We start from the raw sequence: 71,879 nt of genomic DNA, 5'->3' as shown, positions 1-71,879 counted from the left end.
ATTTATTTTTATTTTATTATTTTATTTATTTATTATATATTTTTATTTTTATTTAGTATAGTCCTTGGGGTTACAGATCTTGTACAGCACTTTGGTCAACGTCGTTGTTTTAAAGTGCTTTATAAATAAACTTGACTTGACTTGACTTGACTTCTGGTAGAACCAGGCTCAGGGTAGGGCAGTCATCTGTTGCAGTCGGTTGGGGTTGTGACAGGGGTTTTATGCTTAATCTTAAAAATAAAGAGGGTGTCTGCCTCTCAAATCAATATCAGGAGCAGGTTCCACAGAAGAGGGCCCTGAAAGCTGAAGCCTCTGCCTCCCATTCTACTTTTAAATACTGTAGGAACCACAAGTAAGCCAGCAGTCTGAGAGCAAAGTGAACTATTGGGGTGAGACCGTACTATGAGGTCTTTAAGATGGAGCCTGATTATTCAAGACCTTGCATGTGAGAACAATTTTAAATTCAATTCTGGATTTAACAGGGAGCCAGTGAAGAGAAGCTAGTCCTCAATTCAAAATAAATCCAGAAACAATGCTATTATATGCTATTATTAGGACTTTTATAGGCTTTAAAAAACTGCAGAAGGGGGCAATTCCATTTAAAAAAAAAAAAAAAAGGTTGAGGGTAAATAAAATCTGAAAAGTAATGACATTATGAAGTGGTGAAATACAGCCAGGAAAAAAATGAAAAGAAAAATTAGACATTTTTTTTCCCCTGAGGGAACCACATTGCTACAGCATGGGTCTGATCACACCACAGAAATAAACAGGGAATTTCACACAGCACATTATTTAAGAGGTTGTCTTTGCATTTGATTTCAAGTTTCTGATGCACAAAGTATCTCCTGATACAAATAACTGCAGTTTCCTCTGAAAAGACCAAATTGACAGCAATGTCTCTTTAATGTCCAGATGCTTCTAATAATGTGGTGATTCTAAAGTAAAATCACAAGGATTCCCTCACTGCTAAATCCAATTGTAAAGTTTAATTTAGTTAGGTCACGGCACTGCAGGGAAGCAGCACAGTTTTTTTGTTTTTTTTCTCTGAATATTACACACAGCTCTGCCATTTTCTTTAAACCAAACCCTGATAGGCCATGGTGTCGTAATGAGGTATTTGACATTGTATCTGATTATGTAATATAAGAATGATGAACTGTGAAACCTTTGCTGTTCTTTGTTTAATTTGGGGCAATAAAGTTATTAAAATAAAAATTTAGAAACTTTTCCCCCTGCTGCTTCACAAATGAATAATTACTTCTTACTTAAATTTTTAATAGTTCACTGAGTAATTTAATCTTTTAACCAAAAAAAAAAAATCTGTTTGTACCATTTCTGTGTTTTGCACTCATTGAGGAAGATTTAAATCCAATATGAAGATGCAGAATGCATTGGCCTGTTGTATTATTCCAAACATTTAATATAACTGCTGACCACAAAGTTGGATGCTCTTCTGTCACCTCAAACTGACAGTAGTTCTCTAAGAAGAATCCTCCATGTTACCTTGCAGACAAGACCCTATCAGTATTGCCTCTGCTTTCACTAGAGTTAACAGAGTAGTGCAATATTGCTTATAGGGTCTTGGCTTTGAGGGATGCTCTTCCTCCTCTCTCCTCTTGGTGTGTTACTCTGGTGTGTCAGTGTGCAGATGGTGCTCATTCCTTCACGCTGCTGCAGGTCTCGCTTATTTTAAATATGCAGTGTGATGTGCACTTTGTGAGGATTGTCAGGATTGTAACTTTGCAATAACTGAAATCAGTGTTACTGCTGTTGGACGTATTTCAAACCATGTTGGGTGAAAGAGCCGTTTACCTGCTGTGTAATAAATGTGCTTGTTTTTTGTAAGTGTTAATATCATCAGTAAACTCAGTCATAACCCTCATCCAGCTGGCTGGTGACCATAAAGACACTAGAGTTTTTTGTTTTTTGTCATATCTCACAGAAACTTTTTCTCAATTCAATTTTTTATAACTTTGTCAGTCAGTTATGTCACATTATTGTTTTCTATTTCTGCGTTGATAAGTACTTTTTAAAAGTACAAATGTTTTGGAGTCCCACCCATTTCCATTTATGCAGTTTTACTAAATGGAACAATTTAATCAGTTTATATTGCAAGAGGCGTAGGGATACTTTGTCTGTCATTTTTAAAAATGACTGAAAAACTCAGATGCCTTCCGAGACTGGAAGTAATCAGACTGTTTGAGACATCACCGGATCTACTTGGCACTGATAGATGCCCTGGTCATGCCACCAATGAAAAGGAGAGCTGGATACTGCTACAGTGCAAGCCCTAATCCAAGCAGCAATGACCCAGGCGTGAGGGACAACTCCACCTGCTGATATGATTGTCCAACGCTCGGCTGGAAAATCTATTGGAAAAAGGTGTTACCTTTGCAGCTGAAACGCAGACGGGATAGTAACAACTGTTTGCTGCTCCTGTCACATGCTAGTACACACTGAGCATAGCATGTGGCAAATTTGTGTGCTGAAACTGTCTGTAGTGTGTGTGTGTGTGTGTGTGTGTGTGTGTGTGCGTGTGCGTGTGTATTTAGCTTTAGTTTTTAGTCCCCGCGCAACAATAGAAAGGTCTTGGTTCATATTGCCAGCAAAGATTCTGTTCATAACTTTTATGGACAGTATTTCTAAGCTCAGCTGATGTGTGAAGAGTGTCAGATTCGGTAGTCTCAGGATCTCATCTCTGCTTTTTATGGATGATGTAGTTCTGTTGGGTTCATCAGGTGGTGACCTCCAGCTTGCACAGGGGTGGTTTGTAGCTGAGTGTGACGCTGCTGGGGTGGGAATTAGAGGCCATGGTTCTAAACCAGAAAAGGGTGGAGTGCCCACTCCATGTCAGGGATGAGTTCCTACCCCAAATGGAGGAGTTGAACAGGAAGAAATCTCCGACAGAACCAGGCTCAGGGAGGGGCAGCCATCTGGTGCCACTGGTAGGGGGTGAGAGGAGGGAGACAGGACAAAAGGACACACTGTGGAAGAGAACCAGAAATTAATAACTAATGATTAAATGCATAGTGGTGTATAAACACAGAGAGAGTGAAAAAAGGTGAATGAAAAAGAGACTCTCAGTGCATCATGGGAACTCCCCAGCAGCCTAGGCCTGTTGCAGCATAACTAAGGGAGGGTTCAGGGTCACGTGAGCCAGCCCTAACTGTGAGCTTGATCAAAAAGGTAAGTTATAACCTTAACCTTAACCAAATCCAAACTGGGAGCTGGCTCCACAGAAGAGGGGCCTGAAAGCTGAAGGCTTTTCAGTGAGCTTTTAGGACAACCTGATAATGAATTACAATAGAAGTAATAAATGCATGAACTAGCTTTTTAACATCACTCTGAGATGGGCTGTTTCTAATTTTTATAGATATTGCACAAATGAATGAAGGCAGTCCTACTTACTTTATACATACATTCCTACTTTATACATAACTACTGGGCAAGGACTGAGGTCAATTACATGTCTGCCTCTTGAGTTGAATGGAGCTGATACAAAGAGACATTTGAACAGTCCAATATTAGATTCCTTACTGTGGATGCAATACAGAAATCAAGCTACAGCTGCTACAGACAACTTAGTGGAATGTTTAGATTTTTTTGAGTGAGTTGAAACTTTAAATATCAGTGCATAAAAGGTGTTGAACTATGTCATCTGTTACTAAAATCATTCCTGTGTTGATTGTTTCATTTGAAACAGCTAAAAATGAAACAGTGAAGCTGTCCATGTTTCTGACAGCTGGCCTCACCGGCAGAGCTGCTCCGTTCTAAATTCTGAGGCTTGTTGCTGATACAGTCGTCAGTGCATGCATGAAAATGACCTGCTGTTTATTTAAGATGTGCTCCTGCCCTTACGTGATCCTCACTTTCATGTAAAAGTACATTGTTCCTCTGTTAATGACTGAAACTGAACATTTAAATTTGTTGTAGAACAACATGAAACCCAAAGTGAATTAATGATGCGTGCACAGGAGTTTTACTCACAGGCTGCTGAAGAGGAAATCCTCCTCTTCACTTTGCACTTTGGCTCCCGACGTGGCAGTGACAGGATGCTCTCTGCTTGACACTCTTTCCCTGTTGCACTACTGTGGGAGCTGCAGCAAGCAGTGCAATAATGAAAGGGCATCAGTCAGCTGAGCCTGACATCCTGCCCTAAGCTGGGCCTCTGAACAAGGCTCGCGCATCAGTAACTCACACTTGTCACTGCCTCTTCCTCACTTTCATCAGGACCATTACTTGAATAAAAGCTGAATCAAATAAATGAACCAGTGCTGTTTGTGTTTCATTCCAAGCAGCAATGTAAAGGGTTGCAAACAGTGGAAAGTGTTGACACGTGGATGTGGTGGGTTCATCTGGTTAATGCAATAAAAGTCCTGATGAGAAAAAGCCAGTTTTTTGGTCTTTATGTAGAAAACTGTTATTTTGGCAAATAAAAAAAAACATATCAAACCGAGATGTTTGGAAAGTGACAGTTGAGATTATCCTGAAGCATGAAGCTAAATAAATCAAAGTACAACTGTTGTATAATTGCAGTCCTGTTATTAAGCCATGCATTGCTTAACAGTATTGCTTTATATGTCTCAGAAGTCTACAGCAGCTCATTAAAGCAATCACAGATATGCCTCAGAACTCACCAAAAAATACAAATAATAAAAATAAATACATTTAGATGGTTTACAAGAAAATGCCACAAATTTACAGGACAAATAAAAGCATTCTCTGAGATTATAAAGTCATTGGTGTGAAATGAAATGCACTGAAAAATGTTTTTTTTTTTTTGGAGAAACCGCACAGCTTCATTCCATCACAGACCACTGTGTGCACTGCATTCTCCAATCAAGTTATACTTTGAAATTGGATTTATCAGAAAGGAAATACTTATTGTATTATCAGAAGCATCTCAACATTAAAAAGGCCTGTTCATGAGACAGCACATTGATTTGGATGAGGTGATGGATATTATTCATATAAGGGTATGGCTGGTTACAACCTCCTTAGTAACTTGCACATGTATGTGACGCTTCCTGATTACTGGTGGAACTTATGACTTTATAATTTCTGGGTAGTTTTGTTTGACTTTAGTTAAATTTGACATTTATCTCAGAAATGCTTTTTGTTTTTGTTCCTCAGAGCATTAGGGTTTTTTTTTTATTCCAAAATGGTGCTAAAGTGCTGCCACAGAAAAATGCCCCACCTAATAGTTAAAGGTAATTTAGTTTTAACTTTTAAAAGTTCAACCACTTCATGCAACTCAGCTATATCCAAGATATTAAAGTAGTTCCAGTAAAAAGAGGTTTACAGTGTGAAGTAAAGTGTGCACAGATATTCTGATAAGCACAAACAAATTCACTTCCACCACTGCAGTCCAGGCAGAAATCAGAGGTGACCCCCAGCGAGCTGCACAAATGAAGTGAGAACTGTCTTCAACTGAAATGAAAATGTGTTTTGTGACTTGTGTGGAATAAACTTTTAAAGCCAAAGAAAAAGGCCCGTAAAATCCACAGGACTGACGTTCATAAATATATTATTATATGGTGAAAAATGTGTGATGATTTGATTTTGAAAGGAAATAGAAAATATGTGAGACTGACGCTCAAAGACGTTTTATTTACCCTGCAGTACTGTGTCAAAGCCCTGTACAGTCAGCTTTTGCTCTTCATATTGTTGGAGACTAATTTTTCCAAATTTACACCAAAAACTATTTGTTGAAGTTGAGTATCAAACATCAGCGTTCTGGGATACAGATTAACAGCATGTATCAGAAAATCAAAACAATTCCAGTACCCGTCATATAGTCTTTGTTTAGACAGCTCCACGTTTAAATCATCATTTTGAGGTTTTTTCATCAGACTTCAACATTTTCACAGTTCTGATTTTTCTTTAATTAAAAAAAGAAGTCTTTTTGATCTCAGCCCCAAAATAACAGGAAAAAAATATTCCAAGTAGCTTCACCCTGATAAAAGATTGTAGTTATTGGAGCCTTTTTAGACGTGCTCTTAACTGTGAAGCAGAACACGATTACTTCAGAAATGATTGGGCTGAAATCAGCTAAAGTGATTCTAATGTAGCACAAATATTTAGCATGTAGAAAACAGAGTTTAAAAACATGGTTCGGTTACTGAATATGGTTTCATGCTTTATAAAGGAGGCCATGATGTAGAATGTTTTTATTCTATATTTTCACCACCCTGTTTCATCTTTGGCCATAATAACAAAGAAGGTTTACAGTTTCAGTGAGTAAATGTTGGTCAGTAACAGCAGCTTTCCTCAGGCACTTTGTGCTGCTGTCAGGCTGCAGTGAAACTCTGGAGGAACAGAGGCAGCGGTGTGGGAGCAGGAGAAACAGGCGAGCTACTGCAACAACACCGCACTTCCTCCTCAGAGGTGGGTGGTCACATTTACATTTCCTCTGCTCTGCCTGCTGGGACTCATGAGAGGAGAGCCTGGGAACCTCCCCCTGCACCCCCACCCCACTTGTACTCCACCCTCAGCCCTCTACTACCAAAACCCCGTTAAAGGTCAGCAGCGGTGTACTCGCACCGAGAAAAGGAGGGACGCTTCCCTTGGAAACAGCAGCAGTAATTCAGAAAAAACACACTCCGTGCTTCTTAACAGTCCACAGTCCTGTTATTTTGAGAATTTGCTTAAAGATAAATCATATTAAAGGCTTAAAACTAAGTTTATTAAATTGGAATGATTTAAGATGTGCTTCTCGTGGCTAATATCCATTAAAAAGCCTCAAAATGGATTTTTCATTTTGCATGTCAGCTTGAGATAAATTAATAAAATGCAAATTGTGCAAACCAAAATTAAAAATAAATAAATAAATGAACTTTTGCAGTGACTGACTTCATTGTTTTATACATTAATGTTATATTTTGCACTTTTCACCGAGAACATTTGAGACGCGGTTAATGGTAAAAATTAAAGAAACTGTTCAGCTCGCCCCTGTAATTAAACTGTATGAACACATTGTCAGGATACATATTATGCATATAGCAATTCAAATAATTTCAGTGCTTATTTAACAGAAGGGCAGGTTAACCTGGTTTTTCGTTAAGGTTTGTGTTACTTCAAACAAAAAGGAAAAAGGTTACATTTTTCTGCACTTGAAACAGATGTTTGTGCAGGAAAAAGTCCTGCAGCTGTGTGACGTCGCTGAAATAGAAAGCTGCGGATGGTCTCACCTCTCCTTTTTATGCTTGAGCTGATGAAGAAAGAAACGACAGGCTGGCACGTTACACAGCATAAATTAAAACCATCCACCCCGCAGTTGCCAGCATCTCCCGCAAACCATGAACTGCAGCATCCGGACCATCACCCTGACTGCAAGCGGCCGGTTGAGCTTCGCTTGATGTCATGTACCGACTTCTGAGTGGCAGCCGGCGGAAAAACAGGAGATGCGGACTAAAGAAAATGTTGTTGCTGGTAGATGATGGCGGCGGCGCTAGTAAGCGTCCTTTCTGTTCCCTGCGGCACCCTCTGCTTTTCATGGCACTTTGTCGCCACATGGTGGACGAACAAAAGAGCTGCAGCAGTCTTTCTTTCTTTCTTTCGACCCACAGAAAATCAGAATATTTGATCAGTGTTGTGTATGTTGGTGAAAATCTAGAAACTTGTACGTAGCCTAACATGTTATACAGTTCTACGAGCAGACACTTTTAATGTGTTTGTACTGATTTTAGTAAGTTTCTGTCCACACGCATAATTTGCCAAGGTTTAAAAAGTTGAAGTAAAATAATTTTCATTTTCATGTTTTACAATGACAAAGACATGATGTGTTGGGTAAGCAATAATAGGGGAAGTGAATGATTGGATTGATAGTCAAAAGCTGTGTGATATATTCGCGTATCCGGATCATATCCGGATCAAATGTTACGTGTCCATGGACATTAGTGCTTCTTACTGCAACGAATGGACTGGATCCAGATGGCGTTTGGATTGGCACCAGTTCTCTGCCCTGCAGCACTGTGTACTGAATCTGAAAGGTTTTGAGGGAGATATGATTTTTTTTTTTTTTTTTTTGGCCCTGTGTGGAGTTGAGTGTATAACTTGCCATTTTTGATTACTTTTGATTTTACCTTTATGTTTCCTCTTAAAAGCGGTTCACCTCACCTTGTTTTTTGGGATTTTTTTTATTTATTTATTTTTTTATCATTTTTTCAGCACAACCTCACATGTGTGACTGTACAGTTATTTTTTTATTTTGATATACTGTATTAATACACTTGACCTAAAATCACAGACAAAACATGAAATCAGAGTAGAAAAAAAGCTGGATTTTTTACTGTGAAAACTGCAAACATGTTTAACAAACTATTTTTATAACTTAAAATACAAATTTAGGTTGTAATTTTTAAAACCTTATGTACAAAATTAGCACAAACAAAGTTATATACAACTGTTGACATTAAAAGGTCTCACAAAAAGATGCCAGACAAATTACTTGTGCTGCTCCAATAAACAGTTCCCCACATGTCCACCGTAGACAGAGGGGCACGGGCCTGACATTTCCAGGTGTGTCAATCCTCTTGTTGTACACCTGGAAAAAATGCTTACATTTGAGTCTGCCTTTGGTGGCTTTTTGGCAGCATCTGCCTTGTCCATGACTACACAACATACTAAACACACAACATTACATTTACCCCATTCACACAAGCACTTCCATGATTAACTAAGCTAAGTGCTTTTTTATATCTAACATTCGCACTCCAACACTTGCATCGGAGAGCAACTTGGGGTTAAGTATCTTGCCCAAGGATACATTGGCATGCAGCCTGGAGTAGCCAGGAATCAAACCGCCGACCTTCTGATCAGTAGGTGACCTGCTCTACCTCCTGAGCTACAGCCCTGCCCCTTCTGATGTATACCCTCCTGTTTTTATCTCCAGATATCAGCTATTGACAAACTATACACTCCAAAAACACTAAAATCTCTCAGATCTTCCAAATCCCAAAACTCGCCATCAATATTGCTGTCTGTCTTTCGCCCCGTCACTCCCACAGCATGCACCTGTTCTTCAGCAACCAAATGCCACGAGTTACCATAAAAATTTTGATTGGTTGATGTGGTGCATTTTTCCACCAAAAGGAAAAGGGGATGTTGTGATTTTGTTTGTTTTGTTTGTTTACTTGCAAGCACATCCTGCTAGTAAAGATCCCATTTTTACAGTTTTAGTTTACAGTTAAAATAAAGACAAAATAAAGACCATAGAATATTATAAAGAAACCCCAATTCCCTATGAGCAAGCACTTGGCGACAGTGGGAAGGCAAAGCTTCCTTTTAACAAGCAGAACCAGGCTCAGGGAGGGGCAGCTACCTGTCGTGACCAGCTCGGGCTGAGGGGAAGAAGAGAGCAGAGAGAGAAACAGGACAAAAGGCAAAACTATAGGAGCTAGAATTTAATAATTGCTAATGATTACATACAGTAGTGGTGGTGAGACAGGATGTTTCTAATCTTAGAGGTATTGCCTGAAAGCAATAATGCATACACTCCCCTCCAAAAGTATTGGAACAGTGAGGACAATCCCTTTATTTTTGCTGTAAACTGAAAAAATTTGGGTTTGACATAAAATAAATTACATCTGACGGATATGATTACAAATTACGGCCTGGACACTGAGTTGTATCAGGTGGTGGGGGAGGATGCTGGATAGACCTGGTGCACCTAAACGTACAGTGAGGGTGTGCTGGGAACACCTGGCAGAGGCCCCAGTCCTCGAGAACTTCAGGCAGAATTTGATAATATTTTGAGGGAGGTCGAGGACACTGAGTTCGAATGGACCGCCTTGAAGTGATTCAAATCATCAGGCGACTCAGGAGGGGAAAACGATGCTCTACCCATATGGTATATAGTCCGGGTGGGGAACTGCTGACTTCAATAGTCAGGTGGTGGAAGGAATACTTCAAGGACCTCCTTAATTCCACTGACACATCTTCTGGAGTGGAAGCAGAGTCTGGGGACGAAGGGGACACCTCCCCCATCACTGGAGGTGAGGTCACTGAAGTGGTTAAACAACTCGGCAAGGCCCCTGGCATGCGTGAGATTAACCCTGAGTTCTTGAAGGCTCTGGATGTAGTGAGACTATCTTGGTTGATACACTGATGCAACACTGCGTGGAGATCTGGGGCAGTGCCTTTGGATTGGCAGAGGGTGTGCTCCTACCTGGGAAGGTCTAAGCCAGGGTGCTGGAAAAAAAGAGTTCACCCGTTAGTCAAAGCTCAAATTTAAGAGGAACAATGCGGTTTTTTGCACTGGCCACAAAACCCTGGACGAGCTCTTTATCCTCTCAAGGATAGTCGAGTGTACATGCAAATTTGCCCATCCAGTCTATATGTGCTTTGTGGACCTGGTGAAGGCTTCCTGTTGGCTGGTGGCACAGTTGAGTGTGAAGCCGCAGGTATGAGAATTAGCACCACTAAGTCTGATGATCCTCAGCTGGAAAAGGGTGGAGAGCCCACTCCAGGTCACGGATGAGTTGCTGCCCAAAGTAGGGGAGTGTAAGTATCTCGGGCTTAGGGCGCTATGCTGTAGTGATGCAAGACATCAACCAGAATCTCAGCAGTATTGAACATGGCAACATGCTACTGACTACAAATTTTTCAGTTATTAGTTTTCTCTGCTAGCTTACTTTTAGACAGCCGAAACAGAATATTTCTGTTTTTCCATTAACTTCAGCACTCTGGAGGACGATGAAGAGGATCTGGACAGTTAACAGGTTTATATCGACGAGTGTTTTGAGCAAGTCGTCTTGGGCAAACCAGACAAGGTCCACAGTCCTTTCACCAGTAAAGGAATTCTGTCCACCAAGAGAAGTCGCACTTAAGATTCTCCTAAAATTACCTCTCCACTTACCAGCGACATAGTGGACATTTTGGAGTCCATAAATAAAAAACTGTCCAGCTTTGATGCACGCCTGGCCTGAGTGGAAATCCTCCACAAAGAGTTTCAGGCTATGCGTGAATCAGTGGAGTTCAGCCAGCAGCAGGTGGAAACACTCGCTGCAGAAAACACCATCCTCAGAGTCGGTGAAAACCCCTCACAGAGGGAATGACCCAGCTCTCACAAGGAAAAAAAAAATCAAATAAATTGTTATTGAGCTCCAGGAGATCCCGGAGAAGGCAGAAAAAGAAACTCCTGGAGGACACAGGGAAGCGACAGGCCCAGACAGATCATGGCCAAATTTGAATACTTTAAACAAATGGACTAGATCGTATTTAATGCTTTTCTGCTGCAGTTGAACACTCCAAGCGCTTTATACTGCAAAAAGAACTGGTGAAGATCCGCAGCCAGGAGCTGAGAGGAATGGACTTCAGTGTCAACGACCAGTTTCCAAAAGAGATCCTGAAGTGGCGCAAGGTCCTGTTCCCAATCTGGAAGAAGTGCATCCAAGGAGGCTACTGAGCTGTCATCACAGACGATAAACTTTAGATCAACAACCCAGAACATCACTTCATGGCTGTACTGATCTACCACATGATCTGTATCCATACTTGCTCATGGATGATCCTGTTTACACAGGATAATTAATGCCGGTTCAATCAGCAGAGTGCCCTTTTTTTTTGTTTATTCTCCCGTTGTTGTTTTAAATAACTCTAAAATGGTTCTTTTGTATCTACACTGTTTTATTTCACTTGTATCACTTTTTTCACATCTTTTCTCTTTTCGCACTCAGCAGTTTGTTTACTTCACCTTCAATGCTGCAATTTACTACATAAACATACAGCGCACACACACACACACACACACACACACACACACACACACACACACACACACACACACACACACACACACACACACACACACACACACACACCTTTAGTGAACATCCAACATTCCACCAGGTTTGTCACATGGAATGTTTGTGGAATTGGTTCGGGGGGAAATTGGCTAAAATTGTTAATCTGTTAAATGACTTACAGACATTGTCTTTCTACAGGAGGCACACATGTTGCACACACCCTCACCTCTCCACAGTCCCCTCACAGGTACTCACCCTGCCACAACTCCAAACAAAGAGGTGGAGCCATGTTGATTGCCAGGAAGATAAACTTCAGCATTAGGGACACTACAAGAGATCCTGAAGGTAGGTTTACAATATTTATCTATTCAAAATATGGATTTATGTATTGCAGGTATGCATGGACCAAATGTTGACGACCCCTTCTTTTTTTCATAGCTTCTTCACTTCACTCTGACACCACACTTATGGTAGGAGACTTCAACCTGGTATTTAGTCCAGATATTGACAGGCACAGTGCAGCAGTGAGTCAAAGGAACTGGCAGTTGCAGACATTTTTAAACAATACATGAAAGATTTTGGTCTTTGCAATGCTTGGCATTCACATCCCCCCACTCTGAGGGATTACGCATTCATTTCACCAGTACGCCACACACTCTTGCTTAGATTACTTAGCAGCTCTATTATGATGGATATCACAGACACTCAGATTCATCCTATCATTATCATTGATCATGCACCTGTGTATAACTCTCTGACACAGAAAAGAGACACACCACCAGTTAGGAACTGGAGATTTAATACATCATTACTTAAAGAACAAGGGACTGGGCATTGTATTTAGAAAATAATGATTGTCAGGTACATTGCCACGTGTTCTAGCAGGAATGGCAGTAGTTCAGGGCAAAATAATAACTTACTGTTCACAAGAAAAATAAACAAAAAAACACTTGTATTAGAATTAGAACAAAAAATTAAATCATTAGAAGCTGCCTATGCTGCCTCATCACAAGAACATATAATTAGCAACCTGAGAAACTAAATCTGTAATTACATTAAAATAATTGATAAAAAGTCACAATTTCTGTTGTAAAGGCTTCGACTGGAGAACTTACTCATGAGTCACAACAAATAAATATTTAAAAGACTTTTATGAAGGGCTACACTCATCACAGATTTATCCATCTATCTTAAACCTGGTAAAAACCAAAAACTCTACTATCCAGCTACCATCCAATCTCACTCATAAAAGACCTTAAAATAATTTGCAGCGTTCTTGCCAGAATTAGAATTAGATATGGAGGCAAATATACTACCCACAGTTCTTACCTCCTTAAGCATCTCTAAGAAAGCTATCTTCATGAACTGGAAATCAAAAAATGAATTGTGTATTACTAAATAAAAAAAGTCTGGATTTTCATTTTAGATTTTGTCTCTCACAGTCCAAGTGTACCTACAATAAAAATTACAGACCTCTCCATTCTTTGTAGGTGGGAAAACTTGCAAAATTGGCAATATATCAAATACTTATTTTCCCCACTGTGTGTCTGTGTGTGTGTATATATATAATTTATTTTTTGTTTTTTTCAGGTGCTGTTTGTTTTTTGTTTTGGGGGGGTTGTCTTTTTTCTAAACAGGTGTAGCAGATGTTTTGTATTGTGTTTTTCTAATTGTGCGCTGTCCTCTTGTTCTGATCTTTTCCCCTATAGGGGGGCAGAGGATCGGCAGATGGATCGGAGCAGCGGCTGCAGTGATGCGGATGCTGCACCAGTTCATTGTTGTAAAGAGAGGAGATCATCAAAGTGAAGCTGCTGATTTACTGGTTGATCTACGTCCCCACCCTCACCTATGGTCACAAGCTCTGGATAGTGACTGAAAGAATGAGATTGAAGATAAAAGCTGCAATGAGCTTCCTCTGAAGGGTGGCTGGCCTCTCCCTTAGCGATTGACTGCACTTCTCACCCTTTCAGGAGGAGCCACTCCTCCTCCACATTGGAAGGAGCTAGTTGAGGTGGTTCAGGCATCGGACTAGGATGCTTGCTCTTGGGTGAGATATTCCGGGCATCTTTTAACAGGAGGAGACCCCAGGGCAAGGAGAGAGGGAGATTTGGGTTTCTCTGCCAGCCCCAGACAAGCAGAAGAAGATCAAAAAAATCAATATGAGACAAAAGCTTTACATCTGAGCTTTAATTTCCAGTGAATAAGACTTAATATTTAGTAGCAAATCCTTTGCTTGCAATAACTACTTTGATCCACTGACACAGTGGATGGCTCCATCCTGCAAAGGTGACTGACACACCCGTGCAACAAAACACACCTGTCAGTTGCATGTTCTGATACTTTTCCTCACAGGAAAAATGGGTCGGTCCAGACAAAAAGTGCCATCTTCTAAATTGTGTATAAAATCCAGATGTACATACCTGGAAATAAAAGCTTAGATGATGTTGATCTGTTGTCCCATATTGATCTTTTGATGTGAAATCTGAATGTTTTCAATCTACAGCAAAAATAAAGTTACTGGCCCCACCGTTCCAATACTTTTGGAGGCGAGTGTATTTCAAAAATGACCAAGATTTCTCAGTGTTACTGGAGGCCAAGGTAATGCCATCCAGAGTAAGTATCTGGTTAGACACCATGTTACTAGAGCTGAGTACGATAACCTCAGTTTTGTCTGAATTTAGAAGCAGGAAATTAGAGGTCATCCAGGCCTTTATGTCTGTAGCCCCTTAACTGGCAAGGGCCCGGTGACGGGCCGTTTGTAGTCCCTTTTATATGGCAGGCTAGACCCTCCCATTTTTATTGACACGTCATTCGGCCAATCATGTAACTGGCTGCACCAAATCACCTGACAAAGCTACGTGACGCCCTCTGAGTATTATTGGCTCTGGGAAACCCATTTCTTAACATGATTGGCCGAATGAGGTGTCAGTCAAAATGGGCGGGTCTAGCCTGCCATATAAATGCACTTCATTCGGCCGGCGGACCAGACGCAGCCAGTTAATAGGCTATGAAATGGGTTGTTCAGAGCCAATAATAACCAGAGGGTGTTATGTAGTTTTTGTCAGGTGATTTTTTTGCTGCCAGTTAAGGGGTTAAGACATTCCTGCAGTTTAACTAATTGGTGTGTGGCACCCGGCTTCAATCTCATTAGTTAAGACTTTTTGCAGACCTTAACCTATTGCATGTGGCTGAAGAGAAACACAACCCCAAAACGAGAATTGTCAGCTGAAACAATGAAAAATATATTACATACAAGTAGTTCAAGAAAAAAATCCAACAGGGAGTGTAGCAAAGATGTTGGTTGTTCCCAGTCAGCTGGGTCTAACAACTGGAGCAAGTACAAGCAAAATATCAGAGTTATAAAGGAAAACCTACAGATTGAAGACATCAAGGTGCTAGAACAGAAAACAAAGCAATATGCCTTAAAATAAAAAAAAATACAAAAAAAATTAAATTAAAAAGTAAACAAATGGACTAAAAAAAGTGAGAAAAACTGGAAGGAAATAGCTGAATGGAATTTACATAAAGAAAAGCCACTTGTAAACCACCACCAGAGAAGCAATTGTGGACTAAGGATGATTGGATAAAAGTGATGTTCAGTGTTGAATCACAAATCTGCATTAGCCAAGTAGGTGACAAGGTTCAAGCCAGCAATTGATCACCCAGTGCTGTGGCAGGCTGAGGTACTGGCGTGATCCCAAATGAGTGACTTTCCCCACATATTTTTTATAGGAGTTTGCATATCAAAAGCCCAGGGGGATGGAAATCATTACTGCAACAGAAAATTTGCAGGTGAACATTGAAATTTTGGACACTTTTCTCATTTAATCGACAGAAAGTAGGTTTGATGATGAATCTTGCCTGAGAGAAAGGGTGTTAGGGTTTGGGTTTTTCCTTCAGGAACTTAGTGGCAAACACTGTTTGCTGGCCTTGTAATTTTTCTGTATACTGAAAAATTTATGGTGGAAAATGAAGACAACAGTCTGTGACAAAACTCCATCCTGCAAAGGTGATTGTCAACCACTGTTTGAGAAAGTCAGAACCAGCTTGATGGAAAATGTTTTTCACTAGTGAAGCTGAATGAAGAAAATGGCTTCATTTAACTAGTTGGGGAGGACTGATGGAGTTAAGCTAGTGAATCAGAAAGTGCAGGGGATTAGTAAGGAGGAAATGAGGCCAGCAGGAGTATGATTGTGTGTGAGAATGTTAGACAGAAAGCGCTTGTATGAATATGTTTAAGAATGGCTGAATGAGCCATGCTGTATAAAGTGCTTTGAGTGCTCATGTAGAGCAGAAAAGCACTATATACATGTGGCTATGAAGAGAACTAAGAGTGGAAAGGCAGCTGGTCCAGATGACATACCTATGGAGGTATGGAGATATCTGCAGCAGAGAGCAGTGGGCTTTTTAATCAGATTGTTTAACACAATCTTGGACAGTGATAAACAATCTGGTGAATAATGCTTTCACCATTGCCTCATGTCACCAGGAAGATCCTAGTTAGTAATTCCCAGAAAAAGACTGTAAACAGACGATGATATCTGAAGTGGCATGTATGATACAGGATGTGTTGTGTCGCTCCATTTCACTGTTAGATGTAGCTTCACAAGTTCTCTTTTGCTCAGCCATGTTTACACTTGAACACAGCTGAGGCAGAAAAGGAAACTCCCAGTGACCAGAGTGCTTGTGCTCATATTGGTCTACATGTGGGACTGTTGTGAGGCATCGGTTTTCCATTATAAACACACTATACAACGTAGTAAAACAATCAACTGTTACACATAACGATCATTTTCATTCCCAACCCAAACTATGTTGTCATGACTGGACTAAAGTCTGAACTAATCTTGAAACATAATCATTAAAAGTTGCCATACAAGCCAAAAGCAACTGTTTTTACAATATATAACCAACAATTGCTGCCATTTTTGTATACATAGTTGTATACCTGGACTTGAGTCTGATAGATTGTACACTGCAGTGGAAACAGGAAGGCTGACAGGATCAATTAAGGGGCCACTCTTGTGTTTGTCCTAATGCCTGCTGAATGTTACAGTAACTAACATTAAGGTAGCAGAAGACATCTAGGCAGCCTGGTAAATTTAGATAAGCTCAGCAAAGCAATCAGCTACCATAACTCTGCAAACATGGAATTAACAGAGCAAAGAGAGACAGTGAAAACTGTGAATGAGCACATTATTTCAGTGTGTTGTTTATCCACTTAACTGGCGGCTAAAAAAAACAAAAAACGCCTGAAAAAGCATACCCAAATTAAATCAGCTGCTGTTCCTGAACTCTTTGGAGTACACACAAAAGTTTAGTGTCTTTGCGAAGCAGACAACCTATATTTTTCATTTATGTAGTCAAAAGCACTGTAACTGTAATGAGTTTGTAGCTATTAAGTTTGGAACACAGAAAAAGTAGACAATTTTTGCCTCGCCTAGATTTTTCCTGATTGTTATCATGTAACTACACACTGAATATAGAAGGTAACGACTGGAAAATACATTGGAGCTGTAGAATGAAGTCTTTTTGTCGTGCATTTCGAATTTCATCAAGATAGCACAAAAGCCTATTGTTTTGTAAAGGTTTTTGTGCATTGATGCCCTGGCGTGCTCTCTCATGTGCCATTTGGATAGTCCAAGTGCCGCATCTAAGCCCCCTTTGACATGCAAATTTTAAAGGGCTGTAACTCCTCAATGCTTCAACATACAGTCATCAATGAGGGCTCTAATCAAAGATACTGTCCTGAGGAATCCTGTACTACACACAAAATTACTGAATAAATCATAAATAAAGCCATATTAATCCAATAAAATATGAATGACACTATTGTACATTGTAAAAAAAAAATAGTCACAAAACAAATCACCATTTCTGTAAATGCTATTTTATTTTTCAGAGTAATGTAAAAAAAAAAACACAGCACAGCAAACTGCAACTATTTACAATTATTCTGCTCTACCCCCACCCCCCCTCACATGGAATTTTCAATGTGCCACCGGTTATAGCAGTCTCTGTTTGGGACAAAGCACAATGGCTTGTCACATGTGGTGCACTGGCCCTTCTGGCCTGTGCTGTAACAGGCATTAGATCCTCTTCATCAGATGAAGAAGCCTCTTCCACCATCTTCTCTTTGGCTGGCTGCCACTCATGATCAGAGGTTCCCCTAATTTGTAAAAGAAGGAAAATGTCAGGCCTTCATGCACCAAAAACCCAGTCATTTTTCAGTGATTCCCTTACACACACAAATAAATACATTGTATATCAAAAAAGTTACAGTAAATGCAGACAGTGCATACACACATAAAATAAAAACCACACAATCCTCCCAGTAGTCCTTGTCTGATACAAAATGTACAACCTCCTCCCATACAATAACCCCCACCCCCAACTTGTAAAACTTTAGACACTTACTGGTCATCTCCATCGGAAAACAAATCTTCTTCTGATGTTGGATCATCAGTTGAACCCAAAAAGTCTGATGCTGAAATGTCGCTCTCTCTCCGTGTGAGCAATTCCACAACCTCCTGAGCGCTGAACTTGGTCTTGCCGGCGGCCCGCTGTGCCATTTCGCAAAACTCCAAAACAACGATGCGATCACGACGAATCTCAAATGAAGCTCTGAGACGTTGTCCACCTCACCTTGCCCTTTTATCGGGTGATGCTGACGTAATAGAGAAGCCCGCGAAACCCCCAATCGATACTTACAGTACACCTTTCCCTACCCCCAAACACCTGGCACATTTCAATACGTAAATCACACCACTATACAGCGCCCACGCAAACACACAATATAAGTGGCGCCACAGCGGCGCACGGTTATATTTTCTGTGTAATGGTGCATGCCAAGCTCAGCATTACATACATATTTACATCAGAACGGCATATAATACGAGGACGAGCTGAGAATAAAAACTTACCTTCTGCCTTCTGAGTAACAGGTGTTCATTTGCAGCGATAAAACTGGTCAAATCAGCGACGACATTCTCTAATACAAAATAATCCACTCTCGTGAGTCATTTAGTCACTTCGTTGAATAAATGTAGTCTGTTTTTGATGCATTCTGACAATCCATTGCCGAGAGAAAACATTGTAAATACTGTTTATGCACGTCAGCGCATAGACTCCTACTTCCTGTTTGGTTTACGCATGGAGGACGCAGCAAATACGCACTGAATACGCAGGGAGTTTATGCCTTCATGTGAAAACACACCCCATAGTGCCATATACCCACGTGTCGGGAATTTTATTGGCTATCCATCTGTGGTTTTAGATTTCAGGTTAGAGTTGACCAATAAGAACGATTGGAGAACATTTGGGGGCATGTCCTTAAATGTCACATGACGCTCTCTGGATATTATTGGCTCTGGAAAATCCATTTCATAACATGATTGGCTAAATGAGGTGTCAATCGAATTCTGAGGGTCTAGTCTGTCATATAAAAGCATCGTGAGGGCGAACGGCAGCGTTACTGTGACGCTATGAGGCTTCAAAGTCGGAAATCGCTACAGAGGGCCCGGGGGCGGGCCCTTGCCAGTTAACAGGTTATAACACCTATATACACCAAATATGAATTTAAGAAAGGTTTTATTATACACAGTACATGTCATCATATCTGCTGACATGTTTTGTGTATTTCTGGACAAAATTAATCCAATGACAGGCCTTTCAGGACTATAGCTATCCTTGTGTATTACCCAAGGCTTGACTTTTATCCCTCATATTATTCTCTAAGGAAGAAACTGACAGAACACACTTTATATACAGTATAATTGATCATTTTCAAATAATGCCCACCCACCCAATTCTTGTCTCAAAACACCCTGAGTGCTTCACATGTACAGGGATGAGTCATCACTCAAGTCACAGGCCCAAGCATGTCCATGCTTAGCTTCTCTTAATGATGTCAGAGTTCGTCATGGCGCATTGGTTCCTGGCTGGGCTGGATGAAAACACCCTCCATAGTACGCCACCAGTTGTGCTGATTTGGGGAGCTCATGCCGTGCACCTCCCGCTGTCCACGTATGGGGTGGCCATACTGCTCGCCCGTCACACTTAGGAAGACATCAGTGCCCACGTGTTTGAAGCGCACAGCCTCATCGCGCTCCCAGTGAACGCCTTCACACTGAACCGTCCACACATCCAGGTCGTCACCCTCACCGTTCTCTCCGAAAGCACTCACCTCCTGTGGACAGCACAGAGGACAAGAAAAGGATTTGTACGATGGACTGAGCAGCAGTAAACGGGCACATCTACTAGGATGTCTGTATTAAAAAGCGCAAGAAGAACAGTTTATGTCAGTTGCTGTCTGACCTGGTTATTAGACAGAGGAGAGCTGAAGTGGTGTGTGTGGAGGTTTCGGCCGGTCTTCATGTGTGTGATGCGAATGGCCTGACCACACTTGATGGCCACGCCCCGCTGACATGGACGGTTAGGCTTCCCACGAATCTGCCAGTAGCTGTTGGCATCATCTGCATTCTCCACTCCAGTTACAGACTGCTGTCCACTGCCTACACACACACACACACACACACACACACACCAAATTTTACTGCAATGTGTCATCAAGGAGAACTCCAGTTATGGTAGCTTTAGTTTTACTTGTCAAGCAATAACACTCTGATGTGTGGAACCATTAGTCCCAACAATAATGTACAGTGTGCTCAGTGATTGCAAGCCCCAAGTCCTGTTAAGATTCAGCGGTTAGGTAGGTAACACGGGGTTCTAGCCAGCGGTTGATCGCCCGGCACTGTGCTTGCTGAGGTTGTCTTGCACCCGCTGGCTAGAACCCTGAGAATCATACAATCACATACAACAATCACAAGTCAAGTGTTTTCAAATACAATAAAGGTATACACACAACCTAAACTAATCCAGATAATAAAATAGCCTTTACTCCGTTTTCTCTTATATCAGTAGGGTTCTGACAGTATCGTATCTCCTGGATGAGGTAGAGTTGCTGTATGTTCAAGTGTATGTGCTTGTTTGTGTTTGTATGTGTGTGCATTTAGGTGTGCTAGTGAATCAATGTGTGGTTTTAAGCCTTTAAAAGTAGTGATGGCTGCACTGAAGAACAGCGAGGATATCAAACTTCACAGAACTGAAGTTTGTTCTGTGCTTCGATGCAATGTTTCCTGCTGCAGAAAACAGACGTTCTGAGGGTGTACATGTTAAAAATTGATGTTAATGATTCGTTTTTCAACCCAACAGTCTCAGGTCAGTGGCTCAAAGTTTTACTGGCCCACGTATATGTTTACTGGATTAGGGAAATAAAACAAAAAACACCCCAAAAGCTTTTATTGAAATATTAATACAATTTAATTCACGTTTTATTTCATCTAAATCAGCAAAATGTTTCTAAAGCCTCGAAATAAATATGGCCTAGTACACCCCATGCCCCCTCTTCGACTCACCCCTGCATGCTGCAGATATCGCTGCCATGCAAAGCAGGGCGGCTGCTGTCAGCCTTCAGCGAGCTGCCTGATTTAAACGTGGTGTCAGGCTAAGTTAACAGGTCATCTGCAAATTTTATTTTAACTTCTGTATCTCTACTGTAGATTTCCACTGTGTAAAACAAACTGCAGCGGATGGGAGCAGCTACAAAAGTTCTATTTTCTTCACATTGGCGCACGTTGATCTGGTGGTTTGATGAAGGAGTCCTCCAGCTTTTTCCAAAGCATGCTCCGTTTGTATTGCAGGTCTATTTTTAGTTGCTGGGTGAAACACTTGTGCTCACATGTGTGACACCTGAGCGCTACAAGTTTGTGGATTAAATGAAGCATCAAAGCAAAAAAAAAAAAAAAAAAAAAAAAAATTGTCAAGGATTGTTTTTTTAATAATCAAGTTATTCGAGTTACTTGATGAATCGTTCCAGATAGATGGGTGGATGAAGCAGACATAATATCTGAAGTTGACAAAGTGTTGAATTTTATTGCATTTCACTGCAAAACGAAAGCAAATCAAGTACTCCTTAAATCTCCACCTGACCGAGTTGTCTGTAGCTCAGGAGGTAGAGCAAGTCACCTGCTAATTGGAAGGTTGGTGGTTCAATCTTTGGGCAAGATACTGAACGCCAAGTTGCTCTCTGATGTGCTCGTCGGCATGTGAATGTTAGATATAAAGCGTTTTGAATACTCAAGAACCAGTCACAGCTGTTTCCTTCACAGTGCAGGTTGAGGTTTCCTGGAATAGTCTAGATCCGTGGTTCCCAAAGTCAAGAGCGCTGCAGCCCACTTAAATAACAGAAAATCCCATGGGGCCCCCGGTCATCAGATAGCACTGCTCTGTGAAGTTTTCCTGACTAGAAGCCTGACTCTCATCAAAATACCAAGAGAAAGTGATGTGTTTCCTTGAAAATTTGATTCAAAAAACAAACAACACAGGCTGATGGCTACAAATTCCTAGTACTACCTAGTTACAGTATATGTAACTAGGTAGTACAGTATATGTAACTTGCCAGTGGGACACAAACTTCAATACAAGAGCAGTAATTTTAGGTCAGAGTAACGAGTTAATATCACAAACTAACCTCCTACTACCAGTTTTAATTCACTTTTTATATAAATAAATTTATATAAATATGTAACTGTACATACGTAATTTCAAACTGAATTTATTACTAAGTTTATTTATTACTGCGGGCCCCTGCAATACTGCAGCCTACACTTTGGGCACCACTGGTCTAGACAAATAACACAGTAGAATAAAAATCAAATGTCTGGCCCTGAGAAGGCGAAGAGCTTGTTCCTCAAAGTGGATCGTCATCAATTTAAATACTTGAGATTTAGGGCAAATATTGTCACGCAAGAGGAAATCATATGCAAATATGCTGCTGTATCTGTGCTGTAAAGCAACACAACTAAAGGTAGAATAATTAGTGCCTGAAGGCCACAGCTCACTGTGGTGCATCATCCATCTATAAATGCAGTGAACACTTCATGGCATACATTTACTGAGTGTAGCAGGGAACAGGTACACATAATATTTGTTAAAACGTTGCCACCCTGTGGTGACAGTTTTGGTTCATGAATCTCGGAATCTGCCTTTAATGTTCAAATAAAACAGTAAGGTAACCTAAATAAAAGCATGCTCATAGCTCACACACCTATTCAGGAAATACTAACCGGTTAGTTAGCCGACTTAATGAATGCGGTTATCATGCATGGCGTATCCATCATGCCAGACAGAAATACCAATTTCTTATTCTTCAGCTTGAAGAACAAAAAGCACAACACCCCAACATATCTAAGATATTTCACACACGGCCGGAAACTCTTCATAACTTCGTGTTTGATAAAGGATGTCGGAGGTTTTGTGTAGGTTAAATTTCAGATTCTCTGTTCATTTCCACTGAGCTCTTCCACCACCACAGACCACAGTCCGGGGTGGTTGCGAACAGGAACGCTGTTTTTGCTAATCTTCCACATATCGTGAGGAGCCTTGCATCTGCTACGACTGCGGTCCAGCGTACGAGCACCTGTCTAACCTGGTGAGATATATGGCACCGGCCGGACGGGCCCGGTGGTGCTCATGCGCCTACTTCTTAGAGAAGTTACCTGAACCGTATTTGACGTCGTGGGAGTGCAGCCGGACGTTGTGTCTGGTGTTGAGCAGTTTCACCAGAGAGCCGCAGGTCACGTAGTTAAGCTCCGATTCTCGTCCTTCACAGCTGGACCACAACAGCAGAAAGAGCAACGACCGGACGAGCCCGCGGACAGCATGAATCATCTCCATCTTTGTGCCTCTGCTGTCATGACCGCACACGAACGGGATTAACAGCAAGATGCAAACGCTGCTGCTCTCCACCAATCACCGCTTGACAAGTCCTAAAATACGGAAGTGAATGTCGACACGTGATTGGTCAGAGTATGCATATGTGCCAAACCTGGAGCGGATGTAGTAGTTCTGGTAATTTACCTTCCTCTTGTACTATGTGGGGAATTAATACAAAAGCAGTTACGTGGCTCAGAAAAATCCGCACTTTGCTTTCTCGGCCAACGTGTGAGATGTCTTGATCAAGTCTAGTCCACTCACATGGATATTAGCCATCAGCATTACACAAATCTCAAATGGAATGAGACAAAGAGAGATTACATTTACTTTTGCCACAAAAGATGGGTTTGGGTAAAATCAACCTGAACAAACATGGTAAAATAGACAGGGACTTATAAAGTGCTTTTCAAACTCAGAATGAGCACTTGCAGCACTTTTTACTACAAGCCTCTGAGCTCATCTCAAGGGAGGAAACAGTATTTGGTGATGACCAGGGGTTCTAGACTTCAAGTAGTCACTGACTGCAAAGGATATAAATATAATAAAAAATACTGATGTCATTTTGTACAATTACTTTTGAGCTTCTGAAAACAGGGGACTATATATATATATATATATATATATATATATATATATATATATATATATATATATATATATATATATATATATATATATATATGTGTGTGCCTGTAATTCCTAACCATCCATCCATTCTCTTCCACTTATATCCTGTTCAGGGTTGCTGACATAGGGCGAGAGGCAGGGTACACCCTGTGCAGGTTGCCAGCCTGTCACAGGGCTAACACAGAGAGACAGACAACCGGTCATATACATATTCACACCTGTGGGCAATTTAGAGTGGCCAATTAACCTAACCCCAGTAACTGCATGTCTTTGGACTGTGGGGGGAAACCCAAGCAGACATGGGTAGAGCATGCACCATGCTACCCAAGTCCTAAACATTTACTGCAATACTTTTGTTAAACCTCTTGAATTATAACTGAAAGTTTGCACTTCAGTCCCATGCAGATTGATTGATGGTGTTAGTGTATAGAGGCAAAGTTACAAAAAAAGCATCATTGTCCAAAAACTTGTGGTCTTACAATATGTATATTTAGAATAAAATGTTTTTTCTTTTTTTAGGGCTGCAGTTTCATGGTGGTTAGCATTGTTGCTTCACAGCTAGAGGGTCTGGGCTTGAATCCATCTTGGCACCTCTCTAAGCACTCCAACTCTAGAGAAAAGTTGTATAAGACAGTTAGCAATAGTTCTAGTCTTCTGACCTCAACAGAAAAGCCTCAGGGTAATGGGTTGCATAGTCACAAATGACTAAGATGTAACTATTGCCAGCTGAACTCTAGGGGCCCCACAATATCCATAGCAATTCTCTCAAAAGATGTCTCAATAATTGGCAAAGGCTGTAACTAAGCTTGTGCAACTTTCCTTTCTGAGGTAAGTGTCATGGTCCTGGGCCGGTGGCCCAGTGTTTTGTGTTCTACTGATTCTGTTTCAGTTATTTCTCTTATGCTTATTAGTTCTCTTTTGTATTCCTGTTTATTTCAAGTCCCTTGTGTTTCCCTGTGTCAGGTCTACGTCTCTGTCCAGTGTCTGTGTGCCAGTTCCCCGTGTCAAGTCTGCGTACACCTTGTTTAGTCACTTCCTGTCTTATTTTGACAGTCTTGTGTCCCCCGTGCTTTGTGTTTAGTTTTGCTTCCTCCGTTATTAGTTTCATTTGCTTCACCCTCTGTGCCCCGGTGTTTCCTCTTGCCCTGATTACCTAATGTGTATTTAAGCCCTCAGTTTTCTTCTGTTCTTTGTTGTCTATGTATCTGCTGTGTGTGTTCTCCGGCCCTTGTGTCCCGTAGTTTTAGTTCTGGCTTCAGCCCAGCCCAGTTTATTTGTTATATGGTCATCTTTTTGATAAAACTACATTAAGTTCATTTTTCATCACTTCTGAGTCCTGCATTTTGGGGTCTTCCTGCTCCTGCCACACACCAACATGACAATAAGCTGACATTGGGTGCAAGAACTACTGTACAAAACTGGGAAATATCACGATACATACATTCCTGGCCACACAAGATGACTGGCAATCCTACACAAAGTTTTTTGAAATGCCATGTGTCCTGCCCAGGGAACTGAGTGTCTCAGATCCATAACCCTTTCTCTAAACTGCTGTGGTAACACTAAAGCCTTTACATTTCCCTTGCACTGATAGAGAATACCTCCCTCCCGTATATGTTGCATCCTTCAAACACCCAAAGCTGCCCTGCTTGACACCCTCAACCTCAGTCACTTTCTCAAACCAAGGTTTTAAAGTTGGATCTTGTCTCTGAAGTGTACCTACATCTAAAGGGAGAGCTATCTAGTGGTTGGTTTGGCTTCAAAAGGTCTTATTTCTCCATCCTAGCTGTGCCCCTCAACTTTTCCTTTCTTCTCTGAGCTTGTGATTTTGGAGTTTTACCTGGAGTCATTTCCAACACCATAAAATGACAGCTCCCTGAGAATGTCTCCTGCACTCTGAGCCCTAGTGGTCACCATATTGCATGATTTAGCTGTAGCTTTAAATGGGATTCTTTCAGCTTCTTACAAGACCTCCCCACTATCTTGCCCTAGGCTCTCAACCTCAGTAGCTCATGTTGTGATGTGTCAGATTCCATGTTGTCTGTCTTGTGCATAAGATCTAGAATAATGTGGACATCATTACCTAGAATGACTGCATATGGTAACTTTTCAACTAAGGCTACTGACATAAGAAATGTCTGACCCCCTACTGTCAGATACACTTCAGCTGTTGGGTATACACGCTCATCTCCATGTATACAACCTGTGCAGGACTTATCTTCACTCCATTTTTCTCTAGGCACCAAACTGGACAATACCACTGACTGAAATCCTCCTGTATGTAACAATGCTGTAACACGTTGACCATTAACCAGAACTGGAACTGTACAAGCTGCTTTCTGAGTTGTATATTGTTCAGTTGGTCCAGTTGGGCGATGTTGCCGTCTCGGCCATAGGTGCTATGCATGGTCCCTCTTCTAGCTGCCATGAAAACTTCAGCCAGCTGGGCTGCTTTTTCTGCTGTTTGTGGATCGTGCTCACAAATCCACACTTCAGGCTCTGGATGCACCATCTGCAGGAACTGCTCCAGTATCATCATCCCTGATATTTCTTTCAATGTTGATTTTTCTGGTTTTACCCATTTGGTGAACATATGTTTGAGCCGAACATACAGTTCTCTGGGGGTCTCTCCAGGAACAATGTCCAAGGCCCGGAACCTTGACAATAGTTTTCTGATGTAATTTCATATTTTTGCAATATTGCTGCTTTCACCTTTTCATACTCTTCTGAATCAGTGATGTCCATTGACACATAGGCACTACATGCCTTTCCTGTAAGCAGGGGGACAAGAATAATAGCCCACTCGTCTTTTGGCCACCGACAGACTTGAGCCATTCTTTCAAAAGTTGTCAAAAAATGTTCAGTGTCATCCTCTGAAGACAAGGGAAGCAGTCTAAGTTCTCTTTGAGGCGGGAGTTCCCTTTGAGACATGGTTTGGTTAACTGATTTAATTACTCCCCTGGTTCATTACCGTTACTTAATCTATGAGTGTGTTGTGCATCTAGCTCAAATTGCTCACATCTGGAGTCTTCCCTTATTTCATTCACATGTAGCTGTATCTGTTGAAACTGATGCTGCATACTCTTCCATTGCTGTTCTTGGCGAGAGGCATCTTTCTCCCTTTGCTGGTCCCTTTGTGCTTGACACTGGATGAGTAACTTAACCAGATCTGCAAGTTCCTCCAACAGTCTGATCTTAACTGGCAGCCTTTTATAGACTGCTGCTAATTTACCACTTAAACCTAACCATTCTCTGGGGAGATTCCAAGATGGCAGAGAGAGCAGACACATAGTTAATTGCTCTCTTAAGTTGGGCAAAATAAACCCACCACAAACCTTAACTTGGTATATAAACACATTGATTATGGGTGGTGGGAACAAAAGAAAAAATACAAGAGCGAAACAGAAACAAGACGAAGCTGGGAAGCAACTTGGAATAAACTCGGAAAGCGAAGCTAGCGAACACGAGGACGGCACATCAGAGGAAATGGATGGGCAAGTACACGAGACACTGCGAACAGGGCTGGCCTCGAGTAAAGACATAAAAGACCTCAAGCAGGAGTTACGAGCTGAATTTAGCACTTTTAAATACGAGGTGAAAAAAGAGATAAAAGAAGAAATTAGTGCTCTTCGGCAAGAACTCGAACGTAAGCTAACGGATCATGAGAAGGAGAAAGGAGAGGAACAGCGGGCTAGAAGGAAGAATACCAGAGGGGAGGCAGCACATCGAGCCAGAGAGAGGCTACAGGAATTCCTCAGGAAGACATAAAACAGCTTAAGATGAGTGATCACATAAGGACTCTATGTTGGACAATTCTAGACCTTTACAGTATTCCAGCTCTTGGAACTGATAGAGTGCCTAGGAAGGGGCCCTATTAGAAATGAGGATTTCCCCTTCACCCACCAACGGGACACCTGGGAGATGTGATCTCTCCCCTATTTGTTTGAAGCTAAGTTTGGTAGTTTCTGATGTTTTTTTGAAAGTTCTGACCAGTTTGTTACAGTTGGATTTGGGAGTATACTTTCAGAGCAGAACAAGAGATAATGAGTATTAGTGTTAAAATAATGTCACTGAATGTCAATGGTCTGAACAACCCAATTAAAAGACAGAAACTCGTGACAAAATTGAAGAAAGAGAATGCGCACATTATCTTTCTCCAAGAGACTCATCTATCAAAGATTGAACATGATAAGCTAAAGTGATATGGCTACAGGAATTTATACTATAGTTCATTCCCTAGAGGTAGAAGAAGAGGGGTGGTAATACTGATCTCAAACACAACCCAGTTCAAACTAGAGAAGGAATATAAGGATAAAGAAGGGAGATATATTCTAGTGAAAGGAAAAATAGAGAACGAACCAGTAACATTAATAAATATCTATGCACCGCCAGAAAGTGATAAGCATTTCTTTAAATCTATATTTGATATGATTTCTACAGAAACAAAGGGAATTCTAATTTGGGGGGAGATATGAATGTCATAAGAAACAATAAAATAGATACAACCAGCAAAAAAAAGAATAAAATTCACCTGATAAAATTTTTGAATCTATATTTGGAGGAAATGGGAATGATAGATGTGTGGAGAGCACTGCACCCCCTGGAAAAAGACTATACACATTATTCACCAGTACATAATATTCATTCAAGGATCGATTACCTTATTTTACATTTTACGAATGTAAAATAGGGGGCGCAGACATGTCTGACCATAACCCACTCTATTTAACAATAAACTTAAACGGGAAAAAGAGACAAACAGTATGGAGGCTCAATCTAGGAAAACTGAACAACAATCAAAGAAAAGAGAGGGTAAAAACAGAAATAAAAAGATATATGGATGAAAACGTAGGCTCAACCGACCCAACAACAATCTGGGATGCCATGAAGGCTGTCATTAGAGGAAAGTTGATATCTGAAACTGTACATGCAAAAAAGGACAGATTGGAGACATATAGAATACAAAATGGAAAACTAAGGGAACTAGAACAGGAACACCAAAAAACAAATGACCCAAAGATATATCAGCAGATTAAAGAAACAAAAACAAAAATAAATGAATTACTATTGGAAGAAATTGAAAAAAAGAATATTTATTTAAAACAGGGCTACTATGAGGTAGGCCCAAGAGCCACTAAAATATTGGCAAAACGAATACGCAAACAGCAAACCATTAATGATATACATAAAATCAGAGATCCCTATACAAAAGAGGTAATATCTACACCAGAAGGTATTGAAAAAACATTCCAACGGTATTACCAGGAGCTATATACTCAACCTATAGCCGCAGATAAAGATAAAATGAAAGCATTTTTAAACTCACTCGATCTACCTTCAATTGGATCCATACAAAACAACAAATTAACTGCTGAAATTACAATTGAGGAGGTTAAGGATGCCATAAATAAACTAAAAAACAATAAATCACCAGGAAGTGATGGATACCCTGCAGAGTGGTACAAAATGTTTAGAGAGGAGCTTTCACCACTACTTCTAGCATCCTTTAATTGGACTCTCAAAAATGGCAAAATACTTCCATCATGGACAGAGGCAATAATCACAGTTATACTGAAACCAGGAAAAGATAAAGAACTCTGTGCAAGTTATAGGCTGATATCATTATTAAATGTGGACTATAAAATATACACAACAATAATATCCAAAAGATTGAACTCATTTATATCAGAAATAATAGAAGAAGACCAAACCGGTTTTATACAAGGAAGACAGACACATGATAATATTAGGAGAACATTACATGTGGTAAACCATGCAAGGGAAAATAAAAGGAGCGCCATATTAGTAAGCATCGATGCTGAGAAGGCCTTTGACTGTGTCAATTGGGAATTTTTATACAGTGTATTAGAAAGATTTGGGTTCAATAACAAATCAATACAATTTATTAAGATGCTTTATCAGCAGCCGACAGCTAGGGTCAAAATTAATGGAAGCTTGACAGCCAGAGTCAAATTGCAGAGATCAACAAGACAAGGATGCTGTCTGTCACCCACACTTTTTGCTCTCTTCATAGAACCTATAGCACAATATATTAGACAAGACCAAGATATCATTGGAGTGAGGGTGAATGGAATAGAACAAAAAATAGGACTTTTCGCAGATGATGTCATAATCTATCTCGAACAACCAAGTAGATCTCTGCCTATATTGATGTCACTACTAGGAAAGTTTGGACACTTATCAGGATATAAAATAAATATTAACAAGACACAAATACTAACATTGAACTACAACCCACCAAAAAAAATACTAGAACAATTTAACTTTAATTGGAAACTAAAGAAAATCGAATATCTAGGGGTCCAGATAACAAAAAGATTATCTAAGTTGTATAAAGCAAATTATGACAAGTTGAACGAAGAAATACTAAAAGACATTGAAAGGTGGACCATTTTGTGGCTAGATCTCAGCTCAAAAATTGAAATAATCAAAATGAATGTTCTACCAAGGCTTTTGTATCTGTTCCAATCCCTACCAGTAGAGGTCCCCAAGTCCCAATTCAATAGCTGGGATAAAATAATAACAAGGTTTATTTGGAAGGGCAAAAAGCCTAGAATAAGACTGGAGACTCTTCAGCTACCAAAAGAAGAAGGAGGGATGGGACTCCCAAACCTCAGAAAATACTTTTATGCAGCCCAACTAAGATATATAGTAGGTTGGTGTAATACAGGCTATTCCGCAAAGTGGAAAGAAATAGAAAAAGAACATACAGGATGCCCAATACAAAATATTATAGGGGATCAAGAAATGTACAAAAAGGCAGAAAACCAAATAGATCCTATTTTAAACTTTACGCTCAAACAATGGTTCCACATTATAAGAGAATATAAGATTCAGAAGGATGCTAACCTATTAAAATGGGTAGCATATGACAGTAATTTTATACCACCCAAATATGACAAAGGACAAATAAGGGAATCACAGTGTGGTGCGTTTTGATGAAAGAAGGACAGCTGGAGAGTTTCCAAAATATTAAAGAACCTTATAACCTAGATAAGAACGAATTTTATAGATACCTACAACTTAGAGCTTATTATATGAAAGAGATCAGGACAGACCCAACCAGGGAAGTACACCAGATAATCCAAACAATAATCAACGCCTATAAAGAAAGTAAAGTTAGAGTCATATCCAGGCTATATAAAAACTTGCTCATAAACAGATCCTCCACCAAATACATAAAAGAAAAATGGGAATCAGAATTTGATATAAAAATCACAGATGAAGAATGGCTAAACATGTGGAGGTTCCATACCACAACCACAAATTCAAGGATCTGGAGGGAATTCTCCTGGAAAAATTTAATACGTTTTTTTATATCACCCAAGGTCAAAAGTAAACAGTTAAGCAAAAGTGTACCCTGCTGGCGAGACTGTGGAAAATTAGACGCAGATCTGGCACACATCTTTTGGAAATGTGATAAAATAACACAATTTTGGAAGATGTTAAGTAATTCACTCCTGAAAATACTTGGTTACAAAACTCCTATGACCTGCACCACACTATACCTGTGTAATTTTCCTGAAGAAAGTATACAAAAAGAGACAGATATTTGGTTAAAATACTGCTAGTAGCTGGTAAAAAGGCAATTACAAGGAAATGGGGGGGGGGAAAGACCCCCCTACTATGGACCAATGGATACAGACGGTAGAAGAAATTCAACTTATGGAAAAGATAGCACACCGCTTAAAGCTACAAGAAGACCAACACCAAAAGGAATGGTCAAAATGGACAGTATACAGAACAGCAACAAAGAACCCAGGACAATCTTGACTGAATAAAGGAAAAGAGGAACATGGACTTTTGCTTGGACTGCTGCTCCCAACTGCTGACTATGGTTATATGTATATGGATGTTTTGTTTGTAACAGTTTGTTCTGATTATAAAAATATGATAATAAAAACAAAGTGAAAAAAAAAAAACCTAACCATTCTCTGGGGTACACAAAAAGACTACACTAACAAACTAAACACACAATATTAAATAATCAACTTTAATAACATGAATACCACACTACAAAACACAAAATGTATTAAATAAAATACTTCCCCAATAAACCTGCCATGCAAAATATACAACTAAACTGGTAATTGCCTATTCAATCCCCTCTTCAATTCCTTGGTATGACCTGGAACCCAAGGCCCTCAGGAAACCCAGGACTATTTTGGCTGGAAAACCTTTTTGGGAGAGAGCACAGGTAAGCATTTCTCACAATCAATGTTTACCTTTTTACCAATAAATGCTGACCTTTAAAATATGTATTCTATAAAGGCTAAGATGTAGTTCCTGGTGATTTACCAAACCTGCCATAGTAAAACAATATTTGTTCCTAGGTTGACCTTCACCAGTACCAGCTGGGAGACTGCCAGCAGGAATCTACAACACAAATAAAACATGTTAAACCTTTAATGTGACTGCATTCTTTTACTTGTATGCTAAAACCATCTGTGCATAGTCCACCATAAGACACGTAATGAAGACCTTCATTAGAAGGTGTTTCTGACGTCAACTGAGGACAGAGTCAGACAATGGGAGGAATACTAAAAGAATCTACTCAATTCCAATGATATCACATGTAGATCTTGGACAGTGCATGTGAATTGGAAGACTGAGGTTGTGGTTCCCATTTTTAACAAGGGAATCCCCTTCAGTCTCATACATATCCAGTGAACCAGGATACATTTGAAAGGCCAACATTCTGAAATTTTTAAACCAAAACCAGTGTGATTAGGAGGGGATTTGAACCCACATGTGCAGAGCACAATGGATTAGCAGCCCATCGCCTTAACCACTCGGCCACCTCATCCACAGTCTTGGTTTGTGACTGCATACAGACTTGCAGTGACTACTCAGTGAGACAAAGAAGCTGTGGAGCAGCTAAATGGAGAAGCTGTCAGCCTGTGAGATCAGGTTTCAGGTCACAGACCATGGAGGCCAAATTAACAAATTGTAAACTTTCAGCACCCATGGGGAATTAGCGCAAACAGTAGAGCACTTGCTTTCCAAGCAAGTGGCCGTGGGCTCAATGCCCGCATTCTCCAGGAGTGTTTTTGGACTCTTTGCATAGTACATTTTTGACCTCTGAACTTTCAGTCATTTGTAACACTGAGATTTCACCTGTGATGGTCATTCCGTCTGAATGGCATTCCTAAGTGCAAGAGGTACCAGGCCATCAGATCCGCAGTCATATTCTCTGGACTCTCGGGTGGCGAGACGAGCGGAGCCATCAACTGGTAATGAGTTGGATCAGGTGGCGGGGGCAGATGATGGACAGGCCAGGAGCATGCAAGCATACATTGAGGATGTGGTGGGCAACAACTTGGGTGTGGGAAGAGTTTGGTGAGACCATGGAACAAGCCTTTTGGTCCGCTTCAACATGACTGAGGCAACTCATGAGGGTGAAGCAGTTTGCTACTCGCACGGTGTGTAGTGCGGGTGAGGTGTTTCTGACGTCAACTGAGGACAGAGTCAGACAATGGGAGGAATACTAAAAGAATCTACTCAATTCCAATTACACACTCTCTGTAGAGGAAGTATAGTCTGAGATTGAAGGGGATGACTGGACCATCACTGGAGTTGTGGTCATTGAGTTAATTAAACAACTGCGTGGTGGCAGAGTCCCTGAGGTGGATGAGATTCTGCCTGAACACCCAAAGGTCCTGGATGTTGTAGGACTGTCCCGGCTGCAAAATCACATGTAGATCTTGGACAGTGCATGTGAATTGGGAGACTGGGGTGGTGGTTCCCATTTTTAACAAGGGAATCCCCTTCAATCTCATATGTATCCAGTGAACCAGGATAAAATTGAAAGGCCAACATTCTGAAATTTTTAAAACATGATCAACACAATGACGATGGGATTTGAACCCACGCTTAAATACTTATGAATATCTATCTATCTATCTAGATATCTATATAACCCTCCTTACATACTAATATTAATACTCACTGGTTTACTCTCTTTTATAAGACCTTTTGGGTTATTCACCTTCATACCTACAGTATGTCAGTTACTGTCACCAGGTTCAATTACAAGATACAATACTCGTTCTTCACAATATTTATTGTTAAAGACTCCGATGACTAAGTCTTATTTTGGCTCGATGGCGTTTGCTTTTGCTGCTCCGAAAACAATGACAATGACTACATTTGTTTCAGTTCCCCTTTTTAAGAGCCATTTGAAAAATATTCTTAAGGATGTTTGTAGATGTTTTACTTAGTGTGGTTAATGTGATTTTATGATTATCATTTGTTGTGTACTGTTTTGTAATTCATTGTTCTGTATTGTTTGATTCTCTCTATTCCCTTCCCCTCAAAAGGCTGTGCCTTTTGCCAGGCCACAGTTGTAAATGAGAAATTGTTCTTAATCTGTTTGCCTGGTTAAATGAAGGTTTAAATAAATGTGGTATTCACAGGACAACCACTACAAACTACATCCTTACACATCTGCAGCAGCAATATTGATCCATATAACACTGATGGAAAACGTTTTTCTGTAGGTGCAATTTACCAGTAATATAATTTTAAATATAATGAGGTGTTTTCACATTGTGATATTGCTACTTTTTTATGGTCCTGAGCAGGTCAGTGTGACTCGGGAGCCTCCGTTAGTCCCGAAACACACACAGTGACACTTGGGTGTTTGTCACAATACCGTTTATTGTATTCTCCTTTCAGACTTTACACTCACTTTTTGTTTCCTAGAAAGCATCCACCTCAGCTCAGTCCACTTCTCCTCCTCCCAGTTACTGCATAAAAAGACATAAAACACACGATCAAAACCCGCCCATCCCACTTGACACCCCTGTCCTCTGTAGCCATGTCTTAAACCACACTCTGCTACAGTCAGACTAAATATTTTAAATATACAAGTAATAATTTTCACAGTTCTTCAACAAACAAGCAGTGTAGAAACCAGACGATGTCCATGCAGAGTGGAGCATGTATAAAAGAATAAAAGATGGGCAATACAAAATCATGAATAGCTATGTTTTACTCTTAATAAACACTGATGCTTCTTTTGTTTCCCTTTCCCATTCAAAAAGAAAAAAAAGAGTGAAAAATCATAATGAGATTATGAATACAAAAAGAGAATTCCAGAGAGGCTCCTCCTTTTAGAAAGATGGGGAGGGGTTAAATGGACTGGCACCAGGGGTGGGTTGGGGTTGAAATTCATCCTGGGAGCTTGGTTTGGAGAGGCCTTTATCCGATCGTCCAACAGACAAACCATAATTGTAAAACAAGAGAACTCTATTTGCAGTATTAAAAAAAAGATTTTTTTCAGCAGCATTAAAACAACTGTGTGTGTATTTAATGACAAAGTGACAAAATATGTATTTGTTCTATTACGAAAGCAGGCATTCTTACTTTTGTATATTTTAATCAAACTTTAAATTTTTATTTAACACAAAAGCAAATGAACAAAACACTGCAAACAAATCTACCAAACAGACCCATAATAATAATAATAATAATTTATTATATATTATATATTTTTAATGCAGAGTGGAGCCACTGAGAGTGAAAGCTAAGCAGCCCCCCCTGCACACACACACACACGCACGCACGCACGCGCACACACACACACACACACACACACAAAATCGTGCTATCATCTGACGACAGGTAGCTAAACTCTCCGGGGCACAAAACGGAAGAGGGAGAATGATAAAAATGTTGCTGGGATGAAAAAAAGCTTTTCAAAGTGGTTTAAAGACAGTCGATAAGTTACATCAGTGTGTCAAGAGGAGGCTTATAAATACTAAGGTTAGCTTAAATTACTAGTAGTAAAATAACAGATCACTGTTCTGCAACTGTGTGCTGTAGTTACAATATAACAGATCATAACAAGAAAAATAAAGGAACTTGTAATAATTTGTTTAACTAGATGGTGAATCATAAAAGAAATAAATTATAGAACTTGGCATCGATACACTTGAGTTTAAATGTCTTAACTCAGTATAACACTACAGTGCTGTTGTGATGTATCTGGTAAGTCTGATCAGATGCAGCTAGTGTTGTAGTCAAGACCACCTAACCCGAGACCGAGACAAGACCAAGACCAGAGGGTATCGAGACCGAGACAAGACCAAGACTTTTAGGGTCCGAGACCAGTCGAGACCAAGACCGAGGGAGGGCGAGACCGAGACAAGACCAAGACCAGTGCCTGACACTACATGACACAATAAAATGTGAAACATGATCAAAATCACTTCTCAAATTGATCTGAAAGATCCGCATTCCCATAAAATTACCCTGATATTAAAAACTCACAGCTCAAATAAATATAACCATCTTTATTTAATACTCCTGGGTGACTTCCATCATTTATCACAGAATGTAAAACAATTATTCATAGTTCATCACAATAGTCTTAACTTTTCTCTGCCTTTCATAAACTATGCATAAAGTTGTGTTGTTTTTAAACCAACAACCTTTGTAAAAATGGATGCTTTTTCAAAACCACATAGGTAAATGTGTAAAACTGAAAAAATGGCAAACACTCATCAACAGTAAGAACTAAAGCCTTTAATCTTATACAGATTAAAGCTGCAGGATGTAACTTTTATAAAAAATCTGGTTTTTACATATTTGTTAAAACTGTCACCATGTCAGACAGTATGAGACCGATAATCTGCGAAAAAATGGAGCTCCTCCACCTCCTCCCTGAAAAGCTCCCAGTCAAAAACAAACAGTCAGAGCCAGGAGGAGGGTCTTAGCACTGTCAATCACTCCTGGTGTATGCTGCTCAATGTAGTTGTGTGCAACACTTCATAATTTGGTATCGATCCTATGCCAAGTAAACACAGGGCCATTATCACCGATACTGATACCATATGTCTGTGTAGATTCTCAGTCATCCAGGTCATAGTAGTCTCTGGAGCTTGAAAAAGGCGACTGGACTTCTTTTTGTTTCTTGAAGACGTTTCACCTCTCATCCGAAAGGCTTCTTCAGTTCTCAACCAAATGGTGGAGAGACCCAGGTATTTAAACCCCTGTGGGCGTAGTCCCCTGGAGGTGGTTATGACCCTCTATTGATCATGTGCGTGAACACATGTGCCCAGGTGTGAAGGGGGCGTGGGTCATATTTAATCAGTGGTTTCAGTTGAAACCAATTTAGGACTCCGCTCCATTGTTTCCTGTGGCCTATTGAGGTCACTGGAACAAAGGTGTGAATGGGGGTTGAGACGTCTGGGAAGGGAGCTCAGGACAGCACTGTAAGCGGGGGAAAGTTGGTGACGTAATCCACCTCCTCTGTTCAATGATGGTTGTTCACAGTGGACATAGATGGCTTCTTTCACTCCTCTTTCAAACCATCTGTTTTCCCTGTCCAAAATGTGAACATTGGCATCCTCAAAAGAGTGCCCTTTTTCCTTCAGATGCAGATGTACTGCTGAATCTTGTCCTGTCGAGGTGGCTCTTCTATGTTGTGCCATTCGTTTGTGAAGAGGCTGTTTGGTTTCACCAATGTAGAGGTCCGAGCACTCTTCACTGCACTGAACAGCATACACTACATCGCTGATCTTGTGTTTGATACCAATGATACCAATACTTCTGATACCAATACTTTTTAATAATTATGAAGAATTTCCATGAAGTTTAACTGGTTTGAGATTTTTTTCCTTTGGATCATTAATTAGTTAAAACCCAGAATAGAATTGGGCAAAGTTTATATGTAAGTAGAAAATACTTTATCAAAATAAAAGTTATTGTTCTGAAACAATAGAATAAAACAATTTTCCCCATACATTGATGTCTGGAATTTTTTTTCATAAATGAAGTGTACAAAATCATCACTCAAGAACAAATGCAAACTTTTTTCCAGGTAGATTTTTCAGAAAGTATAATAAAAAAATTTTATAAAAAATGTCCCTTCATTCACTAATTTTCTACAAATTTACATTTAAATTTGATTTAAATGTTTCATAGCAAAATCCTTTTTTTTCCCAAATAAAATATGTTATGCATCACATGACAGTATAACAAAACACTGTGGGGAGGGGAGGAGCAAAGTGCTCTGTGCTGTGACAGGAGCGACACTTAGACAGTCAGCTCGCATCTTTGATGAAACCGCAGCACTGCATACAGGAGAGAAACTGAAGCCAAAGTATCGATCTCATTACACTGATATTGATCAATACCAATACCAATGTTGGCATCCATATTATCGATATTAGGATCAATCTGCCCACCACTAGCTCAATGTACTAATGGCGGAGAAACAACTTACTTACTTCTCTGCTGTTACCATTGGTGGTGGCCATGGTAACTTCCGGGTTCTAGCAAGAAATATTTCTCACCCCAGCACTAATGCTAATGCTAATTAGTAAGCTAATACTAACCACTAAATGCCGCTCCCACTTGTTAATTGAGTGATGGGGCCTAAGACGTAACCAGAAAGCAGTAATCAGTTTTTTTGGACGTGTAGTTACATTTCTCGAGGTGCATGTCAGGTTTGGTTCAGAGAGGATTTTCAGTTATGCAGAACTCTAAATCAGGCCTTATTAGATTGATAGAATGATCATTTTTGCATATAATCCAGAAAAGTTACATTTATACATCAAGTATTTAATGTGTCCCAGAGTGCCGTTTCCTTCCACTGTGTTTGCAGAAATCACATAAAAAAATACACAACAAAAACATAATCCAGATTCCTCGGCTGCTAATAGCATTTCCTACATTTGAATATCAGCCACCATATTGTGAGCATAAACTATCACGTTTTTAATGCAACAATAGGAAGTGACATCATCTTGCTGGGAACTGTAGTATTTTATTCTTGAAGGCCTCTCATAGCTCTACTGGTGCTTAAAAATTAATGTTTGACTATGGCTTTCTGAATACAAGTAGGGCTGCAACTATCAATTATTTTAGTAAACAAGTATTCAGTTGATTACTCCGTCAGTTAATCAAGTAATTGGATAAGAAATAATTTTTCATTTTAACAATTCATCAGCATATTTTAACTTCCGTACTGCAGATGTTTCTCTGTGTGAAACAAACAGGGTGGATGGAGCAGCTACAAAGTTCTCTGTTCTTCATGTTGCTGATCAGGTGGTTGTTAAAAACATTTTGACGGATCCCCTCTGTACTGAAGGGGGTGGAGGGGGCACCAAACGATTGCTAGTGCTAATGGCAGCCCCCCTTTCCCCAGTACACTGTGGTTATTGATCTGTTCTGGTGGCTACAGCTGATGTACAGAAAAAATAACAACTGACATCCTCTGCACAACACGCGCGCACATTCAAACATGTGCACTCACAGCACAGAGAAGTGGGGGCGTGAAAAAACATCTCAGCGATCCACTCGTGTTAAAGGGTTTGGTTGGTTTTGGTTTTTTTGGAAATGCTCCGCTTACACGGAGACACCTGAGCTGCAGAGCTGAAACGAAACATCAAAGCAACAAATTTGTGTCGAGGATTTTTAATAATCGAATTGCGTTATTCCAAGAATCGTTGCAGCCCTAAAACTTGCATTAAATTTTTAGTTTGTGTATCAAAATACATGAAGGTTGGTATTTACCTTTCATGCTGGGATTTTTTTGTTGAATCGGAAGCCTGAAATTTTCCTTTGATCTTCATTTTCCCTCTTACTTCTCTTCGTGTTCATGCCGGTTGTTATTTCGATTTATGCAGCACACGCGTGACCATAGTGAGATCAAACGTACACACTGTGAATGAAACTGTCCGTGCTCTGTGGTAGATTGCAAACTGAGGTGAAATGATACAGACGTAAGCAGCGATAATAGCAGCGACCTAGCCGGGGCGGAGTCTGTGAGGTGCGCTCCTTTGAGAGGCAGAGGAGCGCAATCTTTGTTGGGTTTGAATCAGTACGTTTTGCATCCAATAAAAGCAAAGATGTTAACAAATAAATTGGACAGTATTCTGGCAATTTAGTGATATTTTCACAGCTGTGGTCTTGACTGGTCTTGAAATAAAATCCCGAGTCCGCAAGGTCCGAGTCCATGACAAGACCGAGACCAAATGCGGTCGAGTCCATGACAAGACCGAGACCATCAAAAAGCGGTCTCGAGACCGGTCTCGAGACCAAGACCGATCTCGAGTACTACAACACTAGATGCAGCGTCCTCTCAGTAACTGTTATCCAAAAGAATATTATTTAAAATTAAAATGTCATGTTTTTTATATGTGGTTTGACTTCAGATGGCTCCTGGAGCACCGCCACTTTCGGCTCTCGACGCTGCTGACTTAAAGTGAGCACAGAGGCCTGGCTGTACTTTGTCACTGATAAAAATTAAATAGTTGAACTTCTGTTACATAGAGTTGTTGTGATAACAATGCACACGACACTGTGTGACTTTAAAAACGATATTTCCGTACAGTAAACTGCATTCTTATCTATAGGGGAAAATGGGCCTGCTTTCTCCTGAATTAGATGACTGTGTCATCAAACGTGTTTCTAATCAACATTTTTTACCTTTAGATAGTTCTAATAAGTGATTTTTTTTTTTGCATCAAAATGACTTTAATAAAATAAAATAATCTTAATAAAATGGTAGTTTAAAAATTATCTTAACTTATGTCAACCGCAGTTTGGTGTAAGAACTAAAAATCTGAGGATTCAGACGTGAGAAGAGGCAGTGAACGCATCGTGAGGCTGGCCAGACTGGCCAGGTGAGTTTCACCGCGGCGGGGATGTGGGATCAGTTTTCTTTTCCGGCTGTTGGCGTCAGTTTACCTGCTGTTGATAGCGATGCCTGACCTGAGATCAGTATGAAAGTGTAAGGAGACAAAGGCAGGGTGACGGGCAGGACTGCTACCTGTGCCTTAGAAAAAAAGAAGCCGACAGTAATCAGCAGGTAAGTCAGCGTCCACATATCTAATGCGTTTTTATTTTTAATGACAGGAAAACAAACTAGTAGGCCGAGGGGACGGCTATGAGACCTCAGTGTTTCTCGGTATAAAATGCAGTTTTTGTCGTGATATAACCTAATTAATTTGGTGAGAGCTGTGGAAGGTGGCTCCGTGCGCACCTAGTTTCTGCTACCGTGATATTATTTCATCGGGCTTTCTAGAACCTGAGGAAATGTTTGAACAACTGAATCTTATTTCACAGTGAGCCATGATGGTTTACAGGCTCGTATTATACTGGATGTGTGAGCTTGACTTTGGTCCTGAGCAGCGTAAAAGCTTTAAGGTTCAGTCTCTTCTGTTAACCCGGATTGGTGTAGGCATGTTCACATCAACTTAGCAATGTCTGGATGCAGGCTTATCAAATAGGTGTCCTAAATCTTTGTGGTATTCTAAAACATCTCAAAGGCCAGACAAAGTATATTCTGCGATCCTTTAGGCTCTCGGTATAAAAGCTGGGGCCCTTTAAATCAAGAGTCTGAGCTAAGCTCTGTAATAACTACAAAATGATATGGAGTACCAATCTCTCTCTCTCTCTCTTTAGTCAGTCCTTCAGTCACTCATTGGTGAGTACTGGAATCCTGTTTGAGAGCAAGAGAAAAAGCTTCCTCTTGTGCAATGATCAGCGCCATCATGTGAATATCTAGAATTTACTGAAAGCAGCAGAAACATAGTTGTTACTTGAATGCTCTCTGCTTAAAAAAACAAACCAAAACCAAAAAGCATGCATCAAAATGGGATCAGTTCTAGTCACTTTACTAGTGAAATTAGCTGTTCATCACTGTTCATCGCTACAGTTCTCTTAACCTTAATGGCAGTTAAATTTACATCAAGTGGAAGATGGCATGTGTAAGTTTAAGAATTCAAACTTGACTGAAGAGTCTGCTGGTGTGAGGTATTGATGATTTTACGCAGAGGGCCGCGTCAGTGCCGGTCTGCAGTGATTAGTACTTCCCAAAGCAGACAAATGAAAGACGTCCACTGAAACCTTGAAACAGCTGATAAGAAGGTGTCAGAACACACAGTGCATCACAGTCATATGGGACTGCTTAGCTGCAGACAGAGCGGCTTTGGCAAACCGTGTCCTCTGCTGAAAGTGCCTACAGCGTTAGCATGAAAATTAGGGACTTTAGTAATGGAGAAGAAGAAGAATTACATCATGTGGACAGCTGGGTGCTTGTGTGTTGTGTTATTAGGGAAGAGATGCATCAGGATGCTTAATGGGAAGAGGGAAGCTCAGCTGAGGCATTGCTGTGGTCTGTGTTCTGCAAGGAAACTATTTACGTGGATTTTACTTTCTACATAACCATTATTGGTACTTAATGTATGCAGTATCCCCTGATGACAGGAACCTTTTTCAGCATGATAATCTGACTGTTATACCAGACCTAACTGCAAATCAAGTGAAGAAGCAAGGACACCCACCCACTGGCAGATGTGTGGGTGCATTATACATGATATGTTTTGCATTTGACTTAATTAAAGGAATTACATGTCATTTTGAATTTGTTTGAACCAATTGTGTCGTCTGATCATCTACTGAAGTTTGTTGCTATAGCTGATATTTGCTGTTATTCTCCTAGACCTTAGTAAATATTCAAAAATACACTGATGTCATGATTTATAGAAAGCAATGAAAGTGCATCAGTGAAGCTGCAAAGAGTAGAGACAGTGAAGGTAGATGAGTTTAAATATGTGGGGTCAACCACCCAAAGCAACAGACAAATGAAGAAGAGAATGCAGGCAGGGTGCAGAGGGAAGAAAAGGAAGGTCAAGGGTGATCTGTGACAGAAGGATAGCAGCAAGGGTGAAAGGGAAGATTTACAAGATGGCAGTGAGACCTGCTTTGATGTATGATTTGGAGGCAGTGGCACTGAAAAAAAAAAGACAGGAGCCCAAACTGGAGGTGGCAGAGCTGAAGATGTTAGGATCTTCATTGGGAGTGATCAGTTTAGACAGGACTAGAAATGAGTACATCAGAGGGACAGCTCAGGCTGGTGTTTAAAATGGAGCTGCCAGGCAGAAGGAAAAGAGGAAGATCACTTCATGGATGTAGTGAAGGAGGATAGGCAGAACGTTGATGTGACAGAGGAGTACACTAGGGACAGGGTGAAATGGAAGCAGATAATCTGCTGTGGCGCCCCCTAAAGGCACCAGCTGAAAGAAGAATGAAATTAAGTCCCATCTTTTAATAAAATGGCACTGATACTGTAGCCCCTTAACTGGCAAGGGCCAGGTGACGGGCCGTTTGTAGTCCCTTTTATATGGCAGGCTAGACCCTCCCATTTTCATTGACACGTCATTCGGCCAATCATGTAACTGGCTGCACCAAATCACCTGACAAAGCTACGTGACGCCCTCTGAGTATTATTGGCTCTGGGAAACCCATTTCTTAACATGATTGGTCGAATGAGGTGTCAGTCAAAATGGGCGGGTCTAGCCTGCCATATAAATGCACTTCATTCGGCCCGCGGACCAGACGCAGCCGATTAATAGGCTATGAAATGGGTTGTTCAGAGCCAATAATAACCAGAGGGTGTTATGTAGTTGTTTCAGGTGATTTTATTTGCTGCCAGTTAAGGGGTTAAAGCCACTGTGAGTCCAGTTATTGGTGGTATGCCATTTTAATCCTCTCTATTTGTCTAGACAGTGAAAGTTCTGATGTCTTCGGGAGTCTCCAGATTCGACCGGGTGAGGGAGATGCCACTCTATGACCAGGTCCCTGAGGGTTCCTGGTATGGGGACCCTGCCTTACCTCCACCCCCAACACACCTGCAAGGGACAGTGCCAGCTGTCAGCTTAGACTCCCTCCCCCCTCCTCCTCTACCTGATCAGCCACCTATTGGACCTGAAGCTTTCTATCCTCCCAGCGATGATGAGCCAATGGAGAGAGACTGTGATGCTATGGACATTAAGCCAGTCCGCCGCTTCGTCCCTGAATCTATCAAGAACTTTTTCCGTGGCAACAGCGGTAACCGAGGCAGCAAGGGTCGGTCCATCCCCCCTCCTCTACAATCTGTACCGCCCCCTCACTCCCCTGCTCCTTCGTCCAGAAAGAGTGCTAAGAGCCACACCACAGCAGGAGTCCCCTGCTCACCTCCACACTCTGCCCCTCCATCTCCAACCTTTCCACACTCCCATGGTGGCTCTGGAGGCAGCTACACCCCTCAAAAGGACCAAGATGGACTGCTGCTAGGTGCTGAAGCATGTGATTCTGTATCTGCAGTGCCAACCAATCTCTCAGTTCAAACCTACCAGGAGCGTGTGGAAGAATATCACGCACGTTACTCCTACATGAAGTCGTGGGCTGGTTTGCTGAGGATCCTGGGCTGTGTGCAGCTGCTGCTTGGAGCTGCAGTGTTCGCCTGTGTCTGCGCTTATGTTCATAAGGACAATGAGTGGTTCAATATGTATGGATACTCCGGGCCACAGCTGTATGGAGGGCTTGGTGGAGGTGCAGCTGCATATGGTTCTGGGGGCTTTTACTACACAGGACCCAAAACACCTTTTGTTCTAGTTGTGGCTGGCCTTGCATGGATAGTGACAGTTATGCTGGTTGTTCTTGGGATGACCCTATACTACAGAGCCATCCTTCTAGACTCCTCTTGGTGGCCTCTGACAGAGTGCTCCATAAATCTGGTGCTGGCTGTGCTCTATTTGGCTGCAGGGTGTGTGTATGTGAACGACACAACTCGAGGAGGGCTGTGCAACATGCCAGTCTTCAACAATGGCGTGAATGGCGCATTCTGTCGCACCGAGGCTGGCCAGACAGCAGCTATCATCTTCATCTTCATCACCATGGTGCTCTACTTTATAAGTGCAGGAGTGTGTGTGAAGCTGTGGAGGCATGAAGCAGCCAGGATGAGGAAAGAGGGGCTGGCACAGGAGGTCTGACACACATATATTACATTTCCTAGCACTAAAATAATAATCATAACTAAATGCCTAACTCAATCCTTAATCCAGAGGCCTATTCTACAAAACAGACTTTGGGGCTTAGCAAGGAAACTCTCTTGTTACCCCAGTAAGAAGAGAGTTATGGTAACTTATTTTAACACTTAGCCTCTGCTGTTGTATCCAAGATAAGAGATCAGCATGTACAAAGCCGCAACCTAATGACTAATCAGTTCTCTGGAAAAATGAGTCAGCATTCCTGGAAAATTTTGCTAGTAAGACAGTCTAAGGCCTGAATTATGCTTCTGTGTCGGGTCTTTCTGGGGCCTATGTATGTAACCAGAAATCCGCTCTGAACCCTACGCGGTAATCACAGTCCCTTCAGGCTGCGTCGACCCAACGTGTTGCTACGTTTCTTGAGTCAAGTCAAGTCAAGTCAAGTTTATTTATAAAGCACATTTAAAACAACGACGTTGACCAAAGTGCTGTACAAGATCTGTAACCCCAAGGACTATACTAAATAAAAATAAAAATATATAAATAAATAAATAAAATAATAAAATAAAAATAAATAAATAAAAACATTAAGAACAATAAATAACATAAGAAAATTAAAAATTAAAACGTTTAAAACAAGTACCATAAAATACCATAAAACAATCATCTAAAAGGAGGTAGCACTGCAGCCAAATGCCAAAGAAAAGAAATGTGTTTTTAATAGAGATTTAAATGTGTGTATCGTCTGAGCTGTGCGGATATGGAGAGGTAGATCGTTCCATAGCTTTGGTGCTGCTGCTGCAAAAGCTCGATCACCTCTCTGTTTTAGTCTGGTTTTAGGCCTCTGTAAGAGCAGCTGGTTCGATGACCTCAGAGCTCTTACAGGGGTGTGACAGTGAAGCAGCTCAGACAGATACAAAGGTGCCAGTCCGTTTAAGGCTTTAAAAGTAAGCAATAAAATCTTAAAATCGATTCTAAAACGGACAGGGAGCCAGTGAAGGGATGACAGGACTGGGGTAATGTGTTCATGCTTTTTTAAACCGGTTAAAAGACGAGCTGCCGCATTCTGGACTACCTGCAGGCGGCGCACAGATGATTGATCTATGCCAAAGTACAGAGAATTACAGTAGTCCAGGCGGGAAGCAATAAAAGCATGAATAACTTTTTCCAGGTCCTGCTGCGGGAGATAAGGTTTTACCTTGGCAATGACTCTGAGTTGGTAAAAACTGATTTTGGTAACAGCACTTACTTGCTTCTCCATTTTAAAACTACTATCTAAAATGACACCCAGATTTTTCACAGCATCACGACAGTGAGGAGCCAAATGACTCAGAGTGCCAGAGGAGTTGCTTGAGGGGTCAAATTTACCAAAGCATATGACCTCAGTTTTGCTTTCATTAAGATTTAGGAAATTGTTTCTCATCCAGGACTTGATGTCACTTAGACAGTTCAGCAGGGGTTCCCATGGATCTCTGCTGTTCAGTTTGATGGGCATATACACCTGGATGTCGTCAGCAAAACAGTGGAAACAAATATTATGTTTCCTAAAAATCGACCCTAGAGGCAACATATACAATGAGAAAAGAATTGGGCCCAGAATGGACCCCTGAGGCACTCCACAAGAAAGCTTTGCTGTGGTAGAAAAACAGTTTCCTAGATGGACAGAGAAACTTCTATCAGTAAGATAAGATCTGAACCAAGTCAGAACCGTGCCTTTAATGCCAATTTCATGTTCTAGGCGGGATAGAAGGATCTCGTGGTCCACAGTGTCAGTGTCAGTTGAGAGGTGCATGTCAGGTTACGTCGTAGGTTACAGCAAAGGGTTCAGAGGGGATTTCCTGTTATGTGCGTAGGCCCTGCAAAGACTCGATGCAGAATTCAGGCCTGAGACCTCCTGTCAAGTAATGACATAATGACAATTTCCAGGTCCAAGTATCTCATCCACTGGATGAGGCTCTTAGCCTCTTGTGTTTTCTGAATAGATACGGGTCTCCAACAACTATTAGTGTGTATTGTCTTTCTCTCTGGCTTTTTATTTGCTCTATTCATATGTAGCATACCTTGAAGATTTCAGTGTGGACTCTGTTTAGAATCAGCAAACAATCCAAACCTTGCAGCAACATGAATGACTAACCTCGTGTTGTAGATAGAGCCGCTGATCATCAGCAAGTGCGATCACCTCTATAAAAGCAGAACGTTTGGCAGTTTGCATTCAGGTGTGTGTTAACACAATGACAAGGAAGCAAGGCATCAGCAGTGATCTTAAAGAAGCAACTGTTGCTGATATAAGACCATTTCAAATAATCTGAATTTGGATTAGAAAAACACTGAACCAGTATGACTTGTTTGCAAGGGTTGGGAGGAGAAAGCACAGCTTAGGTTTGCAAAGAGATTATATTTACCTAATTTCAATAAATTCTTGTTTATCTTTTTCTGTTACAATAGTTGAGAACCACTGGATCATCAGTCCCACTCGCTATAGTAAGTATCAGAAAGTGTTTTTAAACGGTCCAGCAGGTACCAAGGTGCATACAGTACACATGAACTGAACGTGGGTCTCTGTTTACTTGCTGCAGCTCGATGCAGGCTCCAGGGCATCAGAGCAGACTCCGCTACCCACCATCCAACCAGATCTCATGGATGCTCCAAACAGCTTAAAAGCTGCTCCTCATTTGACACTAGAGCCAGAGATCCTCCGAGGTCACATACCAGCAGGACACATCCCTAAACCTGTTGTCATAGCCGACTACGTGGCGTGAGTATTACCTTCTAGGTCTCATCTTCTATGTATTTCTGTATTGGACAGGAAGGCCCTAGTTTAGCACCAGATTTCATGTGCATATTTGACATACGAATGGACTGTTCTCAAATATTGGTTAAATACAGTCCCTGATTTTGTCGCGGTGTCCCATAGTTTTCCTTCCTTTGATGGGCAGTGTTTTGACAGAAATAAAACCTTAGCCTGCAGCAGTGAAATGATTACCAATGTATTTTTGCTTGTATCAGTATCCTGGGAAACCAGTGACACATTTATTTATTTTTTCATTTGCAGACATGTTTCAAAAGATCAGTTCTTGAACGCACTCCTGTACAGATTGTGTGACTTATCCACAAAAAGCGGGTCAGCTTGAGAGAAATGTAGAGAAATCTCTAGTCCCAAATGTATTCCAAACTTCTGAGAGAGCCAGAGATTTGGCATTAATCTCTAAATCTTAAATAATCAGTTCATCAGTGCTGCCATTTGTCAGGGTTTCATTTTAGGTCCATCTCACACAGAATGGCATATAGTATATTTGCAGGTATTGTGGTATTTGATATACTATGCTGTCAACAAATCCTGTGCAGAACTAAAATGAAGTGTTTCCTTGCGCTTTGTTCCTTTTACCTAGAATTCAACTGTTGTCCAAAAGCTGCTTGTCAGTCATCACTGGTTCCTTTCTGGTTTAGATCTTTCATGGATTTGTTGTCAGTAAGACAAAAATTGAAGATGCACACTTTGTGCATATTAGCTTTGTTTAATTTAGAAGTCTGTCTGAATCAACTATCTTCTAAACCATGCCCAGAAATCAGATGGTATTAGCAGTTTGAGATTAACGTAAAATAGTTTTGAAGTAAAAAACAAATTCCCATATAAATACTGAAGGTTAAGTAGATTTTAGGAAACTGTAGTATTTCCTGTAGCCAGTAGCTATAGTAAACAGCAGAGGGGTTTTGCCAACCCATTTAAACACCTGGTAGACACATTTAGCTGGTATGTGAATGTAACCAGTGGACCAAGAAGTGCTGTCTCCTTTGCTGTTTCTACAGGAAGTATCCCAGCATCCGCTCAGATGAGGAGAGGGACCAGTACAGAGCTGTGTTCAATGACCAGTATGCTGAGTACAAGGAGTTGCATGCTGAGGTCCAGGCCATGGCCAAGAAGTTTGAGGAGATGGATGAAATGATGCGGAACCTTCCGTCCCGGCCTTCCAGTCAAATGGTAAATTTACTAAACACACACACACACACACACACACACACACACACACACACACACACACACACACACACACACACACACACACACACACACACACACACACACACACACAGAATTGTATCATATAGTGTTGTACAGAAAAACTACATCCAGTAACACATGTTTTGTTTCAGGAGAAGGAGCGGATAAACGGGATTTTAATGGAATATCAGAGGAAGAAGGCTGTGAGTATACATTATAAAGTGTTTTGTCTTCCTGATTAGGGTCTTAGGGAGATAATTCTGTTTCGAAAGAAGTCTGGTACTTCTTCATGTCTCTGCTAACAGCACTGATATTCTTTGCGCTTCTATTCCTTTTGGGGACCTGTTTTTTCTTCTTTTTCCTCAGAAAGCTCCTGCAGAGAATTAAATACACCAAAAAAAAAAAAGAAAGAATGAAAGAAAACCTTAACCCCTGCATATACTCTCATAACAGCTCATAATGTATTCAGAAATAATAAATAATGCCACACAGTCACATAATATATGAAGTGAGTATTTGATAAATAAATGTAACCTCTAATATAAGCTCACAGAAATGCAGTTCATGTGTTAGCAGGCTTACACAAAAATGCAGATTTTGGGGTGGAAGCAAACTCAAACTTAGATAAATGGCAGAAAAGGAATGGAGGAAATCATTGTCTTTGTATCATTTGTTCTAAGTTCATGTAAAAGGTTCAATACAGTGTGCGTTTGGATGGAAATATGATGACCACTGTGCCATCCTATCGAAGGTTTTTAGAAAGAACAGAGATTACCTGGTCATCTGACCAAAGCCAGGTACAGAGCTTTTTAAGTTAAGAAACTTTTGAGTCTGGTTTAAAGAAGCAAAAGGAAAAAGTAAAGTCTGTTTACATTTACTGAACTATTCACTTAGAAACCAGATGATCAGAGATGATCAAAAACATTTGAAAACTCTGTTTTCCCCGATTCAGTCTACTGCTTTACAAACAAATCCTACTGCAGTAAATCAGAAAAATTCAAATGCATGGCTCCTTAGCCAGATTAATTTTATTGTAGCCAATTGCTCAGATTAATCAGTACATCTTCTTCTATCCAGTTATGCCGTTTTTTACATTCTGACAAGCATATGAACAGAAGTCTGAAAAACTCAACTTGGGACCACCAGCAGGACCACTGAGTGTCGCCGTTATTGAAAATGTTCTGCCTGGTTTCTTAATGATTGTGTGGTTTACTGAAACCTATGTAAAGAAATGCACTCAAGTGTACTGCTTTCTATTTTTGTTGTCAGGACCCAGGGTATTTGGAAAAAAGAGAGAGGTGTGAGTACCTGAAGAACAAGCTTTCTCACATCAAACAGAAGATTCAGGAGTACAACAACAACATGGACTACAATGATAGCAGCTAAGCTATACATCTGCAGCGATGGTAGAAAGTGTGTTCTGCTGCAACACAACAGTGGGACTGTGGTATAAATAATGTTATAATGTTACTGGTGAACCCATAATCCCTGAAAACAGACGTGACATTATCATATTGAAACAGGTGAAGAAGAATCATGTCACCAATATAAACATCATCTGGGATGCCTCCTCCTTATAGGAGGAATGGTAAAAGGCACATCAAAATGTTGTAATATGTACATGCACACAGAACGCCATGATGACAGTTTAAAGGGACATTTTGGGAGATGTCTTTTTTTGGAGCTGTTTTAGAGACTGGAAGATGGAAATGTCTGATATTTAGCAAACTTAACAACAGAGACTCAGAAAGCAACTTTCAGACAAACAAAAGGGATTAAACCTTCTTGTTGGATGTTGCTAGAGAAACGTTGATCCAGTTCATTTGTTACTTTTACGTGGAAGATGACATAAACAAAATGTCAGAGTCACAGCTAGCTGGCTAGACACTGCCTGGACAGATGATGAGGAAAGAAAGGCTGACTCGATGTTAAATCAAAGTTCTATGAGCAGAGTTAGAGCACCGCAGCAGACTGAGGTGTTGGTGTTTATTCTTTAAGTTGCAGTTCTGCTGCTTGTGTGTCAGGGTGCGGGTGTGTTACACTGGACTTACTGGACACTCTTATTGGTATTTTCTTAGTTCTGTCAGACACAATGTGAACATTTTCTTAAAGTTCTCCAGTAGACATGAATGGTCAGCCTCTCTCTGTTACTGAAAACACAATGCTGAATATAACAATTTTTTTTAATCACATTTTTTCACACTGTTGTGTTTTATGTGTATTTTAGTTTGGCGTCATATGTGGTGTGTGCTGTTACTTCATGCCAATGAGGAACGTTTCTACGTACATGTGTTTGGTCTTATTGCATTTAAACATGAAACCTATGTTCAGGACATGGATATGTGTTCAAAATTTCTATTTTTTATCTAATGTAAATTCTCCACCAAAACTGGTGGAGGTGGCTGGGGAGAGGGAAGCCTACGCTTCTCTGCTTAGGCTGCTGCCCCCGTGACCCGGCACTGGATAACTGGAAGAAAATGAATGAATGGATGGATGGATGTAAATCCTGCTTTATTATTTGTACAACTATGAATGAGTTTGCCATAATAAATGTGTGTTTATAATTTGCTGGGATGGTGTGCAGTGGTTAACGCTGCCGCCACAAATAAATAAATGATTCTTGACAAGAGATCTTTTAGGTGATTGAAGTTGAAAGGTAGGGACCTCCATGAATCAGCATTTGTGAAATATGTTGGAAAATGAGAACAACAGTCTGGGACTATTTATGTTCCTATTCCTGTATGACAGGAGGGCAGGGTAGGGGCAGGGCAGGTTGCACTGAAAGAGGCTGCTGATCTTAGCAAATACTACTGCCATGAGGGACTGCAGCAATATTTATGTAATATCAGCATGAATGTTGGGACCCTGAAGTTTCCAAGAAAGCTGTCTTCTGGTACCTTTTCTGTCATAATCAGCTTTAAGTTTCTTTTTTTTCTTTCAGTCTTCTTTTAGGGCCAGGTCTTTGCTCCACACTGATTCATTTCCTTGGAAATCCTTTTATGTTAAACACTGTGTTCCTCAAAAAACACTTGCTGCTTTGGAGGTGCTCTGACCCAGTCATAATTTAACCTCTGTCAAATGATGTCAAGTGAAGATTGAGATCTTGATTGCCTGCTAGCCTAAGCTTGGTGCTGAATGTACAATCATAATTCAAATTTATAGAACCGTTAGAGAATGAAGTATATGATTTACAATCAAATGATGTGTGTAAGTGTAACAGAAATGATGGCTGGAGCAGTGTGTTGAGGAAATTGCGAAATCCTTGAGCTAAGGGTAAAATGAGGAACTGAAAGCTGTTGCCTGGAGACGTGCAGAGCAAAGTTAGAAACATGTCCAGGCATGTTGTTCCGAATGGAAAAGTACCTAAAAAGAACCTAAAATGCCCAGTGAAGTAATGGCTAAGCCCTGGTTTCTAAGACAGTGGGGTGATAACTAGAACTGAAGTAATGTCTAAGTCAAACACCCTAAAAGGATATCAGGAACGGGGTGATAACTGTCATGATGATGTTTAGGAAATAGGCTGTGTCTTAGAATTAAGATATATAAAGAGGTTGCACAGGAGCAACAGGCGAGAATTTCAGGAGCTTCTTCCCCAGACTAGAACTGCTCCGCTGAGAGGACTGGACCAAACCCTCCACGGATTAATTCGACTTTGAACAGTTCTGCAGATTCTCCCTGCCTACTGAAGTTGGATGTGACCTTGCTTTAGAATTTCTATCTTTGGACTTTGGACTAAGTCAGAGAAGAGTTCTGAATTAAGAAGTGAGGATTACAGAGAGGACCGAAGGACAGAAAATATCTTTTTGTGGACTTCCCCTTTTTCTCCACTTCACGGAGGCAGTTTAAACGGACTGGACTTTGGGTGTGGTCGCTTCGGCCGAGTGACTCACTTGAATGCAGTCTCTTCAAAAAAGGATTTAAGGACAGAATTGGACAATTTCAAGCCTTTGAGAATTATTTTCCAGACGAGCAGCCCCACCACAGCTTAAGTAGTATCACTGAGTTACAGGAGAGAGTAATACCCCACTGACAGAAGTGATCTGGACCCTATGAAACAGCGTAGCTGTCACAGAGGTAAGATACCTGTGGGATCAAACACCTCTTGTCAAAAATCCTTATGTCAATCATTTTATCCTACTTCCAGAGCATCCGCTTAGAACTGACTGCCTGCTTGCTGCCTAATGTACCCCACCATTCATTGTGGCCATTGAGAGAATGTCACCTGCCAGTGCTTTTAATGTTGGGACTGATTTGTGTAGTCTGATTAATGAGCTAATATCTATGCCAGAATTGCATACCATTGTAATTTTCCAAGGACATTGTTGCTGCAGCAACCTTTTTCTGGACAATCAACATTTAATCAAATTTAACTTGACTTTTAGTTTGAAATTGATTTCCTGCAGTAGTTAAAGTAGTACTGATAGAAGAGGTAAACACCTCAGTAGATTCAGGAGGATGTGTTGAAGGTGTGTCAAGTAAGTCTAGCAGGAAATACAATGAGCAAAACAACATGCATAATGCAGGGTGATGAACAGTGTTTCAGTTTAGAAAGGCCTGGGTGGACTAGACTAACAGCTCCATTTGTAAGCACACTGTGAACAGCAACTCTGTCTACCTCCCAAAATGGTTTCTGCACAGTGGCTCTGCCTGGAGAACAGGTTTTGCTGGCCCAAGGTATGAGCAGTTTTCCCCTTCAGGTTTTGCAACACTGAAGATGTTTTGAGGTGATGTTATGCAGCAGGAAAACTGGACCGTTTTAGTTACATTACATAAGTGAAAGAGCTTCCAGTCTAGTTTTTTTAGATGTAAATTACGAGGTTGTGACCAGTTTGGCACGCTCGGGATTTGCATTTATCCAAAGTAACCTTTGTTAAGCGGCACTAAATGTATTTTGGTTCTTACACGAGTACGAGAAATGACTTTTTTTTTTTTCAAACTCCATTTGTAATTTTCTTTTAAACGCTGATAAAAATAAATAAATAACGGAAAGAATTTGGCGAAGAGGACACTGGATTTTTCCACTGAGCTTTCTTCTTCCTGTTAAAAACACTTTCCAGTGAAATAAAAACCTAAAACTCAGAGCTCACAAAAACTGCCCAGTGAAAGAAGCAGACCAGAGACTCGGGATGTGGAATTCCTGGAAGAGCAAACGATGCGCTGCGCTCAAGATGCAGGCCGAGAGGACAGGTTTAGGCCTGTTTAAAATGACGACGAGGTGGCCACGTGATGAGCAAACACCTGTGGGCGTGTCACTGTGCATCCTGAGCGCGCACAAAGTGTGTGTTTGTGTTTATTAGAGTACTTATTGTGGGAGCAGACGGTACATCACACAAGGTAGGGCCATTTCCAACTTGGAACTTGATTTTCAGACGAATTTTAGGTAAAGATGAATTAATTCCAAAGTAAATGATTATTTTTGGTGGTCTATGAAATATGGGCCTATTTGTGGACATCTAATTTCTATTTTGCTGCATTGCGTTTGTCCAGCGTTTCGCAACTACATCTGTTTTCAGTGTCTGTTCTAAATGTGGTTCATGAATATAATATTTGGTCGGCAAAGGGTGAAAACTGGGACTTGGAAACTCTTCTAATGGACGCCCCTGGCAGCCAGCACGCACTGTGTACTTAGTGTAGTTTCAGTTAAGTGTGTCAGCCGCTCATTTTGAAAAGTTTATTTCCCCACAAACAAATCTCAAGCCCAAGCAGCGGGCTCGATTTTCCCTCTGGTTTAACCGCTGAACAGAAGGGTAGTAACGGAGCCAGCCATCCAACACGTTTTCCTCTTAAAACCAGATCGTGTTTAGTAGCGTTTTACACTATAATGCTTCCTCATAGGCAAGCACTACTCTCTGTTCATCTAAGTAGGGTCAGGTGTGAAAGGTCAGTAGTTTGGGTCTAGCACAGACGATCAAATTCATCATTTGGCAAAAACATATTATAATAATCTCTGACCCTAATTGTCAGAGTTAGGCATTTAAAAAAACAATTATATTAGCACTAATATTAATCTTTTCAAATCACACCTTGCCCCACATTTCAGTACATCTTGTGTTGGTTATTTTTTAAACGTATGCATCACCTGATTTAGTCAGTTATCCTCAAGACAACTTTAGAAAAGAAAATAGAAACGAATGCGTGCGAGTTAGGAAATCTCTGTAAACACATTTCTCAGATGCCGCTGTTCTGCTGGGTAACAAAGGGCTCATGGCTGGTATGCTGCACCACAGGGAGGGTCATCTGACTTAATGCTGATCACTTCTTGTGTGTTTTCTTACTAGTTTGTGGAAGTTGGACTTCAATATGCCGAGCAACAAACACAGCTACCACAGTGGTAGCAAACAGTAAGTTGACTTCCATTTATCCTTCACTAACCCACAGCTTCACACTGACACACTTTTAGGTGAACTAGCTCTTAATTTACATTTTCACCTGCTTCGTATGTTGGTTTTGCTGACTGAAGCTTCAGTGCTGTATTTATTTTTCCTCTGTAAAAGTTGACATGTTGGGACCAATGCGTCAGAATTCAATAATCTGAAAATCTTTTACTCTTTACAGTTAATTTAAAATGGTACAAATATGACATATCCAACACACAAAGTGACAAACCTTATTATTTTTTGAGCAATTTTTGCTTGTTTCTAAATTACCAGTCAGATATTTGGACTCTAACTTGGAATAGCAGCATCAGAGGACATTTGCAATTAAAATTTTAGGGATCCAAAAAAATAATTTAATTTTAATCTGTGTACATCTCACAGAGACGGTCTTTCAGAAGTACTGATGGAGAAGTTTCACCATTCTGTGAAAGACAGTGTGTCAGAATAGGTCAAACATTAAAGAGAAATATCTCTCAACAAAAAAGTGTGAATTTTACTGTATTTCTTCACACTGGTCTGTCTTATGGAACTGTGCATAGCACTGTCGCTCTTAGTTAATATTTTTATTATGTCACAAAGTTACAACTAGAACTTACTCTTGTATAAGGATTGTACCATAATTAATGGTAGACTTTGTATGTCGTTCAAGAACTTGCACTTATGTCCACCTGCGGGAGCCTGAACTCCCACATCCTTTTTTGTTCCCTTTCTTCTTCTCTCTCTCCCTTTTTTCTATCTTTTTTTACCTCCCTCCCTTTGCTTCTCCTACACAGCCTTCCCTTTCCCTCTCGGGCTGTGTCGATGCTGCTTATTATAGTGGCTAGGGACTTAAACCCACTACTTTCCGCTATGTTAGCAATCCACACTTTTAACAGTTACTTGGTTCTTTGTGTTCTGATCCACCTGTTTCTTGAGGATCAAACTACAAAAAAACAACAGAGCTTTTGATCCTTAGTTTTGTTAAACCTGGAAATATTGCACAGCAAAGCATCGGTATTTTCATTTTATTTCATCACTCCGGCTCTCAGCATTTATTTCATTTAAATGATTGGTATTATCCGCCAGCTGGCCGTCTCTGCTTTCAACACAACTTAATATTACCATACACTTTTTAGATTAGTCACGAGTACGATAACTGTAATAAGTTATAATGTGAAGGGTTTGCATTATCCAATCGAAAGAAAGTCTTACTGCAACTCAAACAATCAAAATGTCAAGTAGCACTGTTACAGGAAACACATCTATCAGATGTTGAACATAAGAAGTTAAACAAGTCTTGGTCTGATAAAGTTTACTACTCGTCACACTGCTCTGGTAAGAAAAGGGGTGTAGCTATATTAATACATAGGCAAATTAATTTTATCGAAACATTAGTACACAAAGACAAGGAGGGTAGATTCTTATTGGTAAACGGGATAATAGATGGAATAGCAGTATCCTTAATAAACATATATGCTCCTAACGAAGATGCCCCGGGGTTTATCAAGTCAGTTTTCAACATGATCGCAGAGTACAGCTCCGGCCTCTTGATTATGGGAGGGGACTTTAATTGCGTAATGTCAAAAATAGATAGACAACCAGTCTCTCAGACCCCCATATCTAAGATGGGTAAAATGCTTAAAAATTTATCTGTAGAAGCTGGATTAGTGGATGTATGGCGATCTAAATTCCCAAAGGAGAAAAATTTTACTTTCTATTCAAACTGACATGCATCCTACTCACGAATAGATTATTTTTTCACTGCCAAAGCCGAGCTACATAGAATTGAAAATATCACAATTTTGCCCATTACAATTTCCGACCACGCACCAGTCGTTCTCCAATGGGATATAGGCTTGACACCATCATTTAAGCAATGGAGACTTAATGCCTCTCTTCTTAATGACAAGAATTTTACTGATTTTGTTAGAGCAGAGCTTAAGAATTACCTGGACATAAACAATACTCCTGAAACATCTCCTATTATGTTGTGGAATTGTGCAAAAGCCTATTTAAGAGGTAGTATCATCTCCTACACAACAGCAAAGAAAAGACAAAAAGTAGCCAAACAGAAAGACTTGGAGGATAGAATCAAAGTCCTTGAACATGAACATAAAAAGGATAGGGAACCTAATATTCTGAATGATATAAACACAACCCGAAGAGAGCTCCAAGAACTGCTAACAGAAAAGATTGAGGGCAATCTTTGTTTTGCAAAACAGCAGTATTATGAAAATGGAAATAGAGCGAGCAGACTTTTGGCCTTCAGACTTAAAAAACAACAATCCTCAAGGGTGGTTCAAAAGCTAAATTCGGGCAATAAATCCATCTCAAAACCAAAAGAAATAGCTGAAGCCTTTGCAGAGTTTTACAAGGTTTTATACCAGAATACAGATACCTGCTCCGACGAGGTCAGAATAGCAAATTACTTACAAAATATAAATGGCCCCGAATTATCTGAAGCAGCAGCAAAACAATTAGATGAGCCAATCCGGGAAGTGGAAATTAAAAACACGATCTCATCCCTTAAGAATAATAAATGTCCTGGCCCGGATGGTTTCATAAACGAATTATATAAATGTTTCACAGATATTCTTATCCCACTTTTACTGGAAGCTTATCGCTTTGCTTTAGAAACTAAAACTATGGCACCATCCTGGTCTGATGCAACTATAGTGGTATTGCACAAAGAAGGTAAGGATCCCTCCGATTGTGGTTCATATAGACCATTATCTATGCTTAACGGCGATGTACGTATCTTGACGGGTATCCTGGCTAGTCGATTAAATGCCATATCAACTCAAATCATACATCCAGATCAAACCGGGTTCATTGCTGGGAGGCATTATAGTAATAATTTACGCCATCTATTAAACATTATATCACACCAAAAAAAAAACAAAGTCACAACGGCTGTAATATCACTAGATGCCCAAAAGCCATTTGACCGCATGTCATGGAAATATCTTATTCAGACACTAAAGAGATTTAAATTTGGGCCCAGATTTGTAGATTGGATACAGACTCTATACTCATCCCCACAAGCGGTTGTCAGAGTCAATGGCTTCAGCTCTGCAAGGTTTAAATTGGAGCGCGGATGCAGACAGGGATGCCCTCTGTCACCCCTCCTGTTTGCAATTAGCATCGAGCCATTAGCCCAACTCATCAGGGACAATGATGAAATTAAAGGGATTCTGACTGGCACAGAAGAACATAAAATATCACTATACGCAGATGATGTTCTAATGTATTTGACTGACCCCACAACATCTATTCCATGCCTGAAGAGAATGATTTCTGTTTATGGGTATTTTTCTGGCTATAAAATAAATGTTGAAAAGACAGAGGCAATGGATGTTAATAGCAGTGTCCCATTGGGGGTAAAACAACAAAGTGGTTTTAGGTGGCCTAGAGAAGGCATTAAATATTTAGGTATCAGTATTCCCCTTTCACTAAATGATTTGTTTCATGCCAACTACAGTAAAATGCTGGACATAATTAAGAAGGATCTTGAACGATGGATGGCTCTACCTCTGTCTTTCATTGGCTGCATCGAAACTATTCGCATGAATCTTCTGCCAAGATTACTGTATTTGTTCCAGATGTTGCCAATTGGAATACCAAAATCCATGTTCACAGATCTGGATAAAATAATATCAAAATTTATATGGCAGCGTAAGCGCCCCCGTATAAAATATAAAACACTACAGAGAAGTAAGTTAGAAGGGGGGCTTAACCTTCCAGTTTTAAAATATTATTTCTGGGCAGCACAATTAAAGCCTTTAATTTCATGGATACAAGGGGATTCCCACACAAGATGGCTGAACATTGAACAAACAATGTACACTGAATCATTAAAGGTATTGCCATTTTCGGACATACCAATAAAGGAACAATCAGTGTGGACTAGAACCACATTAAATATCTGGAACAACGTACGAGTTGCATTTAAGTTACCAAGAGGTTTATCAACATTAACAAGTATTGGTCATATTAAATCCTTCACTCCTAACTCCTTAGACAAAAGTTTTACAAATTGGGCTGATCAGGGGCTCATGTTTTTGCATCAAGCAATCAACAGTAATAACCTTATGTCATTTGAAGAGTTATGTGGGTATTTCCATCTCCAGAAAAGTGATTTCTTTAGATGTTACGTTCTTTTCTTACCACACATAGAGACTGGGAAAGAGTATTAAATCCCTCACCTATAGAGAATATTCTAATCCAAACTCAAAAAGGTGAACGGGTTAAGAAATTCATTACAAAGTTGTATAAGGTGTTTAAGTCAATGAATCTTGATAGGCCCATTTGGACAAAACAAAGATGGGAGGCAGAGACGGCCACAACCATTTCTGATGAAACATGGGAGGGAGTCTGGACTGAGGCACATTGGGCCACAAGCACAAATACGTGGCGGGAATATAAATGGAAAATTATTAGTAGGTATTTCAGGACCCCAGATGTAGTTGCTAAGATAGATCCTAGCACACCAAGTTTGTGCTGGAGAAATTGTGGCTCTATGGTGCCCAATCATATGCACATTTTTTGGTCATGCCCTAAACTGCGAAACTTTTGGGACGAGGTATATAAGGCTATAAACCAGATTTTTCAGGAGGTCATACCAAAGGATGTAACAGTCGCAGTACTTGGTATTATACCTGCAGGTGTGCAAGGACGAGCTAAATCATATCTTTTAAATATCCTTTTTACAGCTGCCCTGAAATGTATCACAATTAGGTGGAGGCAATTAGAACCACCCTCATATAATGTCTGGGTTCAAAAAGTAAGGGAATTGTACCAAATGCAAACGATAACATATTTATTAAGACTTCAAAAATCTGTTTTTAGCTTACGGTGGGGGCCAGCAGAAGCCCTACTCATGTAAAGGTCCAGTGAGATGGAATTTTGGTTTACGTTGCCTATTTTTTTTACATTTATTTATTTATTTATTTATTTTCCTCCCTCCTTCCCCTTCTTTCTAGTATTGTATGATGCTAAACCCACATAAAACTGTTAAATGTTATGCTGAGATGTTTAATTGTTGAAAGATTCTACATTATTAACATGTATGTGAATTGTTGCTGATGCTGCTGTGTAACCGCTCTGTTAAAAAGTTAATAAAAAATTTTAAGTTAAAAAAAAAAAAACATGATTCTGCAGTGAAAATCACAAACGCAGGTTCAGACTGTAATGTGGTCTGACCTTCAAAATGTTAAATTCTTTTTGAAAGATTTGGATGCTTCATCCTCCAGGCTGGGGGTGGGGGTGGGGTGAGAGGATTGGTGTAACAGAGGAGAATGCTGGGATAGGATGAGATGGAGGCAGATGATCCACTGGGCCTACCCCTAAAGGGAGCAGCCAGAAGAAGGAAATATCAATAAGAATCCCAACAGAAAGTCTGACTGATTTCATCCAGGCTTTCTGTTGGGATTCATAAGACAAACTTTGCCATCTTATGAAGCAAAAATACTGCAATTATGAAAGTTGATGCAAAAGCACTTCCCCATCTCAACCTTTTTTTTAAAAAAAATAAAAAACATGTTCCTGGAATCAAATTCAAAACGAGTGCTTGGAGTTATAGGGACATAAGTGACATTTCACAAACTTTACAGCAGAGCCAAAACAAACAAAAAATGAACCACACTTTGCTCTTACTTTGTATACTGACTTTAGTTCTTTTAAGCATGTTTATTTTTTTACAAATTGATGACACAGTGCTTAATGAACAATATTGTCTTTTTCATAAATGCATTTACGCCTTTTTGGCACCAACTTCTTCTGTGCATTCAGATTTCAGCCTTTTGGTTTTTGATGAATAACTCTATTTCTATTAATATTTTACTTCTGTAATTTTGACAGTAGATAGAGCACATCAAGAGCTTTCATTTGATATCTCAATTTTGACCAAAATGTCACTTACACCCCTATGACTCTAAACCCTCGTATATTCTATGAAAAGTAACTATATTCTTGGAAATGTTGTAACAAGTGGATTAAGTAATCATTAATGAGGTGAGTCATTGGTTCGAGCTCCAAAGGTACATAGAAGGAAACAGAAACAATATCAATGAAACTAAATCCATCATGGTTGCTGTTACTGTGTCTGATCTGTCCTGCTATAATTTATTTTAGATGTAGATGGGTTACATCTAAAATAATTTTGGCAGAACATCTATGTTCTGCCAAAATTATATGACCATTATTATATTTGCCATTAAATTTTTTTGGCTCAAAAAGTACCATTTCATTTTAACTGGGGACTATCTGACTGTTCTTCAAAGATCTGCCCCCATCCCAAACTCAAATGGCTTTGCATTCAACATGGGACATAAACTTTACCTGCCACAGAATACAGTGGATCTCATTATTGTTTATTATATAAACAACTTCCACACAACAGCTCAGCTTTGTAATGCTGCTAGTAGCATATATCTTACCTGGTGTCATTAAAGATGAAGGAGAATGTATATTTTAGCTGAAAAATAGTTGCATAAACAATGTGATTCTTTTAGAATTAAGCTTTACTTTTTAAAGATTTGAAAATCATGACCATCCCTAATAAACTTTTTTCACCATCTTTGGCCTCTGGGAAAGTGTGATAGAGATTATTAGGATTTTTTTAATACATTTTTTTAAAGGCTTTTTAACTTTCATTGCGATGGGACAGTTTGAAAGAAGACCTGAAAGCGTGGAGAAAGACCAGGGGAAAACACGCCGACTGTGGCCTCGGGGCAAATTCAAACCCGAGTCTTTGCACTAGCACTTTGACATATGGTTCACCTGCTCTACTACTGTGATATCTTACAGTGCAGTCTGCTGAAAATGTATCTTCTTGGTTGGTCCTACTGAATTTCCATGTTTGTTGCAGATCATGTTCTGTGATGTTAGAGTGCCATGTTGAATGATGAGTGAAATCACAGAAGGCCACGGTGACTGTTTTCCCGTCTTGCTATGGGCTTAGATGGGTTTTAAACAACTTGAGGAATTTTTTTTTTTTTTTCCAAATATGCTGACCTTGTCCTTTCAATAAACTGAAGTAGATTACACCAATATGAAAAGTTTTCCTTGTGAGTAAAATATTTACTATAAACCTTATTGGATTCATGTCAACTTTGAGCTGTGTTCTTGGGATAGCCTAGTTTGTTTTATATCAGTACTTGGTGTTTGTGTTACCATGCCTTGGCATCAACCACAACTCCTCTGTCCTCTTATTTTGCAGCCACAGGCACAGCAAGGTAATGTCCAACCCAGCCTTTTCCTATTATCCAGGAGACAAGATGCTTCACTTCTACCTCTGGACTTCACCACCGGGTGTGATGAAGATAATGTGTATCATCATCATCATCATGTGTGTGGCTGTGTTTGCTTGTGTGGCCTCCACACTTGCCTGGGATTATGATATGAGCATCATGGGAGGCGGAACTGGCCTGCTGCCAGGTTACGGGGGCTCTTACGGAGGCTCTTACGGAGGCTCTTACGGGGGCTCTTACGGGGGCTCGTATGGTAGTGGCATTGGTGGTGGTTCCTATTCCAGCTATGGCTATGGAGGAACACAAATGGATCCCAAATCCGGCAAAGGCTTTATCATTGCCATTTCTGCCATTACCTTCATAGCTGTGCTTGTCATATTCATCATGGTTGTTTCAAGGCAAAATGCTTCCCGCTCATCAAAGTTCTACCTAGCAGCGATCATCATCTGTGCTATCTTGGCATTCCTGATGATTATTGCCACTATTGTGTACTTGGTGGCAATAAATCCAACAGCACAGTCCACAGGGTCTGTGTACTATAGCCAGATCATCCAGCTATGTTCCCAGTACCAGAACCAGAACCAGGCCCAGGGCCTCTTCATTAACCAGTACCTCTACCATTACTGTGTGGTGGAGCCTCAAGAGGTGAGACCCCCCCCCTTCCTTTCCCACACACACACACAAAATAATCTGTGGTTGGTTCTTTGGCACAGGGTGTATACTTACCGTGTAGTATTGTTCTCAAACTCTCTGTGTACAGATAATCCTAAATAGATTATTTAGTTTCAGTCATATAGGCAACAATACAATTACCCTGAAAGTTAATGGATACATGAAGATGAAATTACAGCTTCAAAGAATTGGGGAATTGTTAATATGAGCGGTGTCAAAAGAAAAGTCTGTAAATGTTCATTTTTTTTACTGTAAGTTTGTGTTCATTTTGAAGTTGTTAAAAGAAAAAGCAAAAAACAAACACAAATTTTTGAGTCCCTCTCTCAGTATTAAACCAGCTTGTTCTTAGTGTGTTGAGCTATTGGTGCAATTGAACCTGCTACAAACTTTTCAGATGATGATTTCTCAAACATTTATGGTCAGGGAAATTGTGCTTGTGCTTGGCACCTGGTTTGCTTATTCTTGTTGAATTTAGTTCATTAAGTTTCTCCTATCACCAGATAACCTGACTGACACAAACAGCATCACTGAACTTAAACTCCTTCCTATTAATAGATTTTTATACTGAAACAATAATCAGCTGAACTGAACCTGTCCGCACACGCACACCTATAAAAGCATATTGGAAACTCAGTCACATGTAATGTAATCCACCCTGATACTGGAAACCCAGATTGTTTTTTACATTACTTGAAATCGCTTTTTGAAAGTAGACTTGTGCTTCCAAATGTACTGTGGGGAATTTGTTGCCTGGTGGCAAATTTAATAAGATTTAAATTTTGGGGAATTTTGAAAAAGTCACATTTGATTGTCATTCACCATGCCTGTTAGTGAATACTATTTCAGCTCAGTGATATTGATTCCTGTGGTTTCTGCAGGCAATAGCTGTTGTTCTGGGCTTTCTGGTGTTTGTCGCCCTCATCATCCTGATGGTGTTTGCAGTCAAGACTCGCCAACGGATCAGGCGCTGGGGCCCGGAACGCATTCTCTGGGAGGAAGTCAAAGTTGTCAATGTTGGTCGCAACAGCGTTGGGGAGTGGGTGAGTCTGTGTGTGGCTGTGTGTGTAAGCACCTGAGTGACTTGTTTGCTAAATAACAAATGCCTGCATCAGCTACAATGCCACTGTATTCAACAAATTAAGGTCATACTAACTACATCAGGTCAACAAATTCTGACAATGGTTTGAAACATAGTGAACTAAATCAGGCAATCCTGTACCGTTCTACATGATAGTTTTTTGTTTGTTTTTTTTAGGGACATGGCATTCCCCATTCAATCCCCAACTGTGGGTGAATATTTTTGAACAGTGTAAATATGACATGCATCCACAATGAAGAGTTGGGCCAAGAAAATAGACAATATCTCTAGTGGATGTTAGAGGGAATTAAAACTTTTCCAACAGCAAAACCAAAACTACAGGCAAATGTTATTTATTACTATACAAAATCTTTTTTTTCTTTTTTTAATTGTCTGTGTGATCTTTAAACAGACTTTAAATACTAAGTAACATGACTTGTTGGTTACAACAAATGAGAAGAAGTGTGTGACAGGTCAGGCACGGGCAGGGAAGGTTTCATCTGTAGTTTCTGGGTGTGGTTTGTTTAGCCACTCAGTTTAGTTTCAGCATGATGTGCCGCACTGTCGGAATCATGTGGTCTAAAATGTAAAAATGTGGACATGCGGTGCTTAAAAAGAACAGATAGACTCATAAGAACCTCCAAGTGTTCATACATTTTCAGTGATAACGTGTCCATTGTTTGAGTTCTGAGGGTCGTGATACAAATGGAAGTGTTAACGTGAAAATTACGTCCATAGCCGCATAGCTTTCATTCCAGGTCTGTACTTTCCCAGTAGTGCATTCAGACCTCAGATTTTAGCAGTTGTGCTGGCTGAGAGGCACTGACTGAGACTTCCTGTTGATGGTGGTGAAGGTATCAGTGGTATTTAGGCATACAGGGAGAAGTAGAGAAACCGGTTGGTCCTGGTGGATGCCTCATTAACAGGTTTCTATGAGAGGAGTCTCTCACTAGGGTATGATAAGGCACTCATTAAGGATATGGGAGGACTATAATGTGAAAAACCTTTGACGTCATCATGGTATTTTTCAACGGGAACTTCTCAAAATACTTACAATGTCACAGAGGCCGCAACTTTCACTGTTAAACTGATTATTATTTGTAAAAGTCTCTTTAATGTCAGAGTTTGGTATTTTATTTATTGAATTTAGGGGCCTGAACCTGCCTGACTGTCTTTCTTGCTTCAGGTGACCAGCGTGTCTGGTAACCTAGATGTGCTTGTTAATGGCCGTAATGAGAAAGTTGGGGGCTCTAGAGACTATTTAGACCAGCTGGACTACAACAAGCCTCTCTACCTACCAGGGTAAGCAAGTTTGTGTTTATCCCTCTGTCATTTTTTTTTTTTTTTGTTGGATATTTACACTGCTCATGCATTCAGCTGCCTCTAGGTGTTTAACTCAATCTGCTGTTACTAATCTAAAGCTTGTCTAACACTGTTAGAGGTGGGGTGAACGATGGTGACTCATTTGTCTGTTCTTCTACCAATTAATAGAGTATTATAAAAAAGTCTACATTTACTGGGATTCACTACCTTCAGACAGATTAGTTTTTGCTAATTTTAGATGATGTGTTTATGAGTACGGAGCTATTAGAAGCAGTCTGTTTCTGTAAAGTTTAAATGAAGTTTTATGGGACTAATTGTTCTGTTATAGGTTGAGTCAACTAGGGTTCAATCACTGTGACCATTTAAATGACTGATTACTGTTAGGTCCTGAAAATGTTAACACAATTTTTGCAGCTTTGTCTCTGTAAACTACCACAGTGCAGACTTCTGTATGCTGTCTGAATTATAGCTTAGCCAAGAACACATGCAAAGCCTGGGAGTACATGCACAGATAGGGCTAACCAGGGCTAACCATTTCACCACTGTGCCAGCCTCTTTTATTATATTTATAACAATGATAAATTGGGATAAAAGGACTTTGTGCTGCAACACCAACAATATAAAACACTCACTGAAATAAATAAAGAGAGTAAATAACAAATTTTAAATATAAATGTACCATAAAGAGAGATTTATTTATGAGAGGGGTCTTTGGTCTTTTGGTTTCATACCACAGGAAAACGAGTTAGTGTACAGCTGTTGCAGTGCATAATGGGATTTGTAATATAAGTGGTGTGATAATGTGGGCTCTTTAGGTACACTGCAAAAGGTCTAGTATGTTTGTTTATAATGAAAGATAGTTAAGAAGACTGATACAAAAATGATGAATCAATAAATCCTATTTGCAGAGACTCTGACATCAGCAGCTCTGTGGGAGGCCTGCAGCCCAGGCTGAGGGACTATGACACTGGTGTGGAATCTGGGGATGACCTAGAGGAGGAAGACTTCAGTGTGTGAGTGGATGTGATTTCATTAGCAGATATTAGCTGAATGTAATTAATCTTTTTTTCTAGGTGAAAGAAAGTGATACACAACATTGTCTTTGACTGGGAATGATTTGTATTTCTTGAATACAAATGTGTATTCATTATAATATAATTATAATTTATAATAGACAGTTTTACTGATTGTGAATTGTATTCTTGCATGTAGTCTGTTTCCTCCCATTGTGGATGAGCAAGAGCGTCTGACCTACAAACAGGAGTTTGACAGCGATCACAAAGAGTACAAGAGCCTACAGGCTGAACTGGACAGCATAAACCAGGACCTGGCTGACCTGGACCGAGAACTGGACCGACACCCTGACGGCAGTCCACAGTTCCTGGTGAGGGTGACAATGTCTGTTTCTTTGAAGTCAAGGTGGCTGGTCCACCCTTACTTGACTCATATCTGTAATTAGATCTGGAACTGACTTCAGATTAGAGTTTGAAAGTTTACTTCAATGCTTTAAACATTCACTTCCAAATTATTACTGGAATGCTTTTTAAAATTATATCCAGTATCTAAGGTTATTATCCTTGATGTCTGCCAAAGGGTTTTTTGTTATGAAATTGGGCTGTAATGTTATCCAGACTTCTACATTTATTTTATATTTTCATTAATAATGGGAGAATAATAACAATTAAGCAAGCAAGCTAATGGGTAGCTAAAGGAGACTATACTGAAAACAATCAAAATTATTAAAAAAATGAGTAAAATAATGCACCAGCATGTTCTGGGTATATGCTGGGGCCTCCACCAGTTGGGCATGTCTGGAAAACCTCCAAAGTCAGCTGCCCAGGGGGCATCTTAATCAGATGCCTGAACAAACTAAATTTAAATTAATTCTTAACTTACTGCAGTTTTTCCTGTGGATGAAGGGATTTATGGTGGGGAGGCAATGCTAACTGAAGGGTGTTGTTACAACTAGCTTGTAAAATTAGTAAATAAAGCTACTGGAATGTAACAAGTAACAAAGTCTATAAAGGATGTGAAAATGTCCAAAAAGACATAAATTTAGAAAAATAGAGAAGGGACTATAGTACACTGATTAATGCATAGATTTTTAATTATGCAGACAGGTGGCTTTAAAACTATTATTTTTATTTTGTTTTTTTCATCAGTCAGGACCTGCCATCACCTGACTGATTCAGTGCTCAGTTCAGATAAAATAATTATAGTTGGTGATTTTTAACATCCATGTGAAAATGACAGCCTCAACACAGCATTTAATTCACAGTTGGATCCAACTGGCTTTTCTCAAAATGTAAATGAGCCCACTCACTACTTTAATATCACTCTGGATCTTGTTCTGGCATGTGGCATGCGAGGGGTAGCTGTAGAGCAGGTCACCTACTAATTGGAAGGTGGTGGTTTGATTCCTGGCTGTTCCAGTCTGCATGCTAAAGTATCCTTGAACAAGATACAACCCCCAAAAACGGAATGTTTTTACAGGTGGAGGCCTCTGACAATTTTTCCTTCCTCATCTTTTTTGTTTTTTCTCTAGTTTTGAATCTGGCTAGGGTCAGTGTCACTACTGGTAGCATGACGTGATACCTGGACCCTACAAAGGTTACACAGGTAGTCCAGGACTGCCTTCATTCATTTGTGCAATATCTCTAAAATTAGAAACATCCTGTCCCAGAGTAATGCTGAAAAACTAGTTAATGTATTTATTAATTATAAGCTGGACTATTGTAATTCATTATCAGGTCACTCCCTGAAAAGCGTTCAGCTGATCAAAAATGCTGTAGCTAGAGTACTGACAGGAACTAGAAAGAGAGAGCATATTTCTCCCGTATTGGCTTCTCGTCATTGGCTCCCTGTTAAATCCAGAATTGAATTTAAAATCCTTCTTCTTAGATGTAATTTCTTGAATAATCAAGGTCCCATCTTATCTTAAAGACCTCATAGTACCATATCACCCCAATAGAGCACTTTACTCTGAGTGCTGGCTTTCTTGTGGTTCCAAGGGTACTTAAAAGTAGAATGGGAGGCAGAGCCTTCAGCTTTCAGGCCGCCCTTCAGTGGAACCAGCTCCCAGTTTGGATTTGGGACACAGACATCCTCTCTATTTTTAAGATTAGGCTTAAACCTTTCCTTTTTGATCAAGCTTATAGTTAGGGCTGGATCAGATGACCTTCAGTTATACTGCAATTGGCCTAGGCTGCTAGGGGGGGGTATGTAACATACTGATATGATTCGTATTTCCTCTCCACACAACTTTTGGCTGGGAGTCAGTCACCTCATAACTGCTCATGCTGCAGGAAATTTTATGATGATGATACTTTATTGATCCCACAATGGGGAAATTACAGTTAACAAAACGCCCATCCAAGAAGACAAACAAACAAACATGGGGAGATAGGTAAACTGCGGCCATGCTGCACCCCCTTCTGGAGGCACTGCCATTAAAAAGACAGAAACAATAGTGAAAACATATAGGGATGAGGAAAAAAATTATCTCATACTTTGCATACATACACACATACAGTACACAGTATAAGGTTACAAAAACCTCTGCAATAGTGCAGAAACATATAGCATAGGAGCACTAGGGTGGGGAGGGATGGGAAAGGGAGCCAGCGGAGGCGAGAGTGGGGATCAGGCTACTGTGGGGCTGAGTCAACTCCCCTCCTCGGCTAACAGTTCTGATAAGAGGAGGAAAAATGTTCATCAGCAGTTAGGTCAAGGGGGATCAGTCCAACACAGATCAGAAGAAGACAGGACAGCAGGGGCGTAGAGCATCTGTTCACAAAACATCCCAGAGAAAAAGAGCTTAGCAGCAGTCCAAGGCCACCAGGGAGCCAAATTCCTGATTCTACGACTGTACTGATTAATTTGTTGACAGCCTTTAGTCTTTCTGGTACCTCTCAATGATGAAAAAATCCAATCCAGTCATCCGAATCCTCTTGTTCAATCCTTCGCCGTGCAGAAACACGTACCTCTCCAAGATCTAATCCCTCCAATCAGCTCCAGATATACTGAGACTGAGTTTGAGTCTGTACCTTTATGCATAACCCGTCATAAGCAGCCTTACCAAGGCCCAACAGCTGCCCAGACTTCCTGAATTGTAACGACAAGCCAGGTGTCTCCAGGTCCAATTCGGAGAAATCCTAGTGTCAATAAGCCGAATGTGTATGTCCTCCCATCGACAGTATGGCCAGGTGTGTCATCTTCCAACCACACAGGAATCCATAATGTAGCCAGCCGGGAATATCAACTGGATAACAGGGAATTGGGTTCTCCTTTCTCCAAACTCCTCATGGTGAAATTTGATCAAAATAATGGCGTTGAGAGACCAGCTGACCAGATCCATAATTATAAATTTTAGTTCCGAAGCTTTGTTAAGAGAGGCTCTAATTAGCAAAGCAGCAAAGCAGGATAAGAAGGAAGGGCTGCAGAGAGAAGAAAAGGGCGTCCATCTCCACTGAGGAGCTGAAGAGAAAAAAAAAGGCTGATATATTGATATGTGTTTGTTTAAAGAATACTACTGAAAATACTATAATGAAATGATGCGTGGAATGGCTTGGAAAAGGGGAGTTTTGTGTGTAAATCTGGTATGATGCTTCCTTCTTTAGATAACTAATCTAGCTAATCTGATTTCAGGATGCCCTGAGTGAATACAACAGACTGAAGAACCTCAAGAAGGTAAGGCTTGCACTCACATTTTCAGCATTATTTTTGTGTACAGTTGTCAGACGAAATTTCAAATGATTAGATTTTGTACACACCTTTTTATTATGTATTGTCCTCAGTCTTCAGAATACCAGCTTAAGAAGAAGAGGTGTAAATATCTCAGATCCAAACTCTCGCACATCAAGAGAAAGATCAGCGATTATGACCGCCGACCCTGAACCTTCACCCAGCGCCCTGTCTATGAACTGAAAGAGAAATCTACAGTTTATCATGTACCATTGTATAATTATATTGATGCTCTCTTGCCTATGATATGTGTAAGCCAATCAACTAAGATTTTTTTTTTTTCAACAAGAAAAGGATATATGAAATGTGGATTTTCTATCTTGTCTTTTTTTCCCTTTTTTTTTTTAACCTCTTTTCCATAAGGAGCATTTTAAAGAACAAGGTTCACAAAATGTATTTTGTTTTTCTCCTCAATTTAGAAAGTGAGAGATGTGATCTGAAATGTTTTACATCAGTGCTGCTAATTCACAGCTTTATGTTTAATGATGGCACAGTTGAGATGAGACCTGTAAATTTGTTTGGTATCGATAATTGTGTATCTCTTGTAAATGTTTATTTTTAATCTTTAAATTTCTCTGAAGTAAACCTTGCTGTACTTTATTACCTTCTCATGGTGGATACAAAGAAAACATCTAAATCTATTAGTATGGGCACACAGTTTCTTAATTGCACACAGTGCATAAACATTTAGGGATCTATGCGCTGTTAATTTTTGTCTCTAATTTTTGTACTACATTAAACTACCACGCAGCATTGTTGGTATATATTTTTTCCACTGATTTCATAGAAATGTTATCCCTTGCCCTCTTCCTAATGTATGCAGTGTGTACAGTATGAGTTGGAATCACAAAGGTATCTGCTTGTATATAATATAGTGTACGCTTCTATTAAAATGCTACTATTAAGGACATTGTGTTAGCGCTTAATATACCATTAACCTGCGGAAAATGCTGTGGGCATTATCTTGTGGCTGACTAGCGATGAGAAAATGAAGCTTTTGTGAAGCACTGAACCACTTTAACCAGTTGTTTCGAAAATAGGTTTGTTACTTGAAGATTCAATTATAGCGCCCTCTCTTGGAAAGATACAATGCTTTCAGTTACACACCTGCATGCACACGCTCACACACCTCAATGATCTGAAGCATCTTTGCATTGTTTGAGGCACACACGTTATGACCAAATATCATGACATCAGTGTCTATTTAAAAAAATAAAGATGGATGAATGTGTGTTGTGCTGAGCAGAGTGCTGGGAAAACATGGCATTAACTAGGTGTGCTTGTGTAACTACAGCTTTTGCGTTAATCTTGATACGACGGCGTCCGTCATCACGTTGAAAGGACGGGCCAGCAAAGGTTGTTCGAGCATGTACAGTTCCAAAACAGATGAAGAGAAGTTTCTGGGTAAAGCTTACAAAAAACAGCAGGAAATATCAATATCGGTTTTGTATTTCTGAAGAAAGTGCTTAGTTGGATAAAATTTATGAATTAATTTAAAAGAGACTTCTTTGACTTTATTAGTGAG

At 40.2% G+C, this 71,879-nt stretch overlaps 3 protein-coding genes and 1 non-coding gene across 8 annotated transcripts; 2 read left to right on the top strand and 2 right to left on the bottom strand.

Annotated features, from left to right (window-relative positions):
- Positions 1-19,320: 19,320 nt before the first annotated feature.
- sdf2l1 (stromal cell-derived factor 2-like 1) lies at positions 19,321-23,551 on the bottom strand. Its single transcript, XM_030723713.1, has 3 exons — positions 23,306-23,551; positions 20,064-20,260; positions 19,321-19,935 (listed from the first exon to the last, which is right to left on the bottom strand). Exons 1-3 carry the CDS (start codon positions 23,481-23,483, stop codon positions 19,657-19,659), a joined length of 654 nt encoding a protein of 217 aa, XP_030579573.1. The 5' UTR covers positions 23,484-23,551; the 3' UTR covers positions 19,321-19,656.
- Positions 23,552-32,894: 9,343 nt separating this feature from the next.
- On the bottom strand, positions 32,895-32,976 carry trnas-gcu (transfer RNA serine (anticodon GCU)). The gene has a single exon. It is a non-coding gene; the product is annotated as a tRNA-Ser (tRNA).
- Positions 32,977-40,857: 7,881 nt separating this feature from the next.
- Positions 40,858-51,513, top strand: marveld2b (MARVEL domain containing 2b). Of its 2 annotated transcripts, none has more exons than XM_030723630.1 (7): positions 40,858-40,989; positions 43,688-44,929; positions 47,378-47,413; positions 47,509-47,687; positions 48,740-48,911; positions 49,085-49,135; positions 50,202-51,513. In XM_030723630.1, the coding sequence occupies exons 2-7, from the start codon at positions 43,703-43,705 to the stop codon at positions 50,316-50,318; spliced, it is 1,782 nt and encodes a 593-aa protein (XP_030579490.1). In that variant the 5' UTR covers positions 40,858-40,989; positions 43,688-43,702; the 3' UTR covers positions 50,319-51,513. The 2 variants fall into 2 exon arrangements, with proteins under 2 accessions (XP_030579490.1, XP_030579491.1); XM_030723631.1 differs by having other exon boundaries at positions 40,863-40,989; positions 43,692-44,929.
- An 821-nt stretch (positions 51,514-52,334) lies between these two features.
- On the top strand, positions 52,335-71,242 carry oclnb (occludin b). 4 transcript variants are annotated; one of them, XM_030723684.1, is made up of 10 exons: positions 52,335-53,006; positions 55,211-55,273; positions 62,508-62,726; positions 62,775-63,183; positions 64,089-64,250; positions 65,475-65,590; positions 66,520-66,624; positions 66,824-66,995; positions 70,259-70,300; positions 70,408-71,242. In XM_030723684.1, the coding sequence occupies exons 2-10, from the start codon at positions 55,233-55,235 to the stop codon at positions 70,504-70,506; spliced, it is 1,365 nt and encodes a 454-aa protein (XP_030579544.1). In that variant the 5' UTR covers positions 52,335-53,006; positions 55,211-55,232; the 3' UTR covers positions 70,507-71,242. The 4 variants fall into 4 exon arrangements, with proteins under 4 accessions (XP_030579544.1, XP_030579540.1, XP_030579541.1 ...); XM_030723680.1 differs by having other exon boundaries at positions 62,508-63,183; positions 70,408-71,240; XM_030723681.1 differs by lacking the exon at positions 52,335-53,006 and adding an exon at positions 54,207-54,266 and having other exon boundaries at positions 62,508-63,183; positions 70,408-71,241.
- Positions 71,243-71,879: the final 637 nt, after the last annotated feature.

This window comes from Archocentrus centrarchus, unplaced genomic scaffold, assembly GCF_007364275.1.
Source record: "Archocentrus centrarchus isolate MPI-CPG fArcCen1 unplaced genomic scaffold, fArcCen1 scaffold_26_ctg1, whole genome shotgun sequence".
Lineage (NCBI taxonomy): Eukaryota > Metazoa > Chordata > Actinopteri > Cichliformes > Cichlidae > Archocentrus > Archocentrus centrarchus.
This window is presented reverse-complemented; position numbering and strand designations above follow the sequence as displayed.

Excerpts from the sequence above, each read along its gene's own strand:
- oclnb (XM_030723681.1), top strand. The coding sequence starts at position 55,233 with ATGCCGAGCAACAAACACAGCTACCACAGTGGTAGCAAACA. Across the intron at positions 65,591-66,519 it reads AAGCCTCTCTACCTACCAGG|AGACTCTGACATCAGCAGCT; the intron begins GTAAGCAAGTTT and ends TCCTATTTGCAG. Across the intron at positions 66,625-66,823 it reads GAGGAGGAAGACTTCAGTGT|TCTGTTTCCTCCCATTGTGG; the intron begins GTGAGTGGATGT and ends TCTTGCATGTAG.
- marveld2b (XM_030723630.1), top strand. The coding sequence starts at position 43,703 with ATGTCTTCGGGAGTCTCCAGATTCGACCGGGTGAGGGAGATGCCACTC. Across the intron at positions 47,414-47,508 it reads CATCAGTCCCACTCGCTATA|CTCGATGCAGGCTCCAGGGC; the intron begins GTAAGTATCAGA and ends TACTTGCTGCAG. Across the intron at positions 49,136-50,201 it reads AATATCAGAGGAAGAAGGCT|GACCCAGGGTATTTGGAAAA; the intron begins GTGAGTATACAT and ends TTTTGTTGTCAG.
- sdf2l1 (XM_030723713.1), bottom strand. The coding sequence starts at position 23,483 with ATGGAGATGATTCATGCTGTCCGCGGGCTCGTCCGGTCGTTGCTCTTT. Across the intron at positions 20,261-23,305 it reads CGACGTCAAATACGGTTCAG|GCAGTGGACAGCAGTCTGTA; the intron begins GTAACTTCTCTA and ends GTGTGTGTGTAG. Across the intron at positions 19,936-20,063 it reads CTCCTCTGTCTAATAACCAG|GAGGTGAGTGCTTTCGGAGA; the intron begins GTCAGACAGCAA and ends TGCTGTCCACAG.